Genomic DNA, 71009 nt, shown 5'->3' with positions numbered 1-71009 from the left:
CTGCGGTCTCAGATGAATGCTGATGATGGAACGAGGGATTTTCTGGTCAGGTGACAGTCGTCTGCGTAGATAGGATCTGTTTGTTCTCTTTCCTGGAACAGCTGTTATTTCTCAGAAAGTTACTCTCCTGTATCTGAAGCAGTAGACAATGGCGTTAGAAACAGGTTATGGGTTTGATTCCCACGGAGTGCATGAACTGATCAGATATAAACCAAGAATGCAAATGTAAATCTCTTTGAATAAATATAATCCATCCTCAGATTAAAAAATAAAAACTGATCTCAAGGTTTAAAAAAGATTTCCTGTCCTCCACAAATAAATAATACAGATGTACTCTTACATCTTACATTACTGGTTTAACTGGGATAACTTACCCATAAACAAGAGATCCAGATATTCATCTTTAGAGAGTATCACAAGTATTTTATTCATTTCAATGTTCGTTTTCAAAAAATTTTAATAAACAACTGTAGAAAAGGACAGCATTTACAGCATTAGAACATGCATGCGCAGGAAAAACTATTCTAAACTTAAGCTTTATTAACATTTACTGTACAAAATACACAACTGACATTCACTGTAGACATTACTTAATTACTTCACAATCAATAATCAATATAAGCTTGTGTCTTTGATGAGCAACACGTGGAAGATCAAATCAAACTCAGTGATTTGGTACTGCTGAGTGCTATTATATCACATCTTCTGGACGAGTGGAGTCTGATGCATAGAAACATCCTCTTCTGGAATCCACAAGATCTGCTGAAGTTTGGTTTCTTGTAGCGAATGATTGTCATGATGATGATGATGAGGATGACGAGGATGAAACAGCCCAGGACTGCAGCGATGACAGAACACCTAGATCCAGGACCTGCTGCTGTGTCTGGTGCAGATGTTCCTGATAGCTTCTCGTCTAAAGCTCGCTCTGTAAAGGTACATTTCAAATCTTTTATAGCATCGCTTAAATCATAAGCACAAACCCAGCCTGCAGACAGACAGAAATCTCAAATATGATGATCAATAATGCGTCACTGTTTAGAAATCTTCTTATACCTTAAACACTAAAATCATTGCTGGATTTGAAAGTTATGAATATACTCAAGAGCAGTTTGCTGTGTTCCTGCAATCTAAGTAATCTGAAGCAGTATTCAACAGTAATCAATAATACAATATAATACCTTTCTCGCCAGGAGTTTCAGTAACAATTTCAGGTGTAGTTGGCCCTGTTAACAGATTTTAAACAGAAACCACAAGATTTATTACAGTAACACAATGAAACACATCTGTTCATTAAAAATATATACAGCATTGCGACAGAAATTAAACTCCATGAAACAAAATCTTTCTGCTGCTTTATCTTCACTGAATGAACACAAAAACAGTTCAGACAAAATCAGCAGAAAAAAATTAAAGTTTTCTAGGCATTTTGAAATATCTGCAAAATGTTTAAATTACATTATACAAAATTATTGATGATTTTCCAGGAGCTGGTTATTGATTACTATACCTTAAACACTAATATAATTTATTGGCAGGAGATTTGAAGTTATGAATATACTGAAGAGCAGTTTTCTGTTTTCCTGCAATCTAAGTAATCTGAAGCAGTATTCACATAGATTAAACATAAATGAGCAAAGATTTACTGAATGATGTACAACAATATTCTATACAGACCTGTTATGTTCAGAGTGAATGTTGTTCTTTTCACTCCACGTGATGTTTGCAGAAAGAATGTGAATAGTTGTGTTGTTGCTGTAGTTGGAGTGTAGCTGCACGAGAAGCTGTTTCTCTGAGTACAGGAGCCGTTAGGAAACACTGTCCTACAGATCGGTGAGTCACTAAAGCTCTCAGGGTATAGAAACACATACTTTATAAAGCAGCAGTCAGTGTTCTGTAGAGAGACCCTGCAGCTGAGATTTACTTCTGTCCCCACAGATCCAGTCACATCATCACAGATTACACTGGTATCTGAAAAATAACAATGCATATCATATAACACAGCAATTAAAAAAGATTGTTTTTTGACATTTCATGAAACGTTATAAAGTTTCATTAAGTATGCATATCTCTTTCATTAGAGAAGTCATTCATGAATAAAATCACTTCATTATGTATTTTGTTATTTTTATATTTGATCTCCCTGACCGTACTGGATTTCTCTTCTTATCCTGAAAACTGTTTAAATAGTAAATCAGTTTTTTTATATATATACTAAGAGCCAAAACCACTTACACGTTTTGTACATCTATGAACCAGATTTGATCATTTTTTCATTATCTTAGATTTAGTCACACGTTCTAGGTTTATAAGTCTGTAAGTTTACCTTCATCTTCAGCTTGACAGACAGCAGTAAAGCAGACCAGAATGAACAGCAGCACAGCGTTTACAGCATTCATGGTTGTGATTCTGCAATAGAACAAATGACTCAAATATGTATGAGAAGTAATAAGGAAGAACAAGGCTATCCTCTGATCTTATATTTGATCTAATACAGAATATAATTACACAGTATAAAGACTTGTATTCTCAGACAGGTCTGATCATACGCGTTACTTCTTCAGTATGTCACACTTCAATATTTAGATTTCATTTGGAGGTGTTGAAGGGACTTCTGCAAAATATAACCACGAAACCATAAGATTTATTACAGCACTGAGAGCAAATGAAACACATCTACAGGGCTGCGAAAGTAAAATATAAAATATATATGTTTCACTGGCTGAAAAAATAAATAAGACGTGTAGCCTAAATCACAGCCTAATGGTAGCACGCATGCATTGATGACTGTCCAGCAGCGGGTTATGGATTAGTCAATATGAAGTGAATTATGCTGTGTTGAGAGAGTTATTGCTCACCTGCGCTCTGCTCTGTGTGTCTTCACAGCATGAGTTTATTCAGCTCTGACTCTCTCTCTCTCTGCTCACGCTTTCATCACGACTCAAACAGCCGTACTGACAGACAGACTGACAGACAGACAGGTTTTGAGCAGGAGTTGGTGCTGTTACTAACCTGCACATTTAATAGGGATTACAGCAAGAAATCACATTATCTTCTGCAGACATATGCTGGCTACATTTGATATTTTTGATTTTACTCGGTTTGTTGTCATGAAAACAAAAATGACAAATGCTCTAACAGCGCTTGTCAAAGCAAAAATGAAGATGATCAGTCAAATCAAAGAAGCGGTGCTTTACTATTCACAGACACTGAACATGAATTTAAGGCTTAAAGAGTGTGAGTAGCCTAGTGATAACTAAGTAGATACACTTTTAATATTTGACTATTTTTACAATAGAAATGGTAAACGACCAACAGTAATATCCAGTGATGCAAACTAACCCAATTTGAACAAACGATTGAACATATTTTAGGAGTGGGCACGGCCATTTGTAACTTCTGCAAAGCTTCCAGTGTCATCCACTTCCAGTTATTTGTCCAAACATATAGTCTGTTCTGTTGCTTTACATTACAAACTTGTATTTCATATTTTATTTTACTGTTATCGGAAAACTCACACATTCACATGAAACAGCTTAGGCCTATACTTCAGTGTTGCAGAATATGGTGGATAAGTTGAATCATTTATGTGATTCATGTCATTCATAACTAAACTTGACAAGAAAGAAACATTATGCTGCGTGACAATTTAAAAATTACAATATTAACATTATCTGCAAATAGTTCAAATTCAAGACACATCCTTCTTCCCAAGGGTCAAGGCGTTTTTATATCTTCCGTTTATCTAAACACAGTTTCATCTTTTTAAGGCACACTTGTTTAATAAAGCTGCTCTTGAACAACATGCATTATTAAAAGCGCTATATATAAAATATTATTAAAAGCGCTATATATAAAAAACTGAATTCATTCGATAAACACTCACCCACCCATGAGACAATCTGTCATTGCAAAATCTCTCTCATTAAAGGTAAACCGGTTTTAATGGATGGCATCACCTCTAAATGCACAAAAAGTCGTTAAACCACGTGTCAAAATATGAATGCAGTTTGTAAAAATCTTCCGTCATCTCAAACAATACAAGCCACCACCGTTGAGCCTTGAGCGAGGTGTTTCCATGTTGCTTTAGGGTGACTTTCGCTGTAATTAACATGCAATCATAGCTTTGTAACGCAGTAGCAGAATTACCACTGTGTCTTGCCAACATTTTTACATTCCTTCACCCAACTCTCTGTGTCATGTGATACAAGCTGTCCAAGTAGAAAAGCTATAATCAGAGTCACTGTGACTTCTTACACTTTATTTTGATAGCTTTGCAACTATATGTCAACTAATTCTCATTCATTTGCAGCTACATGTGTACTAACTCAGAGTGGACTGTTAGGGTAGGTTTAGGGTTAGTAGAAGAAGGTGACATACTTGCCAAGTTTATCATAGTCAGTATGTTGAGGACCCATCAAAATAAAGTGTTAGAAGATATTCACCCCATACCAAAGTCATGGATCTTTCTTATCTTTTTTTTACAAATGCTTAAACACAGCATGACAGAAATTAAGACCTAATGCTTCAAACTTTAAATATAGCGTAAAGCTTAAAAGAGCTGCTAAGAATGATTGTAATTACTAATAATTGAGAAATAGCTGATTCCAATCTTAATGAATAATTCCAAGTCTTTCCATACATGGCCATGCACAATACAAAGACACTCTCTGGATTGGTTTTGTTCAAAACAATACAGAACAACACAGAGAAGCATAAAAAGAAAGACAATGTTTGGAGAAGGGAGAGTTGGACGAAGGAGAGGAACAGACGAGGAAATGGACTGGTTGGACCAGGGACAGGACAAGATGGACGAGGGAGAGGAGTAGTTGACCAGGACTGTCTGTTTTGGTTCAGCTACCGAATCAGACATCAAGAGACTACAGCAGACAGTCAGGACTCAGGACTGCTGAGAGGAATATTTGTGTCCCCTGCCCAACCTCTAAGATTGTTACATCTCCAGAGTGAGCAAAAGGGCTAAGAGAATCACTTTGGACCCACACACCCTGCCCACTGTCTCTGAACTGTTGCCTTCTGGTCAGCGATACCAACCACCAGAACAACCAGACACAAGAACAGTTTCTTAACGCAGGCTATATTCAACCTAACAAATGGTTCATTTGTGAACTGCACACTTGTAAATAACATATCTGTACAATCATTAAATGTGTTTTTTATTATTTTTTTATCACTGACATCAATTTCATTTAGCCAGTAAAGCCTTTACTGCTGCAATTCTGTCACTTTTCTGTTACACTCCATAAAGTACTGATGATCTTCACTATGCTGTACACATATCTAAAATGAGTCCACTCACACACACAAGAATGAACTTGCTGGCTGAATTATCATTATTACAGTATTACTGCTGTTGTTATATTTTTTAATGGATCTCATATTGTATGTTCTATACAGGTCAAACTGAGTTATGATAAGTAATGCAGTTTTTGTAAAGCCATTAATTGTTAGCATTTTGAGAGTCTATGCAGTATAATTGACTACATGTTCCTGTTGGATAGAAAACCAGTGCTAATGTTCTGACCGAATGACTCGATTTAGAATCGGGCTTGCTGTGTTTTAATAGAGTTAGTATATGAAGAAAAAGATATTCAGCATTTGTAATGAGTTTGTATTTATTTAACAAAATGTGGTTTTGGCCAGAAAATGAACTATCTAGCTAACTGTGTGATGCAGGTATGTTGCTGTGTTAAGAGTTTAGAAAAAGTACTTTAAGTATTGGTAAACGCTTGTTAGCGATTGAAAAAACTGTCTGATTTGTAAGCAAACTCCCACTGTCCTTCAGAGTTTTGCTCCGAAATCATTTAAACACACCTGAACAGCTCATAAAGGTGTAACTAGAACCTTTTAGCCAGGTGTTTTGGAGCTGGTTAGAGCTAAACTCTGTAGGACAGTGGCCCTCCAGGACTGAGTTACCTAAACATGAACAGTAATGCCTTACTTTACTTGTTCAGTCGATAAGTAATTACAGTAATTACTAAGTAACGCGTTACACCCAACACTGATTGCATTGTTAACTTAAATATGACATATTTACACAAATCAAGTGAAACAGAAAGACACTTGAAAAGTTTAGTTGAAACTATAAGTGTTATGTTAGAGCAGTAATCCTGTAAGCATCAGCCAAATGTAGAAGATACACCTGAGATCCTTTATTTGAACCAGTAAAAATGTTCTAGTGTGTTTGCTTTTAACTTTGAATACAAACTTCTCTGCTTTTACTTTTGTAGCTATTTTGATAATCAGCTCCCAACGCGATGACATTTATTGAATGCACAAATTCAAAGCATCGCGTCTGGGCACGTCAGCTGCGCTCGCGCTCTTTTAAACTCCTAATAATGCGGTCAATGATCTTTCCAGAAATGAGCTGATCGTCAGAACAGGAGCGTTAGGAGCTGTACTTCTTTGCCTGCCTATTTAGTCTTTTGCATCACATATTTCGCAGAAGTGCCATGGGACCCTTCTGAGTGTTTGCATAACAAAAACCTTAATAATAACATTTTCAATGTAACATTTTCAATAACATTTTCAATTTGATGGAAATTTCTGATGTTTGCAGATGTATTCTTGTAAGCATTACGTGCTCAACAGATACATCTGTGATTGGCTTCAATGATCAATGAAGTGCTCGGCGAAGAGAGTGAAGCGGATTTTGGTGAGATTTTTTTAATATTTATTCAAAGGAAGCGTAAGTGTGTATCTTTACAGAAGCAGCGCAGAGAGCCGCTTCAGAAACATGCATGGCGTGGCTGGAATAAACACAAGCAATGACCAGGCTGTCAGCTTCAGTGGCCGTATCAGAGCCACATTGCATCGCAGAGGTGTACACTGTCAATTGTCTAAGCATTAATGGCAGGGAAAGCACCTTATATTCAAGAGCGGGCACGTATAAAGTGTTTCTTGGAGGTTATGGTACATTCAAGAATGATTATACAAATTTTTACATATGCCATGTAACCTGTAAATGCGAAAAAAAAAAAAAAGTTTCCATTGCAGTTTTGCAAAATAGTCCTTTTTCGAATTGCCTGAAAAACCACCTCATGTGAGCGTAAAAACTTTTTTGCGATATATGGAAGTTTTTTTTTTTTTAAATTGACGCATTTTCATTAGGTGTATTTTCAATTTGCAATTTTAATGTGCGCAATTTGAAGGGTAATGAAAAAGCACCTAATGTCTTGAACTTGCGAGCCTCAACCGGCAGCCAGTGCAAGGAGATGTGGCATTTGGACCAATCTGACACACAATTTTGCATTTGATTTAACAAGTCAATTAGTTATTAGATTAACAAATAGTCACAGACCCCCCCCCCCCACCCACCCACCCACCCAATACACATGCTGGGTGCTGGTATGTCTATCAATGACTCCAGGCTCCTGGTTCCATGGCAACCCATCTGATAACACTTATTTTATTAACTCAAAGGAATGTGGGCAAAGCAACACTTCATTTTCCCTTAGGAAAAAGTGACATTAGGCCATAAAAACGAACCCTTCTCTAATTAATTCATAGAAAAACCCTTCTTTGAATGAACACCCATATCTTTAGGCCATTGTGTATATAATTACTGTTCTTGTGTACTGTATCCTGTTTTATGTATGCTTATGCACGCATTATCTAAGATGTCGACTCAGATGGCAGCTACTGTGCGTTGCTCTTCAGTGTTTGAACTGTTTTTGTTTGTTTTTCCTGTTTTTTGTTACTCAGATACGATCAGTTTTACCAGGGATGACCTGCTGAACATTCGACAGAACACACCACAAAATCTTCTACCGGATTTTGACTACTTCGACGTTTTGCTGGACACTGTAGTTGATGGAGCCGTAGCTCTGGTCAAACGCTTCAGGAGGAGGCGCAGGCGGGGAAGAGAGCCGGTGAAGCTGACCTCTCCTGTCTGCTTTCGATTCGCACCGAAAGTCACGCAGAGAACACACGATATGCAGGATACACATGCACACTTCACACGATCTCACAACTGGATTCGACTGAGTTTGCAACGTTTGTGAAATTAAATGTTCATTAGTCATTCAAAGATTTGTTTAAATTATATAAATGCGTATTTTCTGAATGCTGACGGCAGTTTGCCTATATTACTAATTAAAGCAATCGTTATAATACTTTTTTTTAAATTCCTTTGTTTAACTGTTCTATCTGTTGACTAGACCTCTATCTGTATTCGACAGAACTGAACAAGAGAGAATGTGAGCACTGTGTGGTCAGGTCCTGTCATTCTGAGCGCTGTCAAAATAAAAGTCCTGCCTCAAACACATCAGCCCAACAGAAAAACTTATCAAATGACAAATACCGGCCGACCACTACTCTGTGTACTTGGTTTAAGTTTATGGCATTAACTATTTACTGCAGAACAAGCTGTAAGGTTTTTTGTTTGTTTTTTATTATATGATTGCGTTATATTCCTCAAATCCAGTATTTTCACCCCACGCCCAAATGATTATCTTATATTGGCAACATGATAAACTACATAAATACAGTAGATATCGCCCTTTGACTGTAAGCAAAAGAAATATACATTTTATTTCAATATTAATAGCAATAACACTTAAAATTACTTATGAGCTTTGTGGTTTCATTTGTTTTCTAATGCTTATATGGTCATAATCATTAAATAAATACTGTCAACAAAAATAAACTCACATAAGCACGTTCATCATTTGATGTATTTATTGTTTGTTGTATCTTGGAACTCTCTGGGTGGTGATGGCGCAGTGGATAAGACACATGCCTTTGGTGTGAGAGACCCGGGTTCGAATCCACTGTGAGACACCAATGTGTCCCTGAGCAAGACACTTAACCCCTAGTTGCTCCAGAGGCGTGCGACCTCTGACATATATAGCAATTGTAAGTCGCTTTGGATAAAAGCGTCAGCTAAATGAATACATGTAAGATACTCATATAGTCCACTCAGCTTCCATACACTAGATAGGGATTAGTGAACGAGTGAATCAGTGAGTGATTTCAGACACAGCTTTCTTCTTCTGCTGGTGTTGTTTTGGCAAACCAATGTTTAAAGGGCACTACCGCCACCTACTGATCTGGAGTATGGAGGGAACATTAAAGTCGTGACGTATTGTCAAGTATGGTGACCCATACTCGAAATTGGTGCTCTGCGTTTAACCCATCCAAGTGCACACACACAGCAGTGAGTAGTGAACAAATCCACACACACACACACACACACACACACACACACACACACACACACACCGTGAACACACACCCGGAGCAGTGGGCATTTATGCTGCAGCGCCCGGGGAGCAGTTGGGGGTTCGGTGCCTTGCTCAAGGGCACCTCAGTCGTGGTATTGAGGGTGGAGAGAGCGCTGGACATTCACTCCCCCCACCTACAATCCCTGCCGGCCGGGGCTCGAACTCGCAACCTTTCGATTACGAGTCCGACTCTCTAACCATTAGGCCACGACTTCCCCATAGATTTGGTAGGAAAAATAAAATAATATATTATTATTGCCTCTGTTACATATACATGCATGCACAGTTTTGCCGCTTTATTTAGCATTTTAGCAATTGCATGACTGTATGCTCATAGTTTCTTGTGCGGGTTCATCATAAATAACCTGTTTGTTATGGAAATAAGTATATAAGTACATTTTTGAACTCATTAAAACCCGTTAAATAAAGTGTTTCATTATATAATTTTTAACAACTAACCTTCTGATTATTTATGCACTGCATGCATACTCCGTTTCTGCGCTAGTAATTTTGTTGACAGTACTAAATACTGCACTAAAAAAAATACTTACTAACATTGCTTCGCTACTGAAAGCATGATTTAATAGACTTGGCGACCAAAGTAGTGGGATTACAGCACGAGAAACTCGTATGAACCAGCTCTGTTTAGTGATTAGTGTGTTCTCAAACAAACGACTCAAATGAACTTCTGCTTGAAGATAAGCAGCTCGTAAACGTCCGGGGAAGCTCATTTTATATGTGCTCTCTCCTGCCTCATTCTTATCAGAAACTGAGAAACAGAATAATAGCAACACTGCCAATAACGAGAGCAACTTTACCAGACAGTTTGATGATATTGAACAACATGATGTTATATTCAGAGTCTGGTAATCTCAGGAAAGCCCCCAGACAAATTAACACTAGCGTTACTGTTTAGGCTATCGGCTAGGCTAACCTCTTAAATAGCATCGTAATGGTATTCTCAATCATCCGAATCTTACCTTTATAGCCATGAACACATTTTAAAATCTTATAACATTCTAAAGCTTTTATTACTTCTCAACTCTACAGCTGTGCAGTAAACTGTTTGATTGAAAGGTAATGTAAGTAATGTGCCAAAAATGTGTCTCTTAGCTGAAAAATAAAGACTTTTAAGATGAAAATGACATGAAATGCCCATTATAATGATTCTGATTCTGAGATGGCAGATCACTCGCTGGCTGCAGCCGTCTTGCTTCTGGAGCTATTATATAATGACTATTATAACACCGTTTAGTACTTTATGGCACTGAAGTATAAAGTATAGCAAGAGCACTTATCATTTAAAAATAAATAAATACGCCCAGACAACAGCCTGTGATGCTGGTTAGGCTATTTAAATATCTATATAGTTAAATGCTAATTAAATAAGTTAAATGATGTAACAATTAAATAATCTATTCAGTATTTTGAAAATGAAAAGATTGAATTTAATAACTACACTGTAAACAAAAAATGGTTGTTTCAGCTTCAAATAATTAGTTACCCCTGCCTTAATTTGTTTAGTTAAGTGAGCGGGGTAACACATTATTTTGTGAAAACAACATCTGTTTTAGAGAGTACATGTTTCAGCTAAATATATTCCGCCGACACAGACCTAGCGTGTGTTGCTCTGAATGGAGTCAGAATCACTGAATATGCTCAGATGCTCTGAACAATATATTATTAAACAACAAGATCAGCAGAACATGCCATTATTTCGAGGTTGAGATCATAAACAATGCATTTATTGAACAAGCCTCCATCAGGTGTGTGTGAGGGTGGAGGAAGAATCACGTGTCAAATATACAACAATCAAAGGATAACAACTTCAAAGGAAGTCGTGGCCTAATGGTTAGAGAGTCGGACTTGTAATCCGAAGGTTGCGGGTTCGAGTCTCGGGCCGGCAGGGATTGTAGGTGGGGGGAGTGAATGTCCAGCGCTCTCTCCACCCTCAATACCACGACTGAGGTGCCCTTGAGCAAGACACCGAACCCCCAACTGCTCCCCGGGCGCCGCAGCATAAATGCTGCCCACTGCTCCGGGTGTGTGTTCACGGTGTGTGTGTGTGTGTGTGTGTGTTCACGGTGTGTGTGTGTTCACGGTGTGTGTGTGTGTGTGTGTGTGTGTGTGTGTGTGTTCACTGCTGTGTGTGTGTGTGTGTGTTCACTGCTGTGTGTGTGTGTGTGTGTGTGTGTGTGTGTTCACTGCTGTGTGTGTGTGTGTGTGTGTGTGTGTGTGTTCACTGCTGTGTGTGTGTGTGTGTGTGTGTGTGTGTGTGTGTGTGTGTGTGTTCACTGCTGTGTGTGTGTGTGTGTGTGTGTGTTCACTGCTGTGTGTGTGTGTTCACTGCTGTGTGTGTGTGTGTGTGTGTGTGTGTGTGTGTGTGTTCACTGCTGTGTGTGTGTGTGTGTGTGTGTGTGTGTTCAGTGCTGTGTGTGTGTGTGTGTGTGTGTGTGTTCACTGCTCCGGGTGTATGTTCACGGTGTGTGTGTGTTCACTGCTGTGTGTGTGTGTGTGCACTGCTGTGTGTGTGTGTGTGTGTGTGTTCACTGCTGTGTGTGTGTGTGTGTGTGTGTGTGTGTGTGTGTGTGTGTGTGTTCAGTGCTGTGTGTGTGTGTGTGTGTGTGTGTGTTCACTGCTCCGGGTGTATGTTCACGGTGTGTGTGTGTGTGTGTTCACTGCTCCGGGTGTATGTTCACGGTGTGTGTGTGTGTGTGTTCACTGCTGTGTGTGTGTGCACTGCTGTGTGTGTGTGTGTGTGTGTTCACTGCTGTGTGTGTGTGTGTTCACTGCTGTGTGTGTGTGTGTTCACTGCTGTGTGTGTGTGTGTGTGTGTGTGTGTGTGTGTGTGTTCACTGCTGTGTGTGTGTGTGTGTGTGTGTTCACTGCTGTGTGTGTGTGTGTGTGTGTGTGTTCACTGCTGTGTGTGTGTGTGTTCACTGCTGTGTGTGTGTGTGTGTGTGTGTGTGTGTTCACTGCTGTGTGTGTGTGTGTGTGTGTGTTCACTGCTGTGTGTGTGTGTGTTCACTGCTGTGTGTGTGTGCACTGCTGTGTGTGTGTGTGTGTGTTCACTGCTGTGTGTGTGTGTGTTCACTGCTGTGTGTGTGTGTGTGTTCACTGCTGTGTGTGTGTGTGTGTGTGTGTGTGTGTGTTCACTGCTGTGTGTGTGTGTGTGTGTGTGTTCACTGCTGTGTGTGTGTGTGTGTGTGTGTGTTCACTGCTGTGTGTGTGTGTGTTCACTGCTGTGTGTGTGTGTGTGTGTGTGTGTGTGTTCACTGCTGTGTGTGTGTGTGTGTGTGTGTTCACTGCTGTGTGTGTGTGTGTGTGTGTGTGTTCACTGCTGTGTGTGTGTGTGTTCACTGCTGTGTGTGTGTGTGTGTGTGTGTGTGTGTGTGTGTTCACTGCTGTGTGTGTGTGTGTGTGTGTGTGTGTTCACTGCTGTGTGTGTGTGTGTGTGTGTGTGTTCACTGCTGTGTGTGTGTGTGTGTGTGTGTGTTCACTGCTGTGTGTGTGCACGTTGGATGGGTTAAATGCAGAGCACGAATTCCGAGTATGGGTCATCAAACTTGGCTGAATGTCACTTCACTTCACATTAAAGGGATCATAAAAATCTATTTAAAGTTCGGATAAATAAAGCTTTGTTTATTTATTTATTTGAAAGAAACGTGTTTAATGAAAATAATTTAACTGCTTTTTTCACTTAAATGTTAGTTGATCTCGCTCTGTCTGTGATTGGTCGGGTCTGACTGCAGGTCTCTGTGCTCGACTCGCTCTGTCTGTGATTGGTCGGGTCTGGCCGCTGCTGCCGGTGTCTCTGTGCTCGACTCGCTCTGTCTGTGATTGGTCGGGTCTGACTGCAGGTCTCTGTGCTCGACTCGCTCTGTCTGTGGCGATGGCGGCCGTGACCTGTCGTGCTTTACTGAAGGAGATCCGGATCGCCAAGGGCTCTGATTACAGGAGCACTCTGCTGTATAAACATGTGCTGGAGCAGTTCAGGAGGAACCAGGTAACAACAACCGAGCAGAAACACAGGCCGTTTCATTATATCACAGAAGCAATGATTCACTGTGAACAGCTGATATACTGCGAGAATAGCTAACGATAAATGGAAGAAACTTTCTTCCTCAACTTTGCAGAATACACATAAATTAGAGAGAGAGAGAAAAAAAGCGACCAATTTGGGTCGATTTGTTGCTAAATGACGTCACTGCGCGACGACGTCATTACGTAAGCACGACGCAAAATTGTCACTGCAGCAAAACTTAGCTTAGATTTGTTCGTAATATAATATAAATGCATAATATAATATTAAAATATAACTATTTTTTAAGTACAGTGAATTATTTAAAAACTTACACGTTTTGAGTGAATTACATTTGTATTTTATTATTGTTAATTAGCTATTAAACAAGTTCTGAGCAATAATAGTTTTAGTTAGTTAGTTAGTTAGTTAGTGTGCTAGACTCGAGTTCAGAGGTCAAGCATTTAAACTACATCAAATATGAAGGGTCACACATCACAATCTGCATCATCAGACGTTATTAAAGACCAGATTTACTGATTTACAAACACAGATTATTACTCTAAGTGCTGTTTAATATAGCACTGAGCATGAATGATATATACAGAGTAAATCTGGACTGGATAGAGATAGCGGCGGCTCTGATAGATCTGCGCCTGAGAGGAGTAATTACTGTAATTAGAGTAGATTTACTGGGATAGCAGCGTCTCTGATAGAGATAGAGCTGCACTAGAGGAAACAGACTGCTGTAAATCCTGTTTAAAATCTCTGAACCCTGCCAAACACACACGTGGGGATTCACCGCAGGATGCGATGGAGCTAGTTTTGGGTTAGTTTGGAGCAGCAAGTTGAGCAGGTTTTGTTGAAGAGCTGTCGAGCCTGAGCGCTGTTTCAGTGAGTGGAGTGAAACACAAGCTGGATTTACTGCATGAAGCTGGTTTTTCCACATGAAGCTTTTACAGTGTGACGCATCCGAGCGCTGAGACAGACACCTGATCTGATCTGATCTGAGTGTGTGTGTGTGTGTGTGTGTGTGTGTGTGTGTGTCTGACTCCATGTTCTGTGCTTCAGGTGACCGGCGCTCAGCTGTGCCGCGCGCGGATGGAGGCTCTTCACACGGCGCGCTCGTACCTGTGTCTGCTGACGTCCACGCGCCTGCACCTGCGTCTGCACGAGCAGTATCACGGCTGCGGTGAGCGCGCTCTCGAGCAGGTGGCGGGACTCGTGGGGCTCCGGCTCCCCACACAACCGGGCGGCAAAGGCTGGGAGACCTGAAGAGTGTGTGTGTGTGTGTGTGTGTGTGCGCCTTTATCTTCAAATAAACTAATCCACTTTAAATCACAAGCAGTGTGTGACAATGAATCTATTCAACATTTCACTTAATCATACAAACAACAGTCCAAATAAACCCACAGATTCTCCTGAATCTTTACAGAGAAACAGCACTGAGATCATAAACCGATCATAAACAGATCATAAACCACAATGCATTTACACTGAAGCACTGGATTGAGATGTTTCATGTTTTCTTCTGCTCTCCAAAGCTGCATTTATCTGATCAGCAATGCAGTATAATAATGTAAATCAGCTGTTTTCTCTGTGAATATGTGTTAAACTGTAATGTATTTCTGTGATCTGCAGCTGTATTTCAGCATCATTACTCCAGTCTTCAGTGTCACATGATCTTCAGAAATCATAATAATATACTGATTTACTGATCAACAAACATTTCTGATTATTATCAATGTTGAAAACAGTTGTGCTGCTCAATATTTTTGTGGAAACCGTGATACATTAGCGTTCAAAAGTTTGGAGTAAATGAGACTTTTTAAAGAAATGAATGCTTTTATTCATCAAGGATGCATTCGATTGATCAGAAGTGAAAACACTTATAATGTGACATTTCTCTTTCAAATAAACGCTGTCCTTTTGGACTTTCTGTGAATCCTGAAACATGTGATGAACGGGAACATCAGATGATATTTAAACATGTCTTTGCAGAACTTATAATTACTTGTAAACTTAAGCAGATATTTTGCACGGTTTCTGTTTAATAATTACTAAAAGTATGCGTTAAATTGTGAAATGTGGTACACATCTAAACACATGAATGAATAACCCAGTCATATTAGTGCATTTAAAGCACAGTAACCTATATTTCTACTGGATTTATCATGAAGATCCCAACAGAACTCAGTGACAGCATACATAGAAATACACTCAACTGTCCTGTCAAGCAGTCATAAAACACGTATGTTCAATACATTCAACATTAGTCTTATTACTGTATTTATAGCACAGTTGGGAAAATGTACTCATAAGTTATAGTTATAACACATTTCTCAAATAAAATCGATTTAATTTAATCTTAGGATAACTATATAAATGTGTTTCTAACATTGAACTAATGTTTAAAGCATTCAAAGCACACTTTTAAGATATATACTAATAAAAGTTAATTTTATTGATTAATTAGTTATTAGTTATTACAATTTTATTTAGCACAAAACAAATAAGAATGTACTACTGTCTTGTATTTAAGTGTGTTTTTAGCGCATGTAATAGTTTATTTGTTCCTCAGCGGTGGACTGATCTTCCCAGAGTCACCCAGAACAAAACCACACGAGACAGAAGAACACGAGACTCTATAAACAGGTGAACCTGCTTCTGTGTGTTTTCAAACGTTTGAATATGGTTTTCTATGACAAGCGATAGTGGCCAGCAGCTCTTTGTATGGAAGCCAGTTTCTGCCGCTTGAATAAAAAGGAAAAAAGGAAATTGCGACTTTTTTTCTCAGAATTGCATCATATAACTTGAAATTCTCCATTTTTATTTCTCTCAGTTCTGGCTTTTTGCTCAGAATGCAAGTTATAATGTCCAGTTCTGAAGAGAGAAAAAAAGACTGATATGCTCTCAGATTTGTGAATTTAAATCTCACAATTCTGATTTCTTACAACTGCGAGTTTATAATCACGCAATTATGAGAATAAAAAATCAGAATTATCAGCTTATATCTTGCAATTTTGACTTCATTTGACAAATTTCTGAAAAAAGTCCCTTAATTCACAAAAAAGCTTTTACACTTGCCTGAGGTGGTGTTTGACTTGTGTGACAAGGGTTAATGTGAATAATGAGAGATGAGAATGCGTTTGCCAAAAGAATCATGTGACGTTGACTCTGGGACGGCAAAACCTCACCAGCGGACCGATCTCGCTCCACAGCGTCTGAAATGTTGATTTGGTTGTCCAGAGAAAAGCCTGTCATCAATGCACAGCTCCAGTCAAAAGTGTTTGAACGGGAAGATTTTTTATGTTTTTTTTAAGAGTTATCTGCTCACCAAGCCTGCATTTATTTGATTCAAAATACAGCCAAAACAGTAATATTGTGAAATATTTGTACTATTTAAAAAACAGTTTTCTATGTGAATGTGTTAAACTGTAATGTATTTCTGTGATCAGAGCTGTATTTCCAGCATCATTACTCCAGCCTTCAGCGTCACATGATCTTCAGAAATCATTTGACTGAGAATTTAACTTTAATAAAGCATTTGTGAATAAAGCACTGTTTCCATCCAACCGTCGAAGAGAAAAATAAATGATCACTTCCTGATCAACTGGCTCTAAATACCACTGAGAAAAGCAGGAGAAGCCACTAAATATAATAATAATAGTCATATATGATAAATGCCTCAGAATGAGAGCACGAATACGGTTAATGCTTTCGGAGGCGGATGCTGCTGTTTGGAAACACAGTCGTTTATAATAAGACAATTATACAGAAATACAGCTCAGGCATTTCTGGACGACCAAAACAACATTTCAGACGCTGTGCAACGAGATCGGCCCGCTGCTAGTCAAGATCTCCCGTCCCATCCCGTAGTCACATGACTTCTCTAATACTCGTGCTGGAATTTATTCAGGAAATGTGTTTCCATCATAGTTTATGCACATTTCTTTCTAATCGGATGAACAGTTGATCCTACTCAGTTGTGCGCATAAGCTTTTTATGCACATTTTTACAATTTATGCACATCTTGGTGTTTCCATCCCGCGATATTCCAAAATGTGCATAAAAATAGGTGAATGGAAACATAGCTAGTGTTATTATTTTTACATGAACACGTCTCTGTGTGTGTTAGTCTGACTGATTGTGGCGTGTGTTATCCTCAGGCTTGAGCTGGAGATGCTGTGTCTCGTCTCGGTGAGTCTCTGCACTCTTGGCTCTATAAGCGCAGTGATCCAGGCTGTTCTGTGATGACAGATGAAGCAGGAGGGAGGAGACACAGCTCACACACACACTCACACACACACTCACACACACCTGACAGAGGCTTGGTTCTTCAGCTGTGTTCAGCATGTTTGTCATGATCAAAAACTGGCTGCTTGGAGCCACCGAAGAGAGCGAGTATAAACTGCTGAGCACCGAGTGCAAGGTAACACACACACACACACACACACACACACACACACTGTAATAACTCTCTGATTGATTGAAGTGATAGTTACTGATAGCTCAGCTCACATCACTCTCGGCACCTTCACAAACTAATGATCTGCCTGTTAACTTGTGCTTGTGTTTTCTTCTTGTGAATCTGAATCTTATTTCATCATAAAATCAAAAGAGAGAATTGAAAAATGAAGAATCAAGGCTGTTGTTGGAGCTTTAAGAGTTTTACATATATTCTGGTGTAATGTGTACAATTAAACACATGGTCACAACTGTCATATAAAGAAATGAATGTATCAAAACTGTTAAACCTGTGTGTGTGGAGGAGACTGAGATCTGTACACGGCAGTATAGTGTTACGGTGGTGACCGGTCGAGGTGATGTCTCTGAAATAATGCAGAAACCTTCATGGTGTTGATAATAAGCTTGCTTTATAGATGTTATATTTGTGGCGAAACGTGTTTGTGTGATTCTTTTGTGCTCGTGTCACGTCCAGATGAATCTCAGAGATTGAGCTGAAATGTCACACAGTGTGAGATCTGAGTCGTTAAAACACTCTTAATTACAGCTGACACACAATACACACACACACACACACGTTACGCACGGTCAAATATGAATAATTAAACACATGAGCTAATATTAGCAAAGCAGCATTAATTACAGAGACCAACTGACACCTAGACAGACAATAATTACTGCTCTCACACACACACACACACACACACACACACACACACACACACACACACACACACACACACAGACACACAGAGAGACAGAGACAGTGTTTCTCTCTGTGTGTGTGTGTGTGGCTGAAGGCATTTATTCTGCTGAAACTAACTGACTCACTGCTGGCTGTCTGTCTCTCTCTGTTTCTCTGTTTCTCATTAGCAAACAACTGAATATAACGTTGGAAGGGTCATGGTGTTTACAGCTATGATCAAATCAAGTTTTTTTTAATTGAATCTATGGACTCTGAATATTTTTGAGGGACTATGGTGTATTAGAAGATCTTTGTGTTCTATTAATGATAACTTTTTATGAAATGGGTCAAAAGTAGTCAAAAATAGTTTTTAGTAATCTTTTTGTTCAATAAAGATGCAGAAATAAAATCTCTCTCTGTATCTGTGTGTGTGTCCCTCTCAGGATGGGGTGAGTTATGAGGTGCGTCGCTATGATGCGTGTAAGCATGTGTGTGTGAGTCTGGAGGGGCGGAGCTTCGATCAGGTGTCAGGTGATCTTCAGCGGAAGCTTCTCGCCTACATGAGCGGTGACAATGAACAAGGTGAGCCAATCAGAGCGCTGCAAACAGATGTGCAGCCAATCAGAGCGCTGCAAACAGACAGACATCCAATAACAGAACTTCAAACTAGAAGTGTTTGAATGATCTGTGTTTTGTATTGTGATCTGTGTTTGCGCAGGTGAGGTGATGAACACGCCTGTCCCCATCATCTTTACGGTGTTTCCGCGTGATGACGGCTCGTTAAACCGCCGCCTGGTCGCTGCTCTGCGTATCCCATCATCCTTCCAGACCAGCCCACCTGCCCCGACCGACTCATCCATACGCATCGAGGACCGGCCCGGCATGACCGTATACGTCCTGTACGTCACATCAACAATGAGAACTATAAAGATAACTGTAAAGCAATCAGAGCGCAGCAAACAGACAAACAGCCAATCAGAGCACTGCAAACAGACACACAGCCAATCAGAGCGCAGCAAACAGACGCACAGCCAATCAGAGCGCAGCAAACAAACAGACGCACAGCCAATCAGAGCGCAGCAAACAAACAGACGCACAGCCAATCAGAGCGCAGCAAACAGGCGCACAGCCAATCAGAGCGCAGCAAACAAACAGACGCACAGCCAATCAGAGCGCAGCAAACAAACAGACGCACAGCCAATCAGAGCGCAGCAAACAAACAGACGCGCAGCCAATCAGAGCGCAGCAAACAGACGCACAGCAAACAGACGCACAGCCAATCAGAGCGCAGCAAACAAACAGACGCACAGCCAATCAGAGCGCAGCAAACAGGCGCACAGCCAATCAGAGCGCAGCAAACAAACAGACGCACAGCCAATCAGAGCGCAGCAAACAAACAGACGCACAGCCAATCAGAGCGCAGCAAACAGACGCACAGCCAATCAGAGCGCAGCAAACAAACAGACGCACAGCCAATCAGAGCGCAGCAAACAAACAGACGCACAGCCAATCAGAGCGCAGCAAACAGACGCACAGCCAATCAGAGCGCAGCAAACAGACAGACGCGCAGCCAATCAGAGCGCAGCAAACAGACGCACAGCAAACAGACGCACAGCCAATCAGAGCGCAGCAAACAAACAGACGCACAGCCAATCAGAGCGCAGCAAACAGGCGCACAGCCAATCAGAGCGCAGCAAACAGGCGCACAGCCAATCAGAGCGCAGCAAACAAACAGACGCACAGCCAATCAGAGCGCAGCAAACAAACAGACGCGCAGCCAATCAGAGCGCAGCAAACAGACGCACAGCAAACAGACGCACAGCCAATCAGAGCGCAGCAAACAAACAGACGCACAGCCAATCAGAGCGCAGCAAACAGGCGCACAGCCAATCAGAGCGCAGCAAACAAACAGACGCACAGCCAATCAGAGCGCAGCAAACAAACAGACGCACAGCCAATCAGAGCGCAGCAAACAGACGCACAGCCAATCAGAGCGCAGCAAACAAACAGACGCACAGCCAATCAGAGCGCAGCAAACAAACAGACGCACAGCCAATCAGAGCGCAGCAAACAAACAGACGCACAGCCAATCAGAGCGCAGCAAACAGACGCACAGCCAATCAGAGCGCAGCAAACAAACAGACGCACAGCCAATCAGAGCGCAGCAAACAAACAGACGCGCAGCCAATCAGAGCGCAGCAAACAGACGCACAGCAAACAGACGCACAGCCAATCAGAGCGCAGCAAACAAACAGACGCACAGCCAATCAGAGCGCAACAAACAGACGCACAGCCAATCAGAGCGCAGCAAACAGACGCACAGCCAATCAGAGCGCAGCAAACAAACAGACGCACAGCCAATCAGAGCGCAGCAAACAAACAGACGCACAGCCAATCAGAGCGCAGCAAACAGACGCACAGCCAATCAGAGCGCAGCAAACAAACAGACGCACAGCCAATCAGAGCGCAGCAAACAAACAGACGCGCAGCCAATCAGAGCGCAGCAAACAGACGCACAGCAAACAGACGCACAGCAAACAGACGCACAGCCAATCAGAGCGCAGCAAACAAACAGACGCACAGCCAATCAGAGCGCAGCAAACAGGCGCACAGCCAATCAGAGCGCAGCAAACAAACAGACGCACAGCCAATCAGAGCGCAGCAAACAGGCGCACAGCCAATCAGAGCGCAGCAAACAAACAGACGCACAGCCAATCAGAGCGCAGCAAACAAACAGACGCACAGCCAATCAGAGCGCAGCAAACAAACAGACGCGCAGCCAATCAGAGCGCAGCAAACAGACGCACAGCAAACAGACGCACAGCCAATCAGAGCGCAGCAAACAAACAGACGCACAGCCAATCAGAGCGCAGCAAACAGGCGCACAGCCAATCAGAGCGCAGCAAACAAACAGACGCACAGCCAATCAGAGCGCAGCAAACAAACAGACGCACAGCCAATCAGAGCGCAGCAAACAGACGCACAGCCAATCAGAGCGCAGCAAACAAACAGACGCACAGCCAATCAGAGCGCAGCAAACAAACAGACGCGCAGCCAATCAGAGCGCAGCAAACAGACGCACAGCAAACAGACGCACAGCCAATCAGAGCGCAGCAAACAAACAGACGCACAGCCAATCAGAGCGCAGCAAACAGGCGCACAGCCAATCAGAGCGCAGCAAACAGGCGCACAGCCAATCAGAGCGCAGCAAACAAACAGACGCACAGCCAATCAGAGCGCAGCAAACAAACAGACGCACAGCCAATCAGAGCGCAGCAAACAGACGCACAGCCAATCAGAGCGCAGCAAACAAACAGACGCACAGCCAATCAGAGCGCAGCAAACAAACAGACGCGCAGCCAATCAGAGCGCAGCAAACAGACGCACAGCAAACAGACGCACAGCCAATCAGAGCGCAGCAAACAAACAGACGCACAGCCAATCAGAGCGCAGCAAACAGACGCACAGCCAATCAGAGCGCAGCAAACAAACAGACGCACAGCCAATCAGAGCGCAGCAAACAAACAGACGCACAGCCAATCAGAGCGCAGCAAACAGACGCACAGCCAATCAGAGCGCAGCAAACAAACAGACGCACAGCCAATCAGAGCGCAGCAAACAAACAGACGCGCAGCCAATCAGAGCGCAGCAAACAGACGCACAGCAAACAGACGCACAGCCAATCAGAGCGCAGCAAACAAACAGACGCACAGCCAATCAGAGCGCAGCAAACAGGCGCACAGCCAATCAGAGCGCAGCAAACAAACAGACGCACAGCCAATCAGAGCGCAGCAAACAAACAGACGCACAGCCAATCAGAGCGCAGCAAACAGACGCACAGCCAATCAGAGCGCAGCAAACAAACAGACGCACAGCCAATCAGAGCGCAGCAAACAAACAGACGCACAGCCAATCAGAGCGCAGCAAACAGACGCACAGCCAATCAGAGTGCAGCAAACAGACGCACAGCCAATCAGAGTGCAGCAAACAGACGCACAGCCAATCAGAGCGCAGCAAACAGACGCACAGCCAATCAGAGCACAGCAAACAGACGCACAGCCAATCAGAGCGCAGCAAACAGACGCGCAGCCAATCAGAGTGCAGCAAACAGACACACAGCCAATCGGAGCGCTGCAAAGAGACACGCAGCCAATCAGAGCGCAGCAAACAGACGCACAGCAAACAGACGCACAGCCAATCAGAGCGCAGCAAACAAACAGACGCACAGCCAATCAGAGCGCAGCAAACAAACAGACGCACAGCCAATCAGAGCGCAGCAAACAAACAGACGCACAGCCAATCAGAGCGCAGCAAACAGACGCACAGCCAATCAGAGCGCAGCAAACAGACGCACAGCCAATCAGAGCACAGCAAACAGACGCACAGCCAATCAGAGCGCAGCAAACAGACGCACAGCCAATCAGAGCGCAGCAAACAGACGCGCAGCCAATCAGAGCACAGCAAACAGACGCACAGCCAATCAGAGCGCAGCAAACAGACGCGCAGCCAATCAGAGTGCAGCAAACAGACACACAGCCAATCGGAGCGCTGCAAAGAGACACGCAGCCAATCAGAGCGCAGCAAACAGACGCACAGCAAACAGACGCACAGCCAATCAGAGCGCAGCAAACAAACAGACGCACAGCCAATCAGAGCGCAGCAAACAAACAGACGCACAGCCAATCAGAGCGCAGCAAACAAACAGACGCACAGCCAATCAGAGCGCAGCAAACAGACGCACAGCCAATCAGAGCGCAGCAAACAGACGCACAGCCAATCAGAGCACAGCAAACAGACGCACAGCCAATCAGAGCGCAGCAAACAGACACACAGCCAATCAGAGCGCAGCAAACAAACAGACGCACAGCCAATCAGAGCGCAGCAAACAGACGCACAGCCAATCAGAGCGCAGCAAACAGACGCACAGCCAATCAGAGCGCAGCAAACAGACACACAGCCAATCGGAGTGCTGCAAAGAGACACAACCAATCAGCCTAATAAACTCATTTTTGTGAAAACCTCAAATTCGACCAATACTGACATTTTTCACTCGTTTTGCCAGCACAGGTCACATTTCTTTATCATTTTCTTTATAGTTATCGTCGTTGGTGTAAACAGGCCTTAAAGGGTTAGAACATTCTGTCTTAATTACTCTCCCTCACGTCGTTATAAACCTCCGTTCATCTTCAGAACACAAATGAAGATATTTTGATGAAATCCGAGAGCTCTCTGACCCTCCACAGACAGCAATATAACTGAAATGTTCCCAGACCCAGAAACTTTGGAGAGAACGTAAGTAACATGTTCATCATGTGCATATTCTCCTGAACGTAAACGACACTGATTACACTGATTACACTGATTACACTGATTACACTCTGGAGAAAGTGTGCATGTACGCCGTGGTACTCTCCAAAATAGCAGAAGACAGTAACTCGGGGGAGAATTTGTTTCATTTTTGTTCTCTTGGCGCACAAAAATATTCTCATAGCTTGAGTAATTAATGATATAATTTTCATTTTTGGGTGAACTATCCCTTTAAATCATTTAGGAAAATTAATTACCTTAGGTAATGAATGAATTTTGGGTGAACTAATGCTTTAACTCCAGATACGAAGAATCCTCTCAGAGAGCTCCTCATTTAGCTTAAACATGTCTAACTAGGAGTCTTAGCTTAAGAGTGATTCAGGACCAATCAGAGAGCAACTCTGAGCGAGGTGAAGACTAACTTGTATCTTAGTGAGGAGGCGGGGCTGACCCTGTTGCTAGCGGTGACACATTCTTTTGAAGACTGTGATTGGTTGCTTGTTCAACAAGGAAATAAAAGAGCGCTTTTAAGAGTAGGGTTTAATATTAGTGTTCACTTTGAAATTACAGCCTCTCTCTCTCTCTCTCTCTCTCTCTCTCTCTCTCACACACACACACACACATTATATATATATATATATATTCGTTATTTTTTATTTACCATGCTGTCAGACCCAAATCATCACTGCTGCATAGTTGCATTTTTCCAGTTGCTAAATATGTTAATGTAGTGATTAGTCCATTTCTGGCGCTATGGCATTTCTGCGCTGTCTGAGATGTTAGCGTGTCTCTAATAAGATCATCACAAACATGATCCCTGCACGATCTGATGTGTAGCGTCTTATTAACTCAGTCATGCATTGTGTGCAACACATTTCTTCTCCCTCTTCATGTTTCGTCCATGTTCTCCGCTGCTAAAGAAACTCTTAAGCTCCAAAATTGTTAGGAGTACGGATGAGGACTTTTAAGGAGCTTAAGACCTCTTTTAAGGGTTGCTTTCTGAATTAGGATCTTTTCTTTAATTTTAAGAGGAAGCACCCACATTTCTAAGATTTGTGTTAGAGTTGTGTCACTAGGAGCAGCTCTAAGATGAATACGGGCCCAGGTCTCTAGCAGCTGTACTGAGTAATGTCTGTCTCCTGCAGGCGGGTCGGTGGGTTTCCAGGCGAGAGCGAGTTTCGTGCAGAAGCGTTGCGACTGAAGTGTACGCTGGGAGACTCTGCCCCCTTCCATCGTAAACAGTACCTCTGCTGCATCTACGACCCGCCGATCAAACCCTACGGCCGACGAAACGAAGTGTGGTTCCTGCAGGATGAGCCCTGAGACTCGGATCGCAGAGTGTGTGGCTAACATTACCCATAATCCCTTTGTGATCTGTTGAGTTCACTGCATTTGTGTTTAAGGATTCCAGTTATTATAGCTGTACAAAATCAGCTGCTTGACGTCGTAAACTGGTTTAGCGTGCACATAGTTTTACCTTTTACTGCACCTAGTTATTTTCCCTCAGCAATCAATGAATCTGGAGTCGCACGCCCTCTCAGATCTACACTAGCAGTCTTTTCAACAGGAAGATTTTTAATGTTTTTAAAGACGTTTCTGCTCACCAAGCCTGCATTTATTTGAGCCGAAGTGCAGCAAAAACAGTACAATTTTTCAATATTTGTACTGTTTAAAATAACTGCTTTCTCTTTGAAAATATTTTAAAATGTAATTAATTCCTGCAGTCACATGATCCTTCAGAAATCATTCTAATATTCTGATTTGCTGCTCAAAACATTTATTATTATTATTATTAATATTGTTGAAAACAGCAGAGTAGAATTTTTCAGGATTCTTAGAATAAAAACTTCAGCATTAATCTGAAATATACATTTTTGTAACATTATAAATGTCTTTATCATTTCTTTCCAATAAATAAATAAATAAAATAAAAATTATACTGACTCCAAGCTTTTGAGTGGTATCGTGTATAATGTTGCAAAAGCTTTTTATTTCAGATAAATGCTGATCTTTGGATCTTTCTATTCATCAAAGAATCCTGAAAAAATAAAAAGTACTCAACTGTTTTAATTATTGATAATGTTAATTATAAAAACCCACTGGAGTAATGATGCTGAAAATACAGGTTTGATCACAGAAATGAACTAGAGTTGAGCAGATATCCCCAGCTGCTGTACATTATTGTGCTGCTTTGCTCAGATAAACGCAGCGCTGTCCTCATGCTGATCTGCTGAAGATGATGATGGTGAAGGTCATAACTCACCCGTCTGACAAACACCAGCGGTGGATTCTGACCCATTAAAGACTTCTTTTCCTGCACTGTAAAATAATAATAATAATAATAAAAGCTGTATAATTTACGGTAAAAAACTGGCAGCTGTGGTTGCAAGATTTTTACCATAAAAAACAAAAACAAGATAGCAGCATTTTTGGTTAGCAACCCATGTGAGTTCTGTAATCTGTGTAGTATCTCTGTAATGCACTGATACTCAGAAGCAGTCATGAACCAGAGCCCATCACAAGCAGCTTTTAACTCATATCTAACATGACACTGAGATAATGCAATACACATTCATTTAACAACATTAGAGGAAACTCACTAACCTAATGTACACGACTGTTAAGAATAACATGATAAGAGCTCTCCAGCACCAGTATATGATGGAGGTTGTGTTCACATACTCTATGCAGGTTACTACTGTAATCATAATCTGTGTGTGTTCTCAGTTAAATACACAGCCCAGACTAAGCATATTAAACAGCCCTAAACCTAAACCTGGTTCTGAAGCAGCGATTCAAATCGTGAATCAGTCACATGATTCTGGCAAACGATGCTTCTTCATGTCAAACAATTTAGAACATTAAATGATCGGCGGCTGATCACGTGTCAGATTTATTCAGTTTTAATAAACATTTTTCTAATGAGACATTTGTATAATAAAAGTTAGAATTGCAGTTATTCGTCTGTTATCGGTCTGATTAGCCAAACTCTACAAATTGATCAAATAACAGGATTTCACACAGACACTGTATATTTAATGGTATTACATGATTTGTTAATTGATAATTCATTTAATAGATTATTCTTTCACTAAACATTTGTAATCGATTAGTAAAAAGTGTTTTTATTTATTTGTGTGTAGCGTAAGAGTTCGATCGAATTGAACTGAAGAATTGATTCATTAGATTCAGAGTTTCTGAACTGCTGTGATATTAAAGATGATCTGAAGCGAGCTCGAGTACGAATGAAATCAACAGAAACACAAGAACCGTGACAGAATATACTGCTTTATTCATCCGACTACAACTCTATCAGGACTGATACACTGTCAGCTAGGAATTATGATTATAATATTATCAAAAGGAATTTACAGGAGAGTTCAGCACACACACACACACACACACACACACACACACACACATACTCTCACACACACACACACACACACACATACTCTCACACACACGCGCGCACGCACGCACACGCACACACACACGCCAGGGTTAAAAACTGAGTAGGCAGAAATAGAAGTGTTAATTTGACTTCTCTGGCTAAATAGTGAAACTGCATAAATGAATCGTCTGCCAGAGAGAATCACACCGAATCAAATGAACCGTTCAGAAAGAATCATCCCGCACACGAGCGAATCGCTGCGATCCTCCAGAAGAGTCGTGTCGTTCAGTTGTTCTTCTTCTCTGGATTCTCAGGAGGGAAATATGGAGGAGGCTGATCCTGAACCAACAACAGCAAACACATGAGGAATGGATTCAAATGAGTCACATGTAGAAGTGATTCACTTCACATCAACATGAACATGCAGGTCATCACACACACGTTCAGTAAAAGCAGAGTGTTCTCTATCACGAAACGTATATGAACAGCGGCAGCAGCACTGTATTTAAGAAGAACAGTGCAAGCAGCACTACACTCCCACACGAAAGCAGCGTTTATATAGCAAAGGCAACATTACTGCATATCAGTTCTTATCTTGACAAACAGAGACAGTTTGATGTTCGCCGTCGTACAAGTCTCCCTGCAGGACTGTGCGCCAAATCTTCCGACACTGCCAGAATTTCATCGGAGGTCAGGTTTGATGGCAACGGTCATTAATCGGCTGTCGGTGAACATGTCACACCAGAGATTATAGGAATCTTTTAGGATTTTCAAAATTAGTCTCAGGCGACCAAAATCACACAGTGTGAGCCGGGCTTTAGTTATCTTTGTACTTGTTTTAAGGCCGAAATACACTGCACGATTTTCAGCTGTCCCAGACGAAAGAGTGGCATCGTGAAGCAATCGCAGCGATTTCTGAGTGTGTTGTGTGTGTGTGTGTGTGTGTGTGTCTCACCATGGGCATGTAGACGCTGTGAGGGTTGCTGGGATTGTAGAAGGCGCTGCTGGCTGCTTCTGCTGCTTTAGCATTCCCAGGAGCCACTGAGAAACACAGACAGACAGAGATCATGGTGACCAGAGCCACAGACCCGATCTGAACACAAGTGTGTGTGTGCGTTTACCTGGAGGAGGACACCAGTTCTGAGGAGGTCCGGGGTATGGAGGAGGAGGAGCCATGTACATAGGAGCGCTGGGATACACACCTACACACACACACAGAGTTACACAGTTCATCCGTTATGAAGACATACGTGATTCTCCAGCTCACACAGTCTGACTGTACCTGCAGCAGCAGGGGGTTGTGGGTAGGGGTTGTACCCGGCCTGTGGCATGCTGGGATATGGGTACGGGTACGCCTGCGGCATGGCTGGACTGGCGTATCCGTTCATCCCTGAGGCCAATCCGAACGCTCCATTCTGAGCCGGAGGAGCTCGAGACGCTGCACACACACACACACACACACATTCATAAAGCCATTCTTAAAAAGTTAAATATTTGCCATAAAGCAGTCCAGCACTGGTCAATGATCACTCAGCCTGTGCAATGATTCAGTGATTGAGTGAATCAGTGACTCAGTAACTCAGTGATTGGGTGAATCATTGACTCAGTGACTCATTGATTGGGTGAATCAGTGATTGAGTGAATCAGTGACTCAGTAACTCAGTGATTGAGTGAATCATTGACTCAGTGACTCAGTAACTCATTGATTGGGTGACTCAGTGTTTCCTGACCGTTGGTGGCCAGTTTGAAGAGGTGCTGTCCCAGCTCAATAGCTCCTCCGCTGGGGAAACACATCTTGAAGTTGGCCTGGCCTTCCCATCCACCTGAGATAGAGAGACACACACACGAGCGTGAGCCAAACACAACACAATACATGACAGGCAGCAGGTGCATGCTGGGTAAAGCAGCGTACCTCCCGCCTCAGCTTTGATCAAACCCTGGATGTAGTTTGCAGCGAACACCGGCTGCTCGATGCTGCAGTTCTTCATCAGGTAATATGGGAACATGAAGGAGCAGAACTTGTCTTTCATCGTGCTGCTGACAAACACCATCTGAAACACACACACACCTGATTAACCTGTGTGTCTGTGTGTGTGTGTGTGTGTGTGTGGGTGGGTTAGGGATCAGTTAACCTGTATTTAGATGTGTTTGGGTGGGTTATAGTTACCCTGTACTGGGTGAGGTACACAAAGCCCTTCTTGGTCCCCTTGAACAGGTCATTTTTGGGCGTGATGTCACTGAAGGAAAGTTCAACATTCTTGCATTCTCGTAAGATGCTGAAAGAGCAGGATGAAAACAGGAAGTGAGGTCACACTGGAAAGTCAAGCACACGTGTTCCCAGAACAGCACCACAGAGTTTCTCAACACATGAACAAACACTGTTACTACAGTTCCTTCAGAAATCCCCCACACTGTCTGTTTGTGAGGATGATTGGACTGTTCACACTGATCTGATCTTAAAGAGATACTTCACCCAAAAACCATTTTGAGTGGAGTGTGTCTGTTTTGCACTCTTGATATTTTAGAGGGTCACCCCTTTATTGCTGTGCACTCTTTTTCTGCATCATGAATGATTTGTAGATTGTACACCCAAAAAATTCTATGTATTTTTGCGTATTTCCCAGTCATTTTTTCCATAAACAACACAAGTGTAACTATTTTTTTTACAGCCACTTAGCTTTTTCAACTCAAGGTAAATTTGAAAAAATTGTGTCTGTGTCTCTGTCTGTCTGTGTGCGAGCCTCTGTGTCTGTGTGTGCGTGCGAGCCTCTGTGTCTGTGTGTGCGTGCGAGCCTCTGTGTCTGTGTGTGCGTGCGAGCCTCTGTGTCTGTGTGTGCGTGCGAGCCTCTGTGTCTGTGTGTGCGTGCGAGCCTCTGTGTCTGTGTGTGCGTGCGAGCCTCTGTGTCTGTGTGTGCGTGCGAGCCTCTGTGTCTGTGTGTGCGTGCGAGCCTCTGTGTCTGTGTGTGCGTGCGAGCCTCTGTGTCTGTGTGTGCGTGCGAGCCTCTGTGTCTGTGTGTGCGTGCGAGCCTCTGTGTCTGTGTGTGCGTGCGAGCCTCTGTGTCTGTGTGTCTGCGACTCTGTCTGTGCGCGAGTGCGTGTCTGTGCCTCTGTCTGTGCGTGAGTGTGTGTCTGTGCCTCTGTCTGTGCGTGTGTGAGTGCGTGCCTCTGTCTGTGTGTGAGTGTGTGCCTCTGTCTGTGTGTGAGTGTGTGCCTCTGTCTGTGTGTGAGTGCGTGCCTCTGTCTGTGTGTGAGTGTGTCAGTGATGGGGACTCGAGTTTGAGACTTGGACTCGAGTGCGACTTAAGTCGCACACACATTGACTTCAGACTCGACTCGGACTCGAGCTGCGGGACTCGTGAACAATGTTTATTTTTAGGAAACAACTGATGAGCTCGCTGTTATTCCCCTCCCTCCGTTACCTATAACCTGCCCATGTAACACGTGACGTACTACGTATCTGCTGCGCGCGGCGCGGCCACACTTTTTTATTTTTTTTTATTTTAGGCGCGGCCGCCATACATTAGAGGACAACGAACAAACATGTCGACTGCTGTGCCATTCATCGTTAGCTTTGGATTTAAGGATAGATTATACAGTTGGTACATTAGTAAAACCATTACGCCTATGGAGAGTCCCGTAAACCACATATCCAAGTGAGTGTGTGTGTGTGTGTGTTTGTGTGTGTGTCTGTCTGTGTTTGTTTGTGTGTGTGTGTGCTTGAGTGTGAGAGTGTGTGTGACTGTGTGTGTGTGCGCGCGTGTGCTTGAGTGCTTGCGTGTGAGAGAGTGTGTGACCAGTGTGGTCATTGAAAATGTGTTCAGATATATATTCTTCACAGAAAATGAGCCAAGGCCAATGAGCCTGAGTTTGAAAAAATAATGAATCGTATAATTTTTCTCTTGATAAAAAATGAAAACGGGTCCTACAGATCCGAACACCATACAAGGGTTAATTGCCAAACTTGTGGTGGTCGATTAACGTAATCATTTACGTGCCGCTGGCTTCCATCACGTTAATTAACGTTGTCTGCAAACAGGTTACAGGATTATTGTTGATCATGTAACATTACACTGGTTTGAGAGTTTGGGATGTGTTGACTTACAGTAGTTTATAAACTATGATTAGTTGCATTTGCATTGCCATTTAAGTGAAATTATTGAACTTAAATATACAAGCTTGATAAAAAATGATCATTCTGAAGAAAATTTCAGATGGCTTTTGCATCTGAACTCTTCATATATTTCACATCGTTTGGTTTGTTGCAATAGTGTTTTGAATTTAGCTACAATGTGATGTTTGACCATATTAAGTCTTTCTTAATTTTTGGTCTGTACTGTACTGTGTGTTCATGCTACAAGGCAAAATACAGATAATATTAACTTAAGTAAAGCATTCTTGGTGTTTTTGTCATGTTGCAATAGCCTGTTTACACTGATTATATATAAAAATCAAAGCTGATACTGTATGCTAATAGATAAAGGAGTCATAATAACATATCACATGCTTTCAATTCTTTATATATAGCTATGCAGTGTTGGATGGGTCGCTGTACGTGATGCAACACTTATTATAACCAGAGACTTAATATAATAAAGAGACTTGACTTGGACTCTAGCTCAGAGACTTGAGAGCATCTCTGATGTGTGTGTGTGTGTGTGTGTGTGTGTGTGTGTGTGTGTGTGAGTGTGTGTGTCTCTGTCTGTGTGTGTGTGTGTCTGTGTGTGTGTGTGTGTCTGTGTGTGTGTGTGTGTCTGTCTGTGTGTCGTATGTGTCTGTGTGTGAGTGTGTCGTGTGTGTGTGTGTGTGTGTCTCTGTCTGTGTGTGTGTGTGTGTGTGTGTCTGTCTGTGTGTGTGTCGTATGTGTGTGTGTGTCGTATGTGTCTGTGTGTGAGTGTGTCGTATGTGTGTGTGTGTGTGAGTGTGTGTGTCGTATGTGTCTGTGTGTGAGTGTGTCGTATGTGTGTGTGTGTGTGTGTGAGTGTGTGTGTCTCTGTGTGTGTGTGTGTGTGTGTGTGTGTGAGTGAGTGTGTGTCTCTGTGTGTGTGTGTGTGTGTGTGTGTGTGTGTGAGTGAGTGTGTGTCTCTGTCTGTGTGTGTGTGTGTGTGTGTGTGTGTGTGTGTTAATGATCAGATGCAGTGTTAGTGTCGTTGTTTATTGTGTTGTTATTGTGGTGTAGTTTGTACCGTTACCTCTCTCCGGCCTGGATCAGGACTCCTCCGTTAGGGTGATGGTTTTGGTTGAGCGTCATGTCGATTAAAGCAGATGTTAATATGAGCGCGACGCTGTTTAATAAAGGAGTGTGTTATTGACGAACGCCTCGATAAACAGTTGCGCACTTTACTTCCGGCACCACGTGACTCCTCTCTCCGCCCCCGCGCCCGTCACGTGACCTGTGCTGTGACGTCAGCTCTGGGATTTATTTATTTTATTTTTTCTATTGAACATATTGAACAGAATATACCCATACAACAGCACCAATAAACGAATATCAGACAAAACAGATGCAAAGTACTAAAAAAATACATATATTCTGAGAGAAAAAAAGTACGAGTTTGCTGATTTTCCCACTAAAGAGGGTCTACAGCAGCATCTAGACCTCCTGCACAGCTTCTGTCAGTCATAGTTTTAAATTAGACAACATGCTCCTCGAGCACACGCAGAACTACACTGATCTTGGCATAAATATTAGCAACACAGGGAATTTGAACAAAGCTGTGAACGAGCTGAGAGACAAGATAGGAGAGCTGATACCTGGCCGGCAGGTGTGTGAGGTGCTGTCACGACCAAAGAGCCTCAGCGGGACAGAACTACAGCACACTCACTAGCCCAGAGACACTTCTATAAAACAACATTATTATTATTATTTATTATTTATTTATTTTCATTATTATTTTATTTTATTTTTTTATTGTATAGTGTTATTAAAACTTTGGCAATGTAAAGATTTCTTTCACCATGCCAATAAAGCTAATTGAATCTTGAGAGGTTTTTTGATTTTTAAGACACCTTTAATACAAATGAACACCACTTAACAGTAACATTTTCTTAAAACACACTATTCCTTACATCAGTTGAGTAAAGTAAAGCTCATTATCAACAGCAGAACACAATACCCCTCCAAAACACCAGATATTTGCAAACATCTCAATACAAGATGTAGCTTTATAAAAACTAAAATCATCAACAATCTTGACTTTACCATGGAGCTAAAAATTGACAAGATTAAATTCCTGATTCTGTTCAATTTTATCTTTCCTACTTATGTAAATTGCCATTTTACTTTTACCCAAAATAAAATGTAATAACTGACTCTCTTTGTCGTCTCTTCAAATACTTAACACCAAAAATACAATGTTGCATTGAAAATGTTTCACCAAACAATTCAGGTTTTTAAAACCTCAAACAAAGGCTTGAATCTATAACAATGCATAAAAGCATGGAAAACAGTTTCTCTATGAGAGCAAAAAGGACATTGTTGACTAACATTAGGATTCAACACAGGTATAAAAGCATTAACAGCAATAATACAATGTCAAATTCTCCATTGCAAAGCTCCAATTTTCTTACTTAATGGTGGCTTATAAAACGTTTTCCAGTTTGGCATAAAAACTTCCTCAACCCTAAAACAGTTCTCCATGGTGTATCAATTTTCTTATTCAGTGCTTTTTTATTAAAACACTTTACACATAATTTATACAGTGTCTTTAAAATCCACATTCAATCCCTTTCCTGAATCCAGAAACATTCCACCACACTCTTTTGCAACTTTTGCGGCTGATAACATTTTAAAATCTTCCAGAGTTTGCATTAAAGTTCCCACATGCTTTTAGAAATTACTTTAGAATACTGCATAACTAATAAAGGAAATATTGAAGAACTAACAGCTCATTAACACTTAACGCACTACTGTTAACTAATCAGTATGTAATACAAATGTATGATTGTGTTAAGTTACAGTCAGCTAATCAATAACTAATGTATTCTGTTAAACCTCCTGAAGAACTACTATTAATTATCTACTAGTTAAGGTTCAAGCTAAATAACTATGAAGTAACTACTAATGAACAGTCAAACACAATTACACTGAGCTGTGACCCTCATATGAATGTTATTAGCAGTAGTAGTGTGAAAATGCATTGTTAAGAAATATCTCAAAAGCTTTAAATCACGTCAGTCAGTATTAGGGAGTTACGATGCTTTTCACTTTAGAAAACTGATCCAAGTAATTAGTAGTTCCTTTAGAAGGATTTAATCATTCTTGAGTCATTACTAGTGGATTACCATGATCTTCATTTTAGAATTAGTTATACATTATGCATAATTCACATTAATTATGAACCTGTATACAGTAGTTCTCCAGGATATATAATAGTAGTTATTGATTATTTAATAGTGATCTACCAGTTTCGACTGAGCGCTATGACTTTACAGAAATACTACACTTGAAAAACACTTTAGGGTTACAATGTTAAAATGGAACAATTACACAGAGCCATATTTGAGTGAAGTGAAGTGAAGTGACATACTGCCAAGTATGGTGACCCATACTCGGAATTCGTGCTCTGCATTTAACCCATCCAACGTGCACACACACAGCAGTGAACACACACACACACACACACACACAGCAGTGAACACACACACACCGTGAACACACACACAGCAGTGAACACACACACACCGTGAACACACACCCGGAGCAGTGAACACACACACACACACACACCCGGAGCAGTTTCACAGAAGCACAACAACCAGCAGTCTCTGTAGATCGTGACATTTTTCCCCAGCGCAGTTCGTTGATCTTGTGCGGTGCCAGAAGACGATACTGAAGATAAAACACGTCTGACCTGCCCGCTCCTCATTTTGGTTGTGTTTTCACTTCTCTTTCAGCTATTTCCTTGTTTAATATTCAACCCTCTCCTATCATTGGCCTATTTGGTGTCCTGCCTACTAATTATTATTTTTATTTCTTTCATCATATTGCTGGCCAGATGACAAATTTGGCTTAACTGGAAAATTCCCTAACCCCCATCACACTCTTGGTGGATAAAATACCCTATATTTCCTTAAAAACATTAGAAACTTGAAAAAAAAGACTTTCTTTTCACCGGCTGAGTACTGCATTCTCTAACATTCAGAAGCTCTTTGTAGCTTACACACACACTCTGCAAACTCTTAGTTTGTCTGATGAAGCCCTTTTCATTCCAGCTAGTAAATTTCATTTTTGTATTGATTTGTAGGATTCAGTTTTAAATGCACCTAATACTTTGTCTCTTTGTCTCAGTATCTCTTAAATTTCCATTATCTTCGGATGAGAATGTACTTAACTACTTCCACTATTACTTTCTCTTTTATCATTGCTATTATTTGTTTTCTTTCAGCCTGAATGTATATTAATATATTATAAGTGTTGAATCATTTATGGAATCTCACGGATTAGATGTAGTTCAAACTTTCACTTCTAGTTATTTTTTAGCACAACATCCATATGTATTTCACCAAGAATTTAACTCTGAACATCGTTGATATGTTTTATTATTTGTATTTGAATATGTCTGCACATTTCTGATTTTAGTGTGTGCACAGGACTTTTATTTTGGAGGGGGGATATGACATCATAAGGCTGTGCCACACTCCTGCTTTGTTGTGATTTGTCTGAAGAAAGGTTTGTGTTTTGAGCATTTGAAGTGTTCCAAACTGTTCTGGCAATTTTATACTTCTAATGATGACTCTTAAATTAATGTTTTATTACTGAATGTAACATTTTAATGCTTTGTGTAACATTTTTGATGTTTTTTTAGCAAAGTGCATGCACATGAGTAACATTTAGTTTGGATTTATTTTCCTTCTGTTGATTATCCTCATCTTGTCCAAACTCACAGAAACACATCCACGTGACACACTATTATAAAGATGGCGTTTATTAAAGAGGAAAGTGAAGATATTAGGATTGCAGAAGTATTCAGCATCAAACATGAAGATACTGAGGAACAAACAGGTTGGTTTCTTTCTCAAAGCTCATCTGATTCTTATTCACAGTACAGCTCTACAGAAATTAATGGTATTTCTGAAGAATATCATATGATTATCCTAATTATGGCTTTTATTTGACCTGGAGTGTAGGCTAAAGGGATGGTTCACCCAAACATTAAAATGACCCCATAATTTACAGGCCCTGGCTAATTTGCTGCCCTAGTCAAGATTTTACCTGGTGCCCCTGGCCTCACATTAACATTATTGAATATTAACTTACTTGAACTAACAATGAACAATACATTTGTAACAGTATTTATTACTTTTGTTAGCATTAGTTATTGACCTTAGTTACTTTATTTTAAATAGTTTCCAGAGAAACTATACAAATATGGGTGCTGCCTAAGTCACTTTATAAATGAAACACAATTAAACATCAATAATAATTACAGCTGACATTCCTGCACAAAACTGTGTTCATTTGAGCACTTCTCTAGCATACAGTAGGCTACTGTTTAATCTTCAAAATAAATGTGAAAACTGTTCGATTTCCAGTAGATGTCAGCAATGATTCTCATGTTATCACCATGAATTGTACTGTTTTACTAACCTTCCGGTTACAGGTTGTTTGTGTGTGTGTATATATATATATATTTACACACAACTGGAAACCATAAAGTCTGTAAAACATTTACAACAGAGTTAACTACTCAGTAGTTTACACTTTAGATTAGGGGATGCAGAAAGTGTTGTAAATGATTTATAATGTTCATTGAGATAGTAGTACAATGTTGAAATTTCAATGATTTATAAGTGATTAATAATATATTAACCTAACTAAACTATTAACCATTAACGATCTGTTTGATTATTATTATGATTTATAACAATCTACAAAACATAGATAAAAATATGAACATATCACATGTTAATCATCTATGAACGCATAGTTATGTTTTGTAAATGATTAGTTCATCATTAGCTAATTACTTGTAAATGAATTAACAAAACATACACAAATTATTAGCATATCACTTATTAATCACAATCATTTGAATGTTTTGTAAATGATTAGTTCATCATTAACTAATCACTTAAAAAATACTTACAATTGAACATTATTATAAAGTGTTACCATAAATAAATAGTAAAAAAAAAAAAAAAGCCTTCACTCGATTTGGTGCCCCCAGGGATCGGCGGCGCCCCTAGCATTTACCTGTTCCGCCTTTTCTACGGGCCGGCCCTACCTTCAAACTATCCTAGGTGTATATGACTTTCTTCTTTCAGACGAACACTATGCAACACTACGCATTCGAAACACATGAGCTGCGCAGCACATCATACGAGCGTGCACTATGTCACAGAAGTTAACGCAAGTCAAATGTGAATGACCATCAAAATCTCATCCCCTCTTCACGGCCATTATAAAGCTTGGAACAGCCAGGATATGTTTTAAAAATAACTCTCATTGAGATCACGTGACCCGCTGACAGAGATGGCAGCTTGAGCCTGAAGCTCCCCGATCCGGTGTCGATAAACCATTTGTTTAAGTTATAGTCTCGGCACAACTTGTTTACTTTTCCGTGATGGCTAAACAACAGCTTCTGCCATCCTCTCCGGAGAAAAAACGACAAAAAGAGCCTGCTAATGAGACGCTGCGAGCCATGGTGGCTGATGAGCTAAAGCTACAGTTCGGCGTCGTTCGGGAAATATTTAAGGAGGAATTTCAACCGATCGCCGAAAGAATTGGATTTTTAGAGAGAGAGATGAGATTGATCAGTAATCATTTTGACAATATCCAGACTGCTGTTCGGGAAGTTAAGCAAGACTCGGCCGAAGTTAAGCTAACCATAGACACACTTCAAGATAAAATGGCGAAACTTGAAGACAAAAGTCACCAATGTAACTAGGGATGCACCGATACCGGTATCTGGTATCGGCCTCGATACCACATTTTCTGAAGTACTCGTACTCGTTAAAAGTCCCCCGATACCGGGGACCGATACCACGGTCTGAGAAATGTCTATGTTTGAGCGGTGTGTAAGGGGTTAATCACAGGTGCCGAGTGCCCGCCCCCAGGCCCCGGCTGCAGCTCAGAGCGGGGAGAAGGCGAGGCGAGACATGTCAGCCGTGTGGAACTATTTCAAAGTGAATGAAGACAACAAAACAAAGGCGGACTGCAAATTGTGCTCAGCGAAATTGTCCAGAGGAGGCTCAAAAGGCTCTGTCAAGAGGAGGCTCTAACCTAACCCTAGCGCATTTAACACAAGTAATTTAATCAAGCACCTAAAATCCCAACACGACAACGAGTACAAAGAGTTTACCCACGCTGCTAAACCAACACAACCCACGCTGCAGCAAACTCTTGCAAGACGAGAGAAAATGTCCAGAGACAATCCACGTGCTGTGAAAATAACTCAGGCAATTATCGAGTACATTGCATTGAGTGACCAACCACTCTCGGAGGTAGAAAATGTGGGATTCCTGCGTCTCCTCCATGTTCTGGAGCCCAGATATGATGTCCCAAGCCGCCACTACATGACTGACACGGAGCTGCCTAAACTACACGACTCCGTGAAAAAACATATCCACAGCCTACTGCAAGCCTCCTCTGCGTTTAGTTTCACCACGGATATTTGGACAAGCAGTGTTAGCCCCGTGTCGCTACTTAGCCTAACCTCCCAGTGGATTGACGAGAGTTTCACGCCGCAACGAGCCATATTACATGCGAAACAATTCCGCGGCTCGCACACCAGCCAGGCTATAGCGCATGTGTTTGAGGAAATGCTCCAGACATGGGGTATACATAAAACATCAGTACATGTTGTGCTTCGTGACAATGCCAAAAACATGACCCCAACTGGCTGTTCACGAGGGCTTAGTAGCACAGAGGAGCATAGCTGATGCTATAGCAGTGGGGCGGAAAATAGTTGGGCATTTTAAACATTCCGCCTTAGCCTACTCCCGCCTCGAGGACATTCAGGGACAGCTCAACCAGCCAATAAAGAGACTGCAGCAGGACGTACAGACGCGCTGGAACAGCACGTATTACATGCTCCAGTCCCTCATTGAGCAAAAGCGAGTGCTGGGGGTGTATGTGTCCGAGCATGAACTCCCTGACTATCTCACCGCTCACCAATGGGCTCTTATGGAGAAGACTGTTGCCATCCTCGCCCCCTTTGAGGAACTAACTAAAAAAGTGAGCAGCTACGACGCACTACACACTGATGTCATCCCAGCTGTGCTAGTGAGACTTCTAAACAGAGAAACAGACGAGGACCACGGCGTCAAGACAATGAAAGCAACCTTACTGGCAGCTGTCAAGAAGCGCTTCAGTGACGTCGAGACCAACCCACTGTTCTTCATCTCCACCATACTTGACCCAAGGTAAAGTCTGTGTGCTATAGGTATTCAATGATAAACTACAGTACTAAATGTAAGATTAATTTCCATCTGAAATATTATATTTTATTTTGTAACTAAAATACACAAATACAAATGTATGCAATATATATAATATGAAATATATTTCCCTTATTACTACCAGAAAGCCAAATGGCTGGCATTTGTGACAGTGGTTTAGGGGAAACTAAAATCTGTCCTATTTTTCCACATATTAATACATTCATGAATTTTGTTCAGGTATAAAGATCGCTTCTTCTCCAACAACACTGCTCCGGAGGCCAAGCTGCACCTGAAGCAGGAGCTGCAGATGATGTCCAGAGCTGAGGCAGAGGGGAGTCGGGCAGAAGCTGCAGAACCTCCTGCTAAACTGTTCCTCAAGGCCCAGGCCAGCACTAGCAGCAGTCTGGACACTCTATTTGAAGAAATCCCTAAGGAGCAGCCCCAGGCAGCACAGCCGCTGGCAGCAGGTGCTGCCATTGAGCTTGACACATACCTCGGAGAGGCCCCAAGCCCTCGTGAAGACAGTCCTCTGAAGTACTGGGGTGTCAACAAAATCAGGTTCCCCACTTTGGCTAAAATGGCCCATAAATACCTCTCAGCCCCATGTAGCAGTGTGGAAAGTGAAAGGCTTTTTAGCTCAGTGTCACACATTATAGATGAAAACAGAAACAGGCTGACTGCTGATAATGCAGAAAAGCTACTTTTCATAAAAAAAAAACCTGCCACTCACTTTTTCTAAATAGGCTCCATTAAGTGAGTCGTCTTAGACTTGATGTTAATACCTACCTCAGTTGCACTGACTGCCACCGTTCTATGTTGGTGGATGTTGTTAATTTATTCAAATATTGTGCACTAAATAGCAAAGATGTTTATTAATGCCCCTTGTGTTGTCCAAAGCGGCAGAGTTTACAATAAACTGAAAAAAATACTTGAGTTGCACTGTCACTGTTTAAATTTTTTTTAATAATTATTTATTCTGAAATATGTTGCATACAACATGCTTTTCATTTTAAATGAATGTTCTTAATTCCAAACTAGTCCCTTGTTTTTTTGTTAAATTATATGACTAAAGCTGTTACCTGTAAATTTAAATCATGTTTTTTATTAAGTACTCGGTATCGGTATCGGCGAGTACTGAAATGCAAGTACTCGTACTCGTACTCGTTTTCCAAAAAAGTGGTATCGGTGCATCCCTAAATGTAACATTCGTCTCGTCGGCCTCGCAGAGGGGGAAGAGGGCAGCGACGCTTTAGGATTCATGCAAACTCAGTTACCAATGTGGATCCCGTCACTTAATAACAGACCGATCGAGATAGAAGGGCGCATCGTATCTACACGGGTGACAGCAACAGAAAGGGCCCGCGTACTCTAATCTTCAAATTGCTCCGCTTTCAGGACAGAAACGCTATCCTCAAGGGAGCACGAGCCGTGGGAGAAATAATCCACAAGGGCAAATCGCTTCTCTTCTTTCCCGACAACAGCAACAAAACCGCTGTGAAAAGACGCAAGATGAATCAATCTAGGAAAAGGCTTACGCAGCTCGGGATCTCTTCCTTCATGATATATCCCGCCACGATCAAGGTGACGCATCGCGGATCAACCTCTCATCTCCAAACGCCGACTGAAGTTGAGGCTTTTGTTGACCAGCTACAGGCACTCGCTACGCCTCAGCCCTTAAGTGACAGCACGCCAGTGGAAAGGTTAATGGATGACAGCGTGTTGTCTCCAGGAGGAGATTTAGACTGATATCGCAAATATGCCGAGTACTACTTAGTGTACTCTGATACCGAGTTGGCCTTGAGACTCGGGTGACCTTCTGTTATGCTGGCCACGTATCCAGACAAGATTGTTGTAATGGCAGGTAGGAGAGTTTGTTCTCACTCTCCGCTTACTGCCTTTCTGTTCCGTTCTTGTTGTTATTCCCTTATAGTTCCAGATGCCATGAACTACCCCCATAGGTCCACTAATTTTAGTTTCTTATTTAGCAAAATGTACAGTAATTCAATTGAATTATGGCTCTTAATATAATGTATTGGAATGTCAATGGTTTAAACGGCGCCATTAAGAGAACCAAATGTTTGGATTACTTAAGATCTAAAAGAGTTTCTGTTGCACTAATTCAAGAATCTCATTTGAAAACTTGTGATGTACATCGATTTCAAAATAGGTATTACAAATTAGTTTCTTTTTCTTCCTCTGATAAGAAATCTAAAGGGGTTTCGATATTAATGACCCAGCGTTTTCCCTTTTCCATACATTGCACTAGGAGTGATGCAGATGGTCGCATTACTCGCATACTTGGTACATGGTCCAATATCAAATGCGCCTTTGTTTCAGTTTATGCTCCCAACGAATATGATAGTAAAATGCTGACGAGCTGTTGGTAAAACACACTAAGTCTGAATGACTATCACCTTGTCATAGGAGGCGACTTCAATGCTGTGCATAATCCCATACTTGATAGGTCTCAAATATCACATTCGGATAAGACCTCTTCAAAGTTATTTAAGGGATTTATTAAACAGGTCAACGTGTGTGACATATGGCGATTGAGGAATGAGGCTGTCAAAGACTATACCTTCTTTTCAGCTCGCCATAAATCCTACTCTCGCATTGATTACCTGCTCATATCACCAGCTTTCATTCCGTTTGTTGAAGTCGCTGATATACCAAGGAGAAATAAAATTGGGAGAAGACGCAATGTAACTGGGGAGTGGTCTGAAAGAAGAAGGGGTAATATCCCAAGAATTTTTATCACAACTGCGCACCTCCTTGGTAGAGTATTACGCTGATATTACCCCTTCTTCTTTCAGACCACTCCCCAGTTACATTGCGTCTTCTCCCAATTTTATTTCCTCCGGAATCAAACGTTGGAGATTTAACACATCTCTACTTCTCGATCAAGAATTTTTATCACAACTGCGCACCTCCTTGGTAGAGTTTATTGAACTGAACAGTGGTTCGACAAATAACCCTCAAGTGCTATGGGAGGTAACAAAGTGTTTTATTAGAGGGAAAAGCATTGCTTTCTATTCCTTTCATCAAAGGTCTAGAAATGGCCACAGAATTGAGTTAGAGAAACAAGTTCAGGCGATGGAACAGGATCTTAAAAATACATAGTCAACGAAAAGAAAAATAATTAAATGCACTTAAATCTTAAATCGGAGTTAAAAGAGTTTCTCTTACACAGAGCCCATTTTATTACGCACCGCATTAAACAGTCTTACTACTTTAATGGGGAGAGACCAAGCTAATTATTAGCGCTACGGATTAAACAGATGGAATCCAGGGCAAATATATGCGCTATAAAGAAGGATGGTATTTTATACACTCAAATCCAAGACATAAATCAGATTTTTGTATCTTATTATGAACAACTATATACCTCTAATTCCTCCTCAAGTTATCAACAAAATGTTTCTTTTCTTCAGCAGTTTCCCCTCTCCAAATTTGATGAACATCATTTAGAGATGCTAAATGGCCCATAGTCAAATTCAAATTCAAATTTTATTTGTCACATACATATACATACATAGTACGACATGTAGTGAAATGTATTGTACGACTGTCCAACAAATTGTCCAACAAAATTAAGAAAAACCTCAAGTTTACAAAAATACAAATAGAAAAAGTACAGTAAACATATATATAGAAATAAACTAGCAATAAAATAAAATAACAAATAGATAAAGTCGTGACGTATTGTCAAGTATGGTGACCCATACTCGAAATTGGTGCTCTGCGTTTAACCCATCCAAGTGCACACACACAGCAGTGAGTAGTGAACAAATGCACACACACACACACACACCGTGAACACACACCCGGAGCAGTGGGCAGCCATTTATGCTGCGGCGCCCGGGGAGCAGTTGGGGGTTCGGTGCCTTGCTCAAGGGCACCTCAGTCGTGGTATTGAGGGTGGAGAGAGCGCTGAACATTCACTCCCCCACCTACAATTCCTGCCGGCCGGGGACTCGAACCCGCAACCTTTCGATTACGAGTCCAAGTCTCTAACCATTAGGCCACAACTTCCCCCGGCCACAACTTCCCCCTTCCCCTTTTTATTCTCAGATATGAGAATAAAAATAGATATGAAGAATAAAAATAGAATATGATTCTATATAGATTCTATAAAAAGTACAGTGTATGTCAGTGATAAAGTGTCCGTGTGCTGTGCAGTGCAGTAAAGTGTATAAGTGAGTAAAAGGAATACTAAAGACAAATGGTATGTAAGTCCCACTCATTCATCCTTACGTGACCTTCTACAAATTAGTGCAGATTGTAATGAAAATGTGCAAAGTGGAAGTGTGGGGTGATGTGCTTAGAGTGGAGAGTGGTTAAGACTCCGAATGGCCTGCGGGAAGAAGCTCCTCCTCATTCTCTCTGTGTTCGCCTTCATGGAGCGGAAGCGTCTCCCTGAACGCAGCAGAGAAAAGAGTCCATTGTTGGGATGGCTGAGGTCCTTCACTATCTTCCTGGCCCTGGTCAGGCACCGCTTGCTGTAGATGTCCTGCAGGTCAGGGAGCTCGGTGTGAATGGTACGTTCCGCTGAACGCACCACCCTCTGGAGGGCTCGTCTGTCCTGCATAGTGCAGTTCCCGAACCAGGAAGTGATGCTGCCCGTCAGGACGCTCTCGAGGGTGCAGGTGTAAAAAGTCTTAAGCACCCGAGAGGGAAGTCTAAAGTCCCTTAAGCGTCTCAGATGGTACAGACGCTGCCTGGCCTTCTTCACCAGGGTGCTGGTATGACAGGACCAAGTCAAGTCCTGCGTGATGTGAACACCCAGGTATCTGAAGCTGTTCACTCTCTCCACTGGAGTCCCGCTGATCGTGATCGGCTGGTATGACCGCTCCTGCTTCGTACTGAAGTCCACTATCAGCTCCTTAGTTTTGCTGATGTTCTGAAGTCTCTGACCAGTCTCTCAAAGCACTTCATCACCACTGATGTGAGGGCTACAGGGCGATAGTCGTTTAGGCAGGTGGGCTGGGGTTTCTTGGGGACAGGAACAATGGTGGACTGCTTAAAGCATGAGGGGACTATGGACTGTTCCAGGGAGAGGTTGAAGATCACAGTGAACACCGGTGCTAGCTGGTCAGCGCAGGCCTTCAGAACCCGACCTGTGATGCCATCTGGTCCTGCTGCCTTCCTGATGTTCACTCTCCTGAATGCCCTCCTCACGTCATGCTCCGTGATGGTGAACACGTTGTCCTCACCGGCTTCCTCAGCGTGCATGCAGTTAGCACTGGTAGCGCCGTTAGCGTGATTAGCTGCAGCCTCGAAGCGAGCATAAAAGGTGTTCAGCTCGTCAGCCAGAGAAGCGTCCGCATTCCCCGATCTGGAGGGTGGTGTTTTATAGTCCGTGATGTTTCTAAGTCCCTGCCACAGACTCCTAGAGTCGCCATGTTGGAATTGCGACTCTAGTTTCCTCCCGTAGCGCTGCTTCGCCGCCTTCACCGATCTGCGCACGCTGTAAGATGCAGCCTTGTAGTCATCCATGTTCCCGGTGATGAGCCCTGTGTTGTAGGCAGCGGAGCGGGATCTCAGGGCGTCGCGGATGGTTTTATCCACCCACGGCTTCTGGTTGGGAAACGTCCTGATGATGGTTTTCTGCACCGTATCATCCATTAGTTTCTCTATAAATCCCACAACCGCTTCTGTAAACAAGCTGACGTCATCAGAGCTGCGCCGGAACATGTCCCAGTCTGCGTCATCTAGCGCGTCCTGCAGAGCGGCCACCGATTGGTCCGTCCAGCGTTGGACCTCCCTCTGCACCGGGGCTTCCTGTTTCAGCCTCTGTTTGTAAACAGGCATGAGGAAGATGGCGGCATGATCCGATTTCCCGAACGGTGGTTGTGACTGTGCCTTGTAGCTGTTCTTGTATGGGGTGTAACAGTGATCTAATGTCCTTTCGCCCCTGGTGGGGCAGCTGATGTGCTGATGGAAGTTCGGCAGTGCACGCTTGAGGTTGGCACTGTTGAAATCTCCCAAAACAATAAATGTGGCGTCCCGGTGCTGTGTCTGGTGAAGGTGTAGTGTTTCATGTAAATCCCATATCGCAGTGTCCGTGTCCGCTTGAGGTGGAATATAAACGGCACTGACGATGACCGAGCTAAATTCCCGAGGGAGATAAAAATCTCTAAAAGATCTAAAAGATTAGTAAATCTAATCTAGTCATTAGATGAACTGAAACTGGCTTTAGACTCCATGCCAAAGAACAAAGCTCCAGGCAGTGACGGAATTCCCCCTGAACTAATTTCCGTCATTTGGGATATAGTTTCTCCACTTATTCTTAACTCCTTTAATTTTGCGATTGAAAATGGAACATTTCACAGGGACCAAAATACAGCTCTCATAACCCTTTTACAAGATCCAAAGATCCCTTAGAATGCGCCAGTTATCAACCTATTAGTTTAATAACTACAGATGCGAAACTCTTCGCTAAAACTTTCGCTCGTAGACTAAGTAATTGTGTAGATAATGTCATAAACTATGACCAGTCTGGTTTTCTCAAAGATCGATTTGCCTCCGATAACATCAGGCGACTTCTACATATTATTCATAGATCCAGTTCCTATCCAGCGGTCATTTCATTGGACGCGGAGAAGGCCTTTGATATGATAGAGTGGAGTTTTCTTTGGGCGGTTCTTGTTCATGTAGGGGCTGGACAGGGATTTATCCAAATGGTTAAAACGCTTTATAATTGTTGGTCAGCACGGGTTCTTACAGGCACCTTAGTATCTTCCTCTTTTGCTCTTGGCCGGGGCACCCGTCAAGGATGCCCGTTATCGCCCTTGCTCTTTACTTTATCAGTGGAACCATTAGCACAAGCTGTATGGAAAACTGTATCTATACAACCAATTATTTGTGTAATTACCTCACATAAAATTTCTCTCTATGCTGATGATATTTTGCTTTTTGTTTCTAATATTGCTGTGTCCGTACCTGAGTGCTTAAATCTTTTTAACATATTTGGTAGTTTTTCAGGTTACAAAATAAATTGGAACAAATCGGCTCTACTGTCTCTGAATGAGGCAGCTAGACAAGAATCTAATAATTTACCTCCTCTTACCCCATAGTCAAACAGTTTACATATTTGGGTATTACTATATCCCCCTCAATACATCTTATTTCTAAGTTTAATTATAAATCTCTTCTGAATAAGATTAAGGAGGACTTAGACAGGTGGTCACCCTTATGTTTAGCTCTTCACGGAAGAATATCTACAATTAAAATGAATGTGCTCTCCAGGGTTAACTTTTTATTTTCCATGTTGCCTCTTCCTCCGCCTGAACATTTCTTCAAGGAGCTTAACATGGCCATTTCTAGTTTTATATGGGTGAAGAAAAAACCTAGAATCCGACTTAAAACGATGCAGCGTAAGAAATTAGATGGAGGTTTGTCATTGCCTAATTTTGAATTATATAATCTAGCCTTTCAAATAAGGGGAATCAGAACATGGGTTAATTCGGACTCTTCAGTTCCATTGGCGAGTTCTGGAAGCAAATATTATCCATCCAGTTCGATTACAGGATGTCCCCTTTTCAGGTATTTCTAAATCCTTAAAGAAAACTTATGGACCAATTATTGAATATCCACTTGATGTATGGAAAAAGGTGGAGAAAATTGCGGGAGGACCCTTTTTATATACTAAGACAACTCCATTATGGCACAACAACCATTTATGCACTGGCAACAAACCCTTTGTTTTTAAAACATGGTCAGATTCTGGTGTTCATACATTGAATGACATTTATTGTGATGATGGCCTCAAATCGTTTCGGGACTTAAGTGCAGAGTTTTCTTTACCTGGATTCTCTTTTTTTCTATATTTAAGACTGAGGTCAGCGTTAAAGGCCTACGGCGTTCCTTGGGCCACCAATGTGCATCCTCTGTGGGAGTGGTTGAACATTGATACTCCTTCTAGTGGTTTAGTTTCTAAGATTTATAATTCAATCCTCTTATTGCAATATACTTATATTCCAGCTATCCACTCTTGGGAAAGGGAAGGTCTTGTTCAAATCGATTGGGATGTGGTATGGGCCAGATGTTTTACTGCCTCTAAGAATCTTGCACATCAGATGATACATTATAAATGTATTAACAGAGCCTATTTCACTCCCAGTGTACTATATAAGATGAAGGTTAGATCTGATCCTTACTGTCATTTGTAATAAATCTACAATAGGCTCTTACTTGCACATGTTTTGGGAATGTCCGGTGGTGGTTCCTTGTTGGGAATCTGTATGTTCCATTCTTTCGGACTACATGCAATTAGATGTACCTCGAGATCCCCTGCTGCTTCTTCTGTTAGATGATTCCAGTCTCCAGTTGAATGTTCATCAAAAAAGGACCTTATCAGCTGCAAGTACTGCTGCCAAAAAGGCTATTTTGAAATTATGGATAGAACCATCCACTCCCATAACTTTCACTTGGCTATCATACTTCAGAGACATTGCTTTGCTGGAAGGTACCACTGCCAGACTCAATGGCGCAAAGGACAACACTATTCAGAGTTGGACGAATGTTTATGAGATGTTGCTAGATAGACTGAAAAGTTGACATCCCTACAATGCTTATCGGACTTTTATTACTTTTATTTTTCTTATTTTTCTTCCTCTCTCTGTATAAGTGGACGGCTTCATGGTATCTGATGTACATAGTTCTTTTGAACCGTGAACTGAGTTTTGTTTCTGGAATGAAACTAAATCTGAATAAAAATGTTGATCACAAAAAATAACTCTCATTGTGTTCATCTGAAAGAAGAAAGTCCTATACACAAGGATGGCTTGAGGGTGAGGGTGAGCTTGAGGTATGGGGTAATTTTCATTGTTTGTAAACTAACCTTTTAACTTGTATTTGTCTCTATTCACCATAGACCTGAAGGTGCTGAAAGAGGAGAGTCAAGAACTGAATGAAAATGAAGAGAAGGACCTGGTTGAGAAAAATCCTGATTTCATAATGGAAGGAAAATATTTTTGCTGCTTGCAGACTAAAAAGACTTCCACACGAAAAAGAGCTCAGAAGAAAGGAAGTGGAGATTTCCCCTGCCAACATTGTGGAAAAAGTTTTACTCAAAATGAAACCATTAAAAGACACATGAGAATTCACACTGAAGAGAAACCTTTCACCTGCAAACACTGTGGAAAGATTTTTACTCATAAAGGAAACCTAAAAAAGCACATACGAATTCACACTGGAGAGAAGCCTTATGCATGCACTCAGTGTGGAAAGAGTTTCACAGAAAAAGGAAGTCTTAAAATCCACATGAGAGTTCACACTGCAGAGAAGCCATACACATGCCAACAGTGTGGAAAGAATTTCACACAAAATGAAAGGCTTAAGGTCCACATGAGAATTCACACTGGAGAGAAGCCTTTCACCTGCCAAGAGTGTGGAAAAGGTTTCAGACAAAAAGAAAGGCTTAAAGTCCACAGAAGAATTCACACTGGAGAGAAGCCATTCACCTGCAAACAGTGTGGGAAGAGCTTCACTGAAAAAGGAAACCTTGAAGGCCACATAAGAATTCACTCCAGTGAGAAGATATTTACCTGCCAACAGTGTGGAACGAGTTTCACTGAAAAAGGAAACCTTAAAAAACACATGACAGTTCACGCTGGAGAGAAGCCTTTCACCTGCCAACAGTGTGGGAAGAGTTTTACGCAAAAAGGGCATCTTAAAAGCCATGTGAGAATTCATACTGGAGAGAAGCCTTATACATGCACTCAGTGTGGAAAGAGCTTCGCTGAGAAAAGAAACGTAAATCTCCACATGAGTGTTCACACTGGAGAGAAGCCTTTCACTTGCCAACAGTGTGGGAAGAGTTTTACACAAAAAGGACATCTTAAAGTCCACATGAGAAGTCACACGGGAGAGAAAGCTTTTACTTGCCAACAGTGTGCAAAGAGCTTCTCTCAAAGAGGACATCTTAAAGTCCACATGAGAATTCACACTGGAGAGAAAGCTTTTACTTGCCAACAATGTGGAAAGAGCTTCTCTCAAAGAGCACATCTTAAAGTCCACATGAGAGTTCACACTGGAGAGAAGCCTTTCACCTGCCAGCAGTGTGGAAAGAGCTTCACAACAGAAATAAACCTGAGGTATCACATGAGAATTCACACTGGGGAGAAGCCGTTTACTTGTGATCAGTGTGGAAAGAGTTTCAAACATAAAAGATCCCTTAACTTTCACTTGAGTTCACCCAAGAAGTGTGGAAAAAGTGTCAGCCTTAACCAAGGGTCAGCAACCTTTATGTCATGAAGTATATTTTAAATATTTGCTCAGTTTGCGCATCGATGACTCTGTGGCGGGTCAGATCTGTAGTGATGCGTGTTGCAGTAGTGCTGTCACATCCGGTCACCACAAGCCATAATAACACACTCTGGCATGTTTAATTTTAGCATTTTGAGAGGAGAAAAGTTGACATATGTGACTTCAACAACCAGATGCATTTTGTCCAGTTTCATCTGGAATGTGGAAAGATGCCCTCTCTTTCGGAGGGCATTTACCCCTGCTCTTTTTTTATGATTGGATAGCTATGCGATCAGAGAAAACGCATAAATAGACCAGGTACACATGAACTGAGTCTCCACATGCATCACAGACATTTTGATGTGTGTGGAATGTGAACAGGAACTCTTGTCTGCATTGATAGCCTAGTGCAGGGGTCACCAAACTCAGTCCTGGAGGGCCACTGTCCTTCAGAGTTTAGCTCCAAAACCAGTTAAACACACCTGAACAGCTCATCAAGGAGTAACTAGGCATAGTAGAAACTTTTAGCCAGGTGTTTTGGAGCTGGTTGGAACTAAACTCTGCAGGACAGTGGCCTTCCAGTACTGAGTTTGGAGACCCCTGGCCCAGTGGTTAAAGCCCAGCTCACACTGTGTTATTTTGGCCACGATTTGGTCGTCTGAGACAAATTTTGAAAATCCTAAAAGATTCCTAAAATTCCCAGGCTAAAATCTGTAGTCTTTGATCGTGGGTTTTACATGTTCACCGACAGCCGATTAATGGCCATTGCTATCAAATTTGACCTCTGACAAAATTCTGGTAGTGTCAGAAGTTTTGGTGCACAGTCCTGCAGTGTGACTTCTCCAATGAAAAACATCCAGCTGTTTCCGTTTTCAAGACAAGCCATGATCAGAATTAATGCTTTCTTCTAAGATTTCTTCTAACCTCCATAAACATTGGCCTCACTTCACTTAACTTCACTCATAATAATAACCAAAAAATCCAGAAAAATGCATTTCAAAAAAGTTATAAGTTGATTTGCATTTTAATGAGTGCAATAAATATTTGATCCCCTATCAATCAGCAAGATTTCTGGCTCCCAGGTGTCTTTTATGCAAGTAACAACCTGAGATTAGGAGCACTCCCTTAAATCGGCACCTGTCCACAGAGGCAATCAATCAATCAGTTTCCAAACTCTCTACCATGGCCAAGACTAAAGAGCTGTCCAAGGATGTCAGGAACAAGATTGTAGACCTACACAAGGCTGGAATGGGCTACAAGACCATTGGCAAGCAGCTTGGTGAGAAGGTGACATCAGTTGGTGCGATTTTTCACAAATGGAAGAAACACAAAATAAATGTCAATCTCCCTCGGTCTGGGACTCCATGAAAGATCTCACCTCGTGGCGTTTCAATAATCATGAGAACGGTGAGGAATCAGCCCAGAACTACACGGGAGGATCTTTTCAATGATCTCAAGGCAGCTGGGACCATAGTCACCAAGAAAATAATTAGTAACACACTGTGCCGTGAAGGACTGAAATTCTGCAGCACCTGCAAGGTCCCCCGGCTCAAGAAACCACATGTACAGGCCCTTCTGAAGTTTGCCAATGATTCAGAGGAGAACTGGGTGACAGTGTTGTGGTCAGATGAGACCAAAATACAACTCAACTCGCCGTGTTTGGAGGAGGGGGAGGAATGATGCCTATGACTCCAAGAACACCATCCCCACCGTCAAACATGGAGGTGGAAACATTATGCTTTGGGGGTGTTTTTCTGCTAAGGGGACAGGACAACTGCACCACATCAAAGGGACGATGGACGGGGCGATGTACCGTCAGGGTCAGGGCATTGAAACCAACCAGGGCATTGAAAATGGGTCGAGGATGGGTATTCCAGCATGACAATGACCCAAAACACATGGCCAAGGCAACAAAGGAGTGGCACATTAAGGTCCTGGAGTGGCCTAGCCAGTCTCCAGACCTTAATCCCATAGAAAATATGTGGAGGGAGCTTAAGGTTCGAGTTGACAAACGCCAGCCTCAAAACCTTAATGACTTGGAGAAGCTCTGCATAGAGGAGTGAGACAAAATCCCTCCTGAGATGTGTGCAAACCTGGTGACCAACTACAAGAAACGTCTGACCTCTGTGATTGCCAACAAGCGTTTTGCCACCAAGTACTAAGTCATGTTTTGCGAAGGGGTCAAATACTTATTTCACTCATTAAAATGCAAATCAATTTATAACTTTTGAAATGTGTTTTTCCTGATTTTGTTGTTGTTGTTGTTATTCTGTCTCTCACTGTTAAAATAAACCTACCATTAAAACTATAGACTGATCTTTTTTTTGTCATTGGGCAAACATGCAAAATCAGCAGGGGATCAAATAATTTTTTCCCCACTGTACTTTAAATGATAGCCAACATTTCAGCCCCGCATGTAATGCAGCTCACAGTTACTGAATGTTTATAGGTCTTGCGCGCACCAGTTTTTAACTCGTCGTGCAGTCTGACATTGACAACTGAGATCCCACAGTGTGACATAATCATCATGTTCATACAGTCTGAAAAGCAGCAATCGTAAAGGACTATTGAAAATAACACAGTGTGAGCCGGGCTTAACACACTGACATATGGTGCAACTGCATCTCCAGTGACCCATGTTCGAATCCTGACTTACAGTCCTTTGTCGATCTCATTCCCTCTTCACCTCCATACTTTTCTGTCAGTCTCTTCAGTCCTGTCCTAAAAAAATCCCTAAAAAACAAGGACTCTGTATACTTCCTGGAAGTTTACGGCATTAACTATTTACTGAAGAACAAGCTGTAAGTTGTCAGTAACTTAATAAAACAAGTTGAGTTACTATGAGGAAACCTCAAAATGTAGATCTGTATGCTGGAGGGAAGTCCTTTATCAGAATGAATTACATACACCTCTCTCTTATTATTGCACACAGCCCAAATTATTACTCATTCAAAGTTCCCATCTTTTTGTGCTAATTTATAGTTTATTGGTTTCCAAAACAGAAAAAAATGGACACATATGTCATAGAAACGTCATAGAAAAGTGATTTTATTTTGCATTTACGTTCTTATGACATTTTATGTTATATTGCTGTTAGGAATACTTAAAAAAATGTTGATCTGTATTATTTAACTAATTGCTTGATGTTTGCTGATGTTTGTTTGCTTTTTTTAGACAATTTTTGTAAAATTGTACAAGTAAGCTCTATACAGGTGAAAAACTTATTTCCTTTGTGGTCCTTTTTTATGTCCAATAAAAACTATTATTTGCATGTGTTTATCAGTGTTTTTTATATAAATCCCTATTAGGTCATCACTCAGTTTTTCACCACACTCATCTACTATAAGGAAATTAAATCGTGGAGTACACACACATCATAATTAATTTGGCAAGTTGATAACTTTTTGTAAAATGTTACTTTTACCATTGACAGTTTTTTTTTTTCAGAGTCTGGCCCTATAAAAAAAGTTTAATTATATGGACAAATGTTTGTTGAATTAAAGTTGGATAAATCTCTTACTAAAAAAAAAAAAGATCAAATAAAATTTAATTTGTAGCCAAAATCTCACAGATTATTTTCATTCAACACAAACAATTTAAACATGTTTTTCACCAAGAATTTAACTCTGAACATCGTTGTAATATTAGTAATATTTCTTTGTATCTTTAACTAGATGGCGCTTTATGTGGCGATATGTTTTTTTGAGTGGTCCATCTGCCGTTATGAGGTTGACAAGATCTGCGGTGAACAAAATTTCCCCCTCTTGTACCCCTCTAATGCTGGCAGTTGCTGTGGATGGCAACCGAAACCTTCACCATTTCAAAAAGGTTTTCAGCTGCTAAAGAGTTTTCCAGCAAGACCAGCAGTAAATTGGATGAGGAGGGAATTGAAGTCACTGTCTGTAGGCATGGTGTTCTTTTGAGGGCACTCAATATGTTCAGAGGAGAGATCTATGCATATCCTTTGCATTTGCATAACGCTCAGAAATGTCTGCATGGGCAAGAACAAGACTTTGCACTGAGAGAGGGGAAGGAATGGTTTATATATGCTGGTTGATGAGGAACACCTGTGCAGGTAATCAGTCTCAGGAACGGGGTGACATGGGAAATGGAGTCCGAATGATAATGTTAGTACTCAGGAGATGGTTCCCTCTGGTGGTGATCGGAGGGAGCCACAGAGGCTGAATTTGTGACATAAACCGGTCAAAATCAAGTGGGAGTACAACTGTCTATAATGATTTTTGTGATGGAAGTTATTTTAAAAACCACCCACTTTTCAGTAAACAACAAAATGCACTTCAGTTATTTTATGATTACTTTGAATCTGCTAATCCGATGGGTTCCAAGCAAGGCATTCACTAAATTGGAGCCATTTACTTCAGCCCCTTGTTGAAGATTTGAAAGTGCTTGAAAGTTCAGGAATTGAAGCTCCTTTCTCCGAAGAGCCCTTGTTTGGCACAGTTGCCCAGGTTACAGGGGACAATTTAGGGATGCACACCCTTTTTGGGTTCATGGAATCTTTCAGTGCCCATTATTTCTGTTGATTCTGTTTAGTAGACAAAAGAGCACTATGCAGATTTGTTAGCTGACCCTAACATTACTTCATCTTTTGGGGTTAAATGTGCATCCCTGCTAAATGACTTGCAATATTTTCATATTTGTGACAATTACGCTCCTGATATAATGCACGATATCCTTGAAGGTGTCGAACAGTGCGAGATGAAGTTACTTCTTGAATATCTTTCTGGCGTTATATCGAGACAAGGCATATGTAACAGAATCTATTACGGCTATCTAGAGAGGAAAAACCGGCCTACTAGATTAAACCTAGAGCAGACAGGGAATGGTATAGGACTGAATGCCATTCAGACATTCTGTTTAATTCGAAATATTCCTCTCATATTTGGAGACCTTGTTGATGAGGAAAGCAAACACTGGCATTTATTACTTTTGTTATTGCAGATGATTAACATAGTGTTTTGTCCTGTAATAACAGAAGGAATGACCTACTATCTGAAACACCTATTTGTAGAGCATCACAGTCTTTTTAAAGAGTTATATCCGTATAAGAATCTGATTCCAAAGCACCATTACATGTTACATTATCCGTGTTGCATACGCCTGATAGGTCCTTTAGTACACGTGTGGTCTATGAGGTGTCAAGCGAATTTGATTTACAAGTATCGTATGGTTTTGAAGAACTATATTTGTATATTGTTCCAGTGCATTGTTTTGTGCATGAAGATCTTTAACCAACTTCTGATGTTGTAAAGCCCATGAGCTAAAACAGTTGTTCCCATGAATGTATTTACAAACTCAGTCGATTGAATTGATACTTGACTGCTTTTTGTTGTTTCGGGCATGTTCAGTGTAAAGAAAAGTCTAAGAATGTTAGTTTAAGGAAACCTCAAGTTTATGTGGGTTGCAAACATTTGAAACATTTGAACCAAGTCATTGTTTTTATATTTTATATTTTGCAGTTTTTATATTGTTTTATATGCATTATTTCTTATTTGTCTTAAACATCGGATGAAGTGATTATTTTGTCTTATATTTATTTTGTCTTGCTTTCGCGCTACAATAGTGCGCTCTCAACATTTGTCATTAAAAATAAGGTCTTACTCTCCCTGCTACACAATTAGTTGTAGCTTTCCTCTGTGTATACATATCCTTAAAAGTCCAATTTTAGTTGTATTATTTGTGTCCCTTTCAAAAAGTGCTCTTGAGAAATGTACTGTTAGACGAAATTTACGCCCGTTTAATTTACTGTTGCAGTTAAATTCCAGTGCTCAAGAACGCAAGTACAGAGGATGCATGACAGTGCCTGGACGTGTTCTTGAGAAACAGCCTTTCTCTGACCTCTAACTGACTGAATGCAGCAGAGCTCCACTAACCAGTGTTGGAGCCAGGATGTTTTCATACGGGTGGCCAGGGAGGGGCCAGCAAACCTGGGGTGGCACAGAAATCGTCATCATTTCAATATAAAAATGTGGTTGACTATAAACTATTTTAGTGCCTAAAACACAGCTGAATATAATTCATTTCTACGTAATTATAATTGAGATATTTGTGAATTATACTATCAAGTAATACTGAGTGAATGACAATTTTTGTATTATTCCTCACCTCCGGGTATTTTAATAAAGGGGCTCACTATAGCTTAATTGCTCTGTCAGTTTGGTTCTGGTTCTCAAAACCCCCAAAAACTTGTTCTCTAACATTACATACTCATGGATGAGACATGTAGTTAGTGATAAGAATGTGAAAAAGGCCGGAAGACAACAGCACATAAATGCCAGAATGTAAAATGAGTCATTTTATGCATTTAAATGGTTTCATTTTCGTTTGTACTTTTAAAATTAATGAAAAAAATAGCGCATGTTTTCTAGAATAAGAGCACTGTGCTCACATTTACTTGTGCATTAAACTACAAATTAAAATACATATCAGCTTGTGCCTTATTGTGATCTGGAATTGCATGATAGCCTATATTTTAGTATGCTTTTGAGAGACGTTCTGAAATGTAATTCATTCATACATGCATGCGCAGTTTGCAGCTTTAATCACCTTTTTGGTAATTTCATGACTTAACTGACGACAGAACTACGTTGTATGCTCATAGTTTCTTGTGCGCTTATTTATGATGACACACAGTGACGGCTGACAGGACAGGAAAATCTGTTTTACTGACATTATAATTGGCGCTGAGGCAAAGCTGAGGTGCGTGTCTGAAAAGTCTCCCATTTGATGTGGATGCAAAAAAAATAGACCAGTTCCGCGTCCTAATAAATGCATTTCTTGTTGGAAAAAAGGTGACAAAAACTGCAGTTTTGAGCAGGGTGGCCAAAGGGGTGGGCAAGCTTAGATCAGTGGTGGCCATGGCCACCCCCTGGCTCCGCCCCTGCCACTAACAGAGAAATAATGATGAGTAAATTCATATTGATATGAATGAATGAATGATGCATTTATATAGCGCTTTATTGTGTATTGCTGTACACCCAAAGAGCTTTACAATCATGAGGGGGTTTCTCCTCAACCACCCCCAGTGTACAGCATCCACTTGGATGATATAACAGAGAAAAGCAACACTTTCATTATAACGTACAGGTAAACACTGACAAAACAAAGTAGGGTTTTATTGTGTTTGCCTGTTTTTGCATCATCTTTACCGTCTGAAATTGGTTCAGATGTAGTGAACAATGTAGCTACAGTTCTTCCAGCCCTGATTTGGATCAGTTCTCGGTTTCATCAAAGCGTCCTCAGTGTGGACAGAGAATGGTTTACTTTAAAGCCTCAACACTCTTTGCTTGTGCCACGTCAGAGATCACATCTTCTGTAACCTGCTGTTTGTCATGTGCTCATCACACAAGCATGCATTAGAACTTTTTTCCCACGCTTTTCACATTTTTTCAACGACAGCATAAATGTTGTTGAGCGTGATGCCAAAGCAATGATCTTTTTTACACATTTTTTTAAATGTAACAAAAATATTTTCATTACAACATTTTGCAAATACTTAAAACTCTCCTTCTTGCTGCTCATATAATCTGAAATGCACAAGCACGGATAAATGGAAAACCCTGCTGTGGACTGTTGAATGAATGAATGAATGAATGAATTGAATAATTGATTAATTAGCTCCAAATGTCCACAGTATGAGATCATACAGCAGCAGTCTGGAAACACTTGTTATTGTAATTGTTTTGTTAAGAAAGTGGTTTATTAAGAAAAACACCATACTTGTTGTTTTAAGCATTTATTAAGAAATAGTTCATTAAATACAGAGAGAAGAAAAAAAGGAAACATGTATTAGCAAGATCTTTGCTAGAGAAAAATGGAAAAACCCAGACAGGTGTTGTGTTGCATAAGAAAGCGTAGAAGGAAGACCTTATATAAAGAGCTTCTTAGGTATTTCCAGAACTCATGACGTCACAAGAGATTGGAATCCACCTGCAGTCTATAAAAGACTGAATTGGATGATTAAGTCAGATGCTGATTCACTGGAACAGCTTCTCGGGGCCAGCTGACCTGCCGTTGTTGCTTTGGACCAACAAAATTCGCTAATTATTTTCTTTTGTTTTTATTTCTATTTTTATATTAGTATTTTGTATGTAAACTATTTAACCTGTAGACAATAAAACTATACCTAATTATAACCAAGAAGCTCGCCTGCCAAAACCTCTGATTTCTGAACTAGAATAGAACAGACCACGGAGATGTCTTCTGGAACCTATTTTGTAAGTATGAAAACTCAGATGCTTATGAGATAGGATGCAGGAGATTGAGGGTTCGAGACCCCCTCAGAAGCAGCTGAGCATGACCTGTTACACACACATATATATATATATATTCTCTGATGTTTTGATTTTGAATGCATTTTGTCCTGATTTTCTTGTTTGACCAGCTGCGCAACTCAGTTGACGCTTTTCTGAATTTTAGAACAAAATCAAAAGGAATCAGCGATCAATGAGAACAAAGGGACAAATTTTCAAGAAGGATTTTTGAGTTGACATCAGACCATAATCGTGGTTATTCATTTTTATTTTTCAGCATTCAAAAAGAGAAAGTAAAGATTGCTGGAGCTCCAACTGAGGAAATGGATTCACAAGCTGAATATGATTATATGTGTCCTGTGTGTTGTGATATTTTCACGGATCCTATTCTTTTATCATGTAGTCACAGTTTCTGTAAAGAGTGTCTTCAAAAGTTCTGGAGAACCTCGGAAACTCAAGTGTGTCCCATCTGCAGGAGAAGATCCTCAAGAGAATATCCTCCAGTTAGTCTCGCATTAAAAAACTTGTGTGAGTCGTTCCTGAAGGAGAGAAATGAGAGGCGTTCATCAGGATCTGAGGAGATCTGCAGTTTACACAGAGAGAAACTCAAACTCTTCTGTCTGGAGGACAAACAGCCGGTGTGTTTAGTGTGTATTAATTCACAAAAACACGACAATCACAAATTCAGACTCATCAGTGAAGTGGTTTTATCATATAAGGTGAGAGAAACGACTTTTAGTTAAATTCATGTTTTTTTAAAGGGATCCCTGGGTATTAAGACTTGAATGGCTTAATATAACGTAAATGATGTCTCTCACTGAAATAAGTAGTAGAAAACCCATCAAAGATTTGTGTTATAAAAAAAAAACACATCGTTTTATACATATTTTGAACTATGGGGGCGCCATTATTCTGATGACGTAAAATGTTTTGTTTTTTGTTTGTTTGTTTTGACGTGACATATGGCCAAGTACTGTGACTCATACTCGGAATTTGTGCTCTGCATTTACCCATCCAAAGTGCACACACACACCGTGAACACACACCCGGAGCAGTGGTTGCACTCAGTGAGCTACTAGCGCTACCTTTTGCTATTTTTACCACAATACAACTCGGAAAATAAAATACTGATATGATGACCACAGCTACTGAAAGAGCTTACAGGTGGCGATGGATATAAGTATAGGTTTAAACCAAATGCTGTACCATCGATTTTTCCCCACAAGGAGTCTAAACGCCCCGGATATCGAGGGAAATCTACCGCGAGTCATGATTAGTGTCGGCATGTTTACATCTTAACAGATGGCATCTAGCGTTTCCTGTCTCAGTTGTTTGTAAGCTCTTTCAGTAGCTGTATTCTACTAAAAGAATCAAAGGCATCAGGGCTGAAGTAGAGAGAAAAAAGAAGCGGGTTCTTTAAAAAGAAGTTTTATTCGTCCACAGGCACCTTCCCATGCTTTTCTCCTCCTATTATCGCTAGGAAAGCAGTCTTGCATTGCTTCTCTTGTTGCACTTTGACTGAAAATGACAACCAAAAGACACACAATGCGGTATCGTATCAGTATTTTATTTTCTGAGTTGCGTTGGTAAAAAGCCAAAGACCATAGAAATAAGCGCCAGTAGCTCACAGAGTGCAACCATTTGACGGCATCGACGCAGAATGTACTATGCACACAAAATAATGGTGCCCCCCATAGTCCAAAAATAACACATTTTCATGGGTTTTCTATTACATATTGTTGAATTACAAATTTATAAAATGATAAATCTAGGTTCCAATGTAATAGTATATAAACTGAAACGTGTTTTACATTTTGAGGTAAAGATGATGACATTCTAAGAAGATCAAGTCAGGCAGACACTGTGCTGAGCTACAGTCAGACTTGGATGACTGCAGCGACACACAGCGAGTTCTCAATAACTTCTGCTTGAAAGATATCCCAACGTCTCCTGGTCTCTGCTTCGACAAGGAAAACGTTTCCTACAATATTTAAATAAGAGACATCATTTACGCTATATTAAGCTATACATGCCTTAATACCCGGGGATCCCTTTAAAAGTTCTGTTTAAGTGTTCCTTTGATTGATCAGATCTGGTTGTGTTTAGTCCAGCTGAACTCCATTATCAATAAAGTTGCATAGATTTGGAGAATTAATAACTATGACTAATAACAAAGACTTTTTCGAAGTGGCCCAGCTGGTATTGAATAACTTTTTTTTCTTCAATATATAACATTGTCATTTTCAAACTGTGCTTTGTGTTCATTCATGTTGCCTTTGTTTTATGGCAGGTTTTAATTTCTGAATTAATTTAGTATATGAGATGTTCACAAAAACAGAAGAAATCAGGATAGGGCAAATACTTTTGCACTACATTATACAGTGTGACCATATTGGATTGGATTGGATTCAATTTATTGTCATTGCACATGTAGGTACAAGGCAACGAAATGCAATAGAGAAGAAGAATACAGCACAACATGAGGAAAGAAAGGAGAAAAAATAATCCTCACACTATGCTCCTGAACGGGAGTACAGTGTGAGAACAGACAAAAAACCTCAGCATAGAGCACAGTCAATACAGGAACACACAACTTGCAGAGAGTAATCCAGTTCAGACGAACAGCCATCCGGTCTGCAGCCATTACAGCGCTAACACAGACCCGTTATCAGACTGACGGGAAGAAGCGGCAAAGGCGTTGGATGGGGGTAGTGGGAGGTGAATGAATATCTGTATGTATGAGCGTATGAGTGTGTGTATGTGTAAGTTCGTGTGCCTAGAGATCTGCCGCGCTGGCATTCCAAACAAGTTGTCTCAGTCCGCAGATTGTGGTGCGACACAGCAATTGCCATGGAAACGACCTTGGCCGGAACCCAAACGCTCGACAATCACAAGGTGTTTGTTGAGGGGGGAGGGACGAAAGAGCGTCTCCCTGCAGCATTCATCCGGGGAGTTAGATTCCAGAGCAACCTTGCCAAGCTGTCTGTTGTTTTGGGAAGCCGAAAAGAGATAAGATTGTTTGGTCTTTGGGCGAACAGCTGCCTTCTAATTTCACAGCTATTCTCATTGTCCATTCTGATCTCCTTGTCCATCAATTTTCCTTTCCAAAGCCGAGAGCTTAGCCGTGATCGAATCCATATTGCGGTTAATAGTCTCTGTCTCAGAGTTGACCGCTGCCAACTGCTTCAATCATGACGGGCAGCCTTGTGAGGTTTTGGACAGCTGTTCCCGTCTCCTGAATTCTCCGATAACTCAAGGCAACGCCTAAACCAAACAGCAGAAACCCAGTTATCATGGTTCCGAATAGGTAGATGTCTTCAATGTCCTCCACGGAAAGAGCCGCCAGACACACGACCCGCCACCTCTCCCATGCGTCCATCGTGTAGCCAGCTGCGAAAGTCCCAGCAGGACACTTGGGTTCTCCCGATCCCAAACTTCTAGTCGAGAAGATGGTGTCAATTGCGTTAAGAGACCAGTTGATCTGATCCATAATTTCGGTTTTGTAGAATAGTGCAGAGAGAGTCTCTTGAGTGTTAGACAAGGACAAGACGAGAGAGCAAGCAGGGGAGATAAGGGTAGGGAGGGAAGAAAATGCGACCGCCTTCGCTGAGAGCCAAACGAGAAATATCACAGTATTGACTTCTCTTACTTTTTCTCTGTAATCTGATGTTTTATGATTTTTTTTATTTATTATTATTCTAGGAGGAGCTCAATGCAGCACTGAATTCATTACAGAATGAACTGAAACACAATGAAAACATTAAAGGAGAGTTTGAGGAAACAGTTGAACACATCAAAGTGAGGAAACAGAATCCAGAGTCATCTTCATTACAGCTGTAGATCACTATATACAGTTATGATCTGATATATTTAATATAATGGACTCCAGCTGATTATTTGTGTAAATGAGGATCATCAATCTGCTTCTGGATCCGTTATATGTCGGTCTCTGAGTTTCTCTCAGATCTGAATGATGTGATTGTGTTGATGTGTGTTGATGGAGATGATTGAAGTGAATGTGGTTTGATTTCAGTCTCAAGCTGAGCACACAGAGCGTCAGATTAAACAGCAGTTTGAGAAGCTTCATCAGTTTCTCAGAGATGAAGAAGAAGCTACAATCACTGCACTGAGGGAGGAAGAGGAGCAGAAGAAGCAGATGATGAAGGAGAAGCTGGAGGAGATGAACAGACACATCTCAGCTCTTTCACACACAATCAAAGACACGGAGGAGATGATGAAAGCCAGTGATGTCTGCTTTCTGAAGGTCTGATTTCAGATGATTGATTGATTGATTGATGATTGATTGAGTTGTTGATGATCAATGGTGTGTTTGTTCTGCAGGAGTTTCCAGTCTCAATGGAAAGGTGAGTGATCTGCTGGTGTCTCTGGTCTCTCTGCTTCTGGTCCAGAGCCACTGCAGTTCTGATCCTGAATGTTCTTCCAGAGTCCAGATCTCATCACAGCCGGATCCACAGACGCCTTCTGGAGCTTTGATTCATGTGCCACGTTACTTGGGCAACCTGCCCTTCAGAGTCTGGAAGAAGATGCAGGACATCGTCCAGAACAGTGAGTCTGACTGCAGAAGATCTGAGCTGGCATACACACACACTGGAAATGATGCAATATTGACAGATTTCAGCATTATGTGTGAAGAACCAGATCATCTACTGCACCAAAACCAGCAGCTCACGTTTAGAAATAATCAGTCCCAGAATTCAGTGCGCTTGACTTTCACTTCTGTTAGCTTTTAATATAAGGATTCACTGAGCTGATGATCTGAATGAGAGAGAGATTTGATTTTCAAAATAACTTCATTGCAAACAATTAACACATGATCCAGACAATCAAGTCAAACAAGGAAAAATAAAAAATAAAAAAATTACAAAAAAGCCAAAATAGGGGCAAAGACCAAGTTGTTTTCAAAAACCTCACACAAAGCTCTGCCATTGCACCAAATCAAGTCGAAAGAAAGAAGATCATCCGTAGCTTTGAAATAACGAAAATCAATGAGAATTCTAGATTTTACTGAATTGTAAAAACTTTTCTCTGAACATATTTAAAACCACAAATAAAATTCCTAATAGAAAAAGTCTCCCCAAAACACAAAAATAAATTATGTAAAACAGTAAACAACGTCTCAAGTCTAGAACATTGCATAAATGTGTGAAATACAGTTTCTCTCTGCAGACAGAAAGGCCAATCATGACCAACGTCAGGATTTAAAACTGAGATACAGGCATCAACTGCAACTGCCCCATGTAAAATTCTCCACTGCAGATCCCCAAATTTTTTTGTTAATGGGGACTTGTACAATGCTCTCCATTCAGGGTACTTGCCCTCTTCCAACTGTAAAATATTATGCTAGTGTCACAGCTTCACAGTGCAAGACAACAATTTTACAATCTTCTAAATTGGGAGATAATGACAAAACAGGGAATGGATCATCACGGTTTAGAACAATTAGCCCCTCATAATAGTCCTCCAGCAACTTGATTTCTTCCGCTGTGAGAGCAGCTCTCCATTGCTCTTTTTAGTTTAGCGACTGTATGTTTTGAATGAAGTCCCAAATGTCCAGCAACTAAGACAACATTTTTGAGGTCTTTTCCAGCTGACTGTAATAGGCACCCAAGAGTTGTTACTTTAGAAGATAGAAGAATTACATTGAGTGCAGGGAAAGGGCCCTTAAGAGATATGTCCATGCGTGACTCACAGACGAAAGGTTCTTGTAACAGCCAGTATAAGGAACTTATTCCGCAGGGTCTTTGCACAGTGAACAAAATCCACACCTTAAAAACATTACAATAAAAAATGGGAAGCTTGGACAAATCCATCTTTTTAGGATTCAACCGGAACAAAGATTTGTCCATACCTAAGCTTCCAAAAGACTGCAGAACCATGAAAGCTATAGATCTCCAGTTCGAGTCCATTGGTCCAATCAAAAGTATCTGTACAAATTGAAGCCGAAAAGCTGCTGTTCTTCTCTGCAAGAGCATAAGTCCATGACCACCCTCTTTCTTGTAGGACCTTTAAAAGGGTTAATACAAGGAAGGCAGTGGGTCCTGATAGAATAATTGGAAGAGTACTTAGGGAGTGTAGGGAGGAGCTTAGTGTTATTTACAGTCATATGTTTCAAGTGTCTGTGGATACTTGCTCTGTACAAACTGCCTGGAAATTTCCTTTATAGTGCCTGTGCCAAAAATATCAAAACCAGCTGTTTTAAATGATTATCGTCCAGTAGCGTTGACATCTATTGTCATGAAGAGTTTTGAACAAATACATTTACATTTAGTCATTTGGCAGACGCTTTTATCCAAAGCGACTTACAATTGGGGAATAAAAAAAGCGATTCATCTTGAAGAGGCAATCAGACAGAGGAAGTGCTCGTAACACCAAGTCTCAGTCATTGTTCAAATAAGTACAAGCTAGTAAGGGAGGGAGAGAAGGATAGAGGGAAAGATTAAGTTTTTTTTTTTTTTTGAGTTTAGGATAAGGTCAAGTACTGCCGAAAGAGATGAGTTTTCAGTTGTTGCTTGAAGATTGCCAGGGATCCGGCGTTCCGGATAGGGGTGGGAAGATTATTCCACCAGCCAGGAATGGTGAACGAGAATGTTCTGGAGAATGATTTTGAGCCTCTCTGTGATGGTACCACAAGGCGTCGCTCACTAGCAGATCTCAAACTTCTGGAGGGGATGTAGGTTTGTAATAGTGAGTGGAAGTAGGAGGGTGCTGAGCCTGTGGTAGTTCTGTACGCAAGCATCAGTGACTTGAACTGGATGAGAGCTGCCACTGGTAGCCAGTGCAAGAGAGGTGTAACATGGGCTCTTTTGGGCTCGTTGAAGATCAGTCGTGCCGCTGCATTCTGAATCATTTGTAGAGGTTTGATTGTGTTTGATGGCAGACCAGCCAGAAGAGCATTGCAGTAGTCCAGCCTAGAAACGACAAGGGTCTGGACAAGAAGTTGTGCAGCATGCTCTGTCAGAAAGGGCCTGATCTTTCTGATGTTGTGTAGTGCAAACCTGCAGGATCGAGCAGTCTTTGCAATGTGCTCTTTGAAGGTCAGCTGGTCATAAAAGATTACCCCAAGATTTCTGACCGAAGTTGATGGGGCAATTATTGATGAGCCTAACTGAATCAAATATTGTTAGGAAGTGCTCTTTCGGATGTGCGAGACAAGCTTGATCCTTTACAATTTGCATATAGGAGGGGGAGGAGCACAGAAGATGTCCTCTTGTATATGCTGCATAGACTTTATAGTCATCTTGATCAACCAAAGCGATATGCTCATGTTATGTTTATAGATTTCTCCTCTGCATTTAATACTATACCAGATATTCTAATGGAAAGAGTATTTTTAGACTAATAGAGTACAGTGTGTTAGGGTAAACTCTTTTTTGTCTTTCCCTATTGTTACCAACACAGGAGCCCCACAGGGAAGTACTATCTCTCCAGTGTTATATACCCTTTATACAAATGAATGTAGAACTTCCTCATCTGATGTTTTTAGTATTAAATACACAGATGATACGGCAATTGTTGGTTTGATCACTGAGGATGAAGTGGACTATCGTAGAGGTGTGGATGAATTTGTTGATTGGTGTCAATCTAGTTTCCTTCAGTTAAACATCAGGAAAACTAAGGAAATAATATTTGACTTTTGAACAAAAAGAGACACACCAACAAATAGCTGTCAGTGGTGAGGGCATTGAAGCTGATACACATATACACATTTATTGGCTCTATTCTATCGTTCATTTGTGGAGAGTATTTTGACTTTCAGCTTTGTTACTTGGTATTTCTCACTGTCTGTAGTAAATAAGAACAAACTAAATAAAATTGTTAATATGGCCAGTAAGATTGCAGGTAAACAACAGCATAGTATGATAAAACTGAGTTCAAAGTAACTCGTTGTAGTCCCTATGAGCCGTTTTTTTAGGCATTAAGCTGCCAGAATTTTAAAAGACGTAAAACTGTTTTAACAACACTAGCACATCTTGACTTGTAGGGAAAAACAGTCGTTGTATGTTTTACGTACATGTTTGATGTTTTTTTTTCTTGATATGTATGTGAAAACACTTTAATAAAAATCTCCCTTTACTCCATTTAACACAATTTCATCATTTAAAGTTTAAATCACATAACATTGGCCCCACACACACACACATTGCCATAAATTCCTTAAGATCACCGGTGTGGATGAAACAGATGGACACTTAGACGGGGTGGGGGGTGTACAAAACAGATGTCCAAACAGGTGACCAGTTATGGGTGGGGGGTGGTGTTTTTATGAGGGTAATAAATAAATTTTTAGAGACAAGGTGCCCCACCATCTCTCTATCACTGACAGTGATGAGAGGAAAATGTCTGATGTGTTTGATCATAATTCATAATCATCCGTGTTGGGTTCACTCTTGATCATTATATGAACATCAGAATAACAGCATCTGTTGATTGTGTCTCATCAGCTCCTGTGATTCTGGATCCAAACACAGCTCATCGAGATCTCCTTCTGTCTGATGATCTGACCAGTGTGAGAAACAGTGGATATCAACCTGTTCCTGATAATCCAGAGAGATTTGACTGTGATTTCTGTGTTCTGGGTTCAGAGGGTTTTAACTCAGGAACACACTGCTGGGATGTGGAGGTTAAACAGAGTTCAGCCTGGATTCTTGGAGTAACTACAGCATCAAACCAGAGGAAGGGATATAGTTTCTTCAACACTGGTGTCTGGAGTGTGTGGTATCGTCGATACGGACGATATCCAGGTTCTGGTTTTGGTGTTAAACAGCAGCTTGATCGTGTGAGAGTGAATCTGGACTATGACAGAGGAACGGTGTCATTCTCTGATCCTGTAACTAACACTCATCTACACACATTCACAACCTCCTTTACTAACACACTCTTTCCATTCTTCTGTTGTTCTTCCTTTCTGAGGATCTTATCGATCAATAGTCAGTAATCTGTAGCTCTGGATCTTCCTGCTTTCATCTTACATCATGTTTCAATATTTAATTACATGAGTAAGAGACTGTTGTTCTGGACATCAGATCAGAAAACAAGTAGATTTATTAATCTTTAAAACTGAAAAATTATCAAAACACGTGATGAAGGTCAAGTCAAGTCACCTTTCTTTATATAGTACTTTTAACAATACAGATTGTGTCAAAGCAGTTTTACAGTATCAAACAGGAAAATTGTGTGTTAATAATGCAAAGTAATGGACAAGAGTAAACATTCGATTTTCAATTAAAGACAGTTCATCAATTAAGAAATTAAGTGTTCCCAACTAAGGAAGCCAGAGACGACAGCGGCAAGGAACCAAAACTCCATCGGTGACAGGATGGAGAAAAAAACCTCGGGAGAAACCAGGCTCAGTCGGGGGCCAGTTCTCCTCTGGCCAGATGAACCAGCAGGTTGTTCCATGCTGCAGCAAAGTCTGATTGTAAAGAGGACTCATCTGGTTCCTGTGGTCTTGTCCCAATGGCCGTCTAGGAGACAAGGTCTTCTCTGGGGCTCATTTAGTTGTTCTGGGCCAGGTTTCCTGATAACGATTGATTTTAGCACTTTCGAGGGTAACACTTTACAATAACAGTACGTGAATTATCATGTACTAATTCCCGAATTAATAATTACTTGACTATGAACTAACGATGAGTTAAGATATGTATTAATCAAGAACTAATGAAGAACTAACTTAACTACGACATGAGTCATATGAACTACTGCATGAATAACACTACCTTAATTACATGTTAGTTAATGTATTAATTAACACTTTGGTGTAAACCAAATCAAACATGCTCTAGATGTACGAAAATGGCACAATGTAAAATTGTTTATAAATTTGCCCCCTGCAGCTGTCACAAACATCAGTGGATTTCTTGCAATATTTACGTTTCACCTACCTCATCTATCGCAAAATGCATTCATAATTAAAAACTATTTAATCTCATCCTGTTTTGAGTAATTCCACTGCCGCCATCCAATAAAAATGCATTCATTAAGCAGATGCAATTTTCCAAATTAAAATCAGTGATGATTATCATCACTTTGGTTGTTATGGATTGGTTTAATGTCTTTATATCATAATAATGCACTGCAGTCAGACGTTTGTCTTGTGTTCTTGCTCTTCTTTTGGGCCACTATTGCCCCTTCAAAATGTCAACTTTCCTCCTACCGTTCAGTTCCTTCTTCATCCAAATGCAGCCACTGGACGTCTGCTCTTCCACTTCTTTACAAACCACCGAAAAGCACCAAATATCCGATTAGATTATCTGAATACGTATAGAACGTGTAATTGATCACTTTTTAAAGATGTGCCCTTCCAAGACAAGTCATGACAATGATACATTAACAAGACATGAATTCATGTTAATTAATAAGTAATTAATGAGGAGTTAGTAATAATGTGCCCCCCCCCCCATGTAAAGTCATGACATAATGATACATTAACAAGACATGAATGCATGTTAATTAATAAGGAGTTAATGATTGGATTTGGATTGGATTCAATTTATTGTCATTGCACATGTAGGTACAAGGCAACGAAATGCAATAAAGAAGAGAATACAGCACAACATGAGGAAAGAGAGGAGAAAAAAATAGTCCTCACACTACGCTCCTGAACGAGAGTGCAGTGTGAGAACAGACAAAAACCTCAGCATAGAGCACAGTCAACACAGGAACATAACTAGCATAGTAATCCAATTCAGACGAAAACAGCCATCCGGCCTGCAGCCATTACAGCGCGAACACAGACCCGTTATCAGACTGACGGGATGAAGCGACGAAGGCGTGGGATGGGGGTAGGGAGGTGAATATCTGTATGTGTGTATGTGTAAGTTCGTGTGCCTGGAGATCCGCCACGCTGGCACTCCAGGCAAGTTGTCTCAGTCCGCAGATTGTATTGCCATGGAAACGACCTTGGCCGGAACCCAAACGCTCGACAATCACAAGGTGTTTGTTGAGGGGGGAGGGAAGAAAGAGCGTCTCTCTGCAGTATTCATCCGGGGAGTTAGATTCCAGAACAACCTTGCCAAGCTGTCTGTTGTTTTGGGAAGCCGAAAGAGATAAGATTGTTTGGTCTTTGGGCGAAAAGCTGCCTTTTAATTTCACAGCTATTCTTATTGTCCATTCTGATCTCCTTGTCCATCAATTTTCCTTTCCAAAGCCGAGAGCTTAGCCGTGATCGAATCCATATTGCGGTTAATAGTCTCTGTCTCAGAGTTGACCGCTGCCAACTGCTTCAATCATGACGGGCAGCCTTGTGAGGTTTTGGACAGCTTTTCCCGTCTCCTGAATTCTCCGATAACAGGGTAACACCTAATCCAAACAGCAGAAACCCAGTTATCATGGTTCCGAATAGGTAGATGTCTTCAATGTCCTCCACGGAAAGAGCCGCCAGACACACGACCCACCATCTCTCCCATGCGTCCATCATGTAGCCAGCTGCGAAAGTCCCAGCAGGACACTTGGGTTCTCCCGATCCCAAGATGGTGTCAATTGCATTAAGAGACCAGTTGATCAGATCCATAATTTCGGTTTTGTAGAATATTGCGGAGAAAGTCTCTTCAGTGTCAGACAAGGACAAGGAGAGAGCAAGCAGGGGTGATAAGGGCAGGGAGGGAAGAAAAATGCGACCGCCTTCGATGAGAGCCAAACGAGAAGGTTCCTAATGATGAGTTAGTAATAACCTGTAGTTATGTAAAGTCATAAGTCATAATGTCATTATCTAAAATACCAATTAATATCCACCAAGGTGATTCTTATTTTGCACCAGTATGTCCAAAATGATTACTTTTAAGATACATATTCACCAGCACTTAAAAAAAAAAACAGAAATTAAAAAGGTAAAACACACCTTTTATTTAAAGTTTTTAAATATCAGTGCACCTTAAATCAAGGGGCTAATTTAACTTGTATTTTAACCTGTATTTTACTTAAATCTTACATAAAACACAATCAAATGTTCAGTGTATTGTCCTCTAAACAGGAAATTGATTGCGAATGTCTTTTATTAGGTGCCCAAGTGGCCCCCGTTTATTTTTTTCACCAAGCCAATGAGTCCACTCTATGAGTGAGAGGTGTTCTTTCAGCATCTTCTCTGTCCTATTCCCTCTTAGTCTCCATACACTCGTTTTGTATGTCAGCCAAGCTCTTTCAGTGTGTTGTGAGTGAGCTCCACTGTGTGGGTCTACAAACCACTGGGAATGGTTCACTGTAAAATGTTTGTAGCCCATATTTGCCAAAGCCCCCCGGTAGGCCCTCCACTCATCTGAAATAATGGTAGTGCCTGGACGCACATGTTTCACAACTATGGGGATGAGGTGAGGTCTTGATCTTCTTTTCACAAGCCGCAGGATTGGGTGTCTGCATTTATCCCTCACACCTAGCATGCCAAACACCCATTTTTTTCACCTCCATGTTGTTGATGCTCTCCCTCGTCCATGCTGTAAAAGTTAAATATGTAATTAAAAGAAGAAATACTACAATGTTATAATTATATCCATTTAACATGTTTACACATACAGATGGGTGACAAATTATAGGAAAATCTGTGGGAGCTTTATAATGGCAGTGAGCCAGACCAGCAAGCATGAAGCTGAAGAAAGTGACTCCATCCACATCCATCCATCATAAACCTATTCTATATATTAAAGGCCTTCTGAAGGCAAAACGCCGGTTCCGTTTTTTTCATAATTTAAATTCGGAAGGCGGTCTGGCGGAAGCTAGATATTTTACGTCATTTTTTTTTTTACACAAATGCATCGCTTTGCTTCAGAAGGCCTTTATTAACCCCCCTGAGCCGTGTGGAATGCGTTTATGATGGATGGATACACTTTCTTCAGCTCATTCTCGTTGGTCCCGCTCACTGCGATTATAAAGCTCTGATTGTTTTCATCAGAAAGAAGAAAGTCATATACGCCTAGGCTGGCTTGAGGGTGAGTAAAGCTCGCGGTACTTTTCATTTGAAAGTGAAATAAACCTTTAAGTTTGG

The 71009-nt window shown here is 41.1% G+C and overlaps 6 protein-coding genes across 8 annotated transcripts; 4 read left to right on the top strand and 2 right to left on the bottom strand.

Annotated features, from left to right (window-relative positions):
- Positions 1 to 405: 405 nt before the first annotated feature.
- LOC306857083 (uncharacterized protein) lies at positions 406 to 3924 on the bottom strand. Of its 3 annotated transcripts, XM_079396769.1 has the most exons (5): positions 2856 to 2916; positions 2324 to 2406; positions 1675 to 1968; positions 1179 to 1223; positions 406 to 925 (listed from the first exon to the last, which is right to left on the bottom strand). In XM_079396769.1, the coding sequence occupies exons 2-5, from the start codon at positions 2394 to 2396 to the stop codon at positions 654 to 656; spliced, it is 684 nt and encodes a 227-aa protein (XP_079252895.1). In that variant the 5' UTR covers positions 2397 to 2406; positions 2856 to 2916; the 3' UTR covers positions 406 to 653. The 3 variants fall into 3 exon arrangements, with proteins under 3 accessions (XP_079252895.1, XP_079252896.1, XP_079252897.1); XM_079396770.1 differs by lacking the exon at positions 1179 to 1223 and adding an exon at positions 3884 to 3924 and having other exon boundaries at positions 2324 to 3009; XM_079396771.1 differs by lacking the exon at positions 1179 to 1223 and having other exon boundaries at positions 2856 to 3009.
- A 9163-nt stretch (positions 3925 to 13087) lies between these two features.
- fmc1 (formation of mitochondrial complex V assembly factor 1 homolog) lies at positions 13088 to 14602 on the top strand. Its single transcript, XM_079396804.1, has 2 exons — positions 13088 to 13245; positions 14332 to 14602. Exons 1-2 carry the CDS (start codon positions 13132 to 13134, stop codon positions 14533 to 14535), a joined length of 318 nt encoding a protein of 105 aa, XP_079252930.1. The 5' UTR covers positions 13088 to 13131; the 3' UTR covers positions 14536 to 14602.
- A 3012-nt stretch (positions 14603 to 17614) lies between these two features.
- On the top strand, positions 17615 to 25042 carry LOC306857101 (heme-binding protein 1-like; the record flags this gene model as incomplete). Its single annotated transcript, XM_079396792.1, has 4 exons — positions 17615 to 17692; positions 18856 to 18994; positions 19131 to 19311; positions 24865 to 25042. The coding sequence occupies 4 exons, from the start codon at positions 17615 to 17617 to the stop codon at positions 25040 to 25042; spliced, it is 576 nt and encodes a 191-aa protein (XP_079252918.1).
- Positions 25043 to 26590: 1548 nt separating this feature from the next.
- Positions 26591 to 32500, bottom strand: wbp2nl (WBP2 N-terminal like). The gene is made up of 8 exons (XM_079396754.1): positions 32303 to 32500; positions 29281 to 29389; positions 29026 to 29164; positions 28844 to 28936; positions 28396 to 28551; positions 28235 to 28315; positions 28069 to 28154; positions 26591 to 27452 (listed from the first exon to the last, which is right to left on the bottom strand). Exons 1-8 carry the CDS (start codon positions 32359 to 32361, stop codon positions 27399 to 27401), a joined length of 777 nt encoding a protein of 258 aa, XP_079252880.1. The 5' UTR covers positions 32362 to 32500; the 3' UTR covers positions 26591 to 27398.
- Positions 32501 to 35719: 3219 nt separating this feature from the next.
- Positions 35720 to 53012, top strand: LOC306857055 (uncharacterized protein). Its single transcript, XM_079396717.1, has 3 exons — positions 35720 to 35781; positions 35999 to 36114; positions 48370 to 53012. Exons 2-3 carry the CDS (start codon positions 36030 to 36032, stop codon positions 49749 to 49751), a joined length of 1467 nt encoding a protein of 488 aa, XP_079252843.1. The 5' UTR covers positions 35720 to 35781; positions 35999 to 36029; the 3' UTR covers positions 49752 to 53012.
- Positions 53013 to 57730: 4718 nt separating this feature from the next.
- LOC306857072 (E3 ubiquitin-protein ligase TRIM35-like) lies at positions 57731 to 67963 on the top strand. The gene is made up of 6 exons (XM_079396741.1): positions 57731 to 58734; positions 61718 to 61813; positions 62049 to 62279; positions 62357 to 62379; positions 62460 to 62581; positions 66478 to 67963. The coding sequence occupies exons 1-6, from the start codon at positions 58339 to 58341 to the stop codon at positions 66969 to 66971; spliced, it is 1362 nt and encodes a 453-aa protein (XP_079252867.1). The 5' UTR covers positions 57731 to 58338; the 3' UTR covers positions 66972 to 67963.
- Positions 67964 to 71009: the final 3046 nt, after the last annotated feature.

This window comes from Barbus barbus, assembly GCF_936440315.1.
Source record: "Barbus barbus genome assembly, chromosome: 3".
NCBI classification, from domain to species: Eukaryota; Metazoa; Chordata; class Actinopteri; order Cypriniformes; family Cyprinidae; genus Barbus; species Barbus barbus.
Note: the sequence above shows the minus strand (reverse complement) of the source record. Positions and strands in the feature narration are given on the sequence as shown.

What these genes read in the sequence shown, in the direction of transcription:
- LOC306857083 (XM_079396769.1), bottom strand. Translation starts at nt 2,396, where the DNA reads ATGAATGCTGTAAACGCTGTGCTGCTGTTCATTCTGGTCTGCTTTACT. An exon ending in CTGTCAAGCTGAAGATGAAG is followed by an intron (nt 1,969 to 2,323) that starts GTAAACTTACAG and finishes GTTATTTTTCAG; the next exon opens with ATACCAGTGTAATCTGTGAT. An exon ending in TGAAACTCCTGGCGAGAAAG is followed by an intron (nt 926 to 1,178) that starts GTATTATATTGT and finishes GTACCTTTACAG; the next exon opens with AGCGAGCTTTAGACGAGAAG.
- fmc1 (XM_079396804.1), top strand. Translation starts at nt 13,132, where the DNA reads ATGGCGGCCGTGACCTGTCGTGCTTTACTGAAGGAGATCCGGATCGCC. An exon ending in AGCAGTTCAGGAGGAACCAG is followed by an intron (nt 13,246 to 14,331) that starts GTAACAACAACC and finishes TCTGTGCTTCAG; the next exon opens with GTGACCGGCGCTCAGCTGTG.
- wbp2nl (XM_079396754.1), bottom strand. Translation starts at nt 32,361, where the DNA reads ATGACGCTCAACCAAAACCATCACCCTAACGGAGGAGTCCTGATCCAG. An exon ending in TGTACCTCACCCAGTACAGG is followed by an intron (nt 29,165 to 29,280) that starts GTAACTATAACC and finishes TGTGTGTTTCAG; the next exon opens with ATGGTGTTTGTCAGCAGCAC. An exon ending in GATCAAAGCTGAGGCGGGAG is followed by an intron (nt 28,937 to 29,025) that starts GTACGCTGCTTT and finishes TCTCTATCTCAG; the next exon opens with GTGGATGGGAAGGCCAGGCC.
- LOC306857055 (XM_079396717.1), top strand. Translation starts at nt 36,030, where the DNA reads ATGGCGTTTATTAAAGAGGAAAGTGAAGATATTAGGATTGCAGAAGTA. An exon ending in AGATACTGAGGAACAAACAG is followed by an intron (nt 36,115 to 48,369) that starts GTTGGTTTCTTT and finishes TATTCACCATAG; the next exon opens with ACCTGAAGGTGCTGAAAGAG.
- LOC306857072 (XM_079396741.1), top strand. Translation starts at nt 58,339, where the DNA reads ATGGATTCACAAGCTGAATATGATTATATGTGTCCTGTGTGTTGTGAT. An exon ending in TTTCCAGTCTCAATGGAAAG is followed by an intron (nt 62,380 to 62,459) that starts GTGAGTGATCTG and finishes ATGTTCTTCCAG; the next exon opens with AGTCCAGATCTCATCACAGC. An exon ending in GCAGGACATCGTCCAGAACA is followed by an intron (nt 62,582 to 66,477) that starts GTGAGTCTGACT and finishes GTGTCTCATCAG; the next exon opens with CTCCTGTGATTCTGGATCCA.